Source organism: Megascapheus bottae, chromosome 1 (assembly GCF_031878675.1).
Source record: "Megascapheus bottae isolate mThoBot1 chromosome 1, mThoBot2.hap1, whole genome shotgun sequence".
Classification (NCBI taxonomy): Eukaryota; Metazoa; Chordata; class Mammalia; order Rodentia; family Geomyidae; genus Megascapheus; species Megascapheus bottae.
In genome coordinates, this window is record NC_143509.1 from 5,985,465 (window position 1) to 6,057,553 (window position 72,089).

The 72,089-nt window shown below is 40.5% G+C and overlaps 2 protein-coding genes and 2 pseudogenes across 2 annotated transcripts; 2 read left to right on the forward strand and 2 right to left on the reverse strand.

Annotated features, from left to right (window-relative positions):
* Positions 1-13,774: 13,774 nt before the first annotated feature.
* LOC150068153 (olfactory receptor 7D4-like) lies at positions 13,775-14,722 on the reverse strand (annotated as a pseudogene).
* Positions 14,723-17,415: 2,693 nt separating this feature from the next.
* Positions 17,416-22,437, reverse strand: LOC150068154 (olfactory receptor 7D4-like; annotated as a pseudogene).
* Positions 22,438-33,182: 10,745 nt separating this feature from the next.
* Positions 33,183-34,016, forward strand: LOC150068155 (olfactory receptor 7E178-like). The gene has a single exon (XM_090346285.1). It carries the CDS (start codon positions 33,183-33,185, stop codon positions 34,014-34,016), a length of 834 nt encoding a protein of 277 aa, XP_090202411.1.
* A 4,391-nt stretch (positions 34,017-38,407) lies between these two features.
* On the forward strand, positions 38,408-40,447 carry LOC150068156 (olfactory receptor 7E178-like). Its single transcript, XM_090346412.1, has 2 exons — positions 38,408-38,413; positions 39,443-40,447. The coding sequence occupies exons 1-2, from the start codon at positions 38,408-38,410 to the stop codon at positions 40,445-40,447; spliced, it is 1,011 nt and encodes a 336-aa protein (XP_090202538.1).
* The last annotated feature ends 31,642 nt before the right edge of the window (positions 40,448-72,089 follow it).

Below are 72,089 nucleotides of genomic sequence, written 5' to 3' on the forward strand. Positions count from 1 at the left end.
GTGCTTGGCCATACAAATTAATCAGAGCGGGAGGTCATAGAATAGTTTGTAAGCATGCCTTACTAATGCCCGTGCCTTTCATAACTGGGCAGGAACTTGTCAATCTTCTGTGATAGTGGGTAGTTTAAAGTCCTAATTGAGCGAATTTTTTTTTTGACACCAGCCACAAATTCAGGAAAACTTTGTGGATCTGGGGCTTGTGTCTCTATTAATCTGTTTAGATCTGACAACTGAAGCATTGTTAAGGTTGCAGAGATTTAGTTCCCCAGACAATCAAGAAAAAGCCTTTGCAAATGGGTGCTAAGTAAGTTACACTATTGTAGCCAAAGATAGTTTGTGAAGTTGTTAAATGTTAAATATGATCTCTAGTTTGGAGCAAATTATTGTTCCTGATATCTAATCCTTGCTACCCCTTGATAAAAAAGGCAAGGCTTCTTAAGGTCCCTGGTCAAGCACAGAGACAATGCCCCTGAGTCAGCTTGAAGAAGTCACAGAAGCTGAATCTCCGCCCATCAATCCCCTTTAGATGAAGGGACCATAGTCGTTTTTGGAAAATGAGACAGGATAAATTAGAGGTATAGGAAAGAGTAAAAATTGCTCTGTGTTTCTTTTAAAATAAAAACGGGGGATATGTTGGGAGCCAGAGTGGAATCAAACTGTACCTTGATTTGCATCAGACAATGGCTTTATTGTCTTGTTGTTTTCTGGCCTTATTCTGTTTAAATGACCTGAGATTTACCATATGCATGTAACACCAGGAAGTTCCCTGGTTTCAGGAAGGGATATAAGCCTGGAGTTAACAATAAACAAGGCTGCAGTTTTTTTCCTGGGTTGCAGACCTCTCGGACCCAATGTGTTTGTCTCTCTTCTATTTTATCCAGTCCCTGCCCCCTATTTCAGGAATCCCAATTTGCTGCCGGTAGGCCCCGGCACTTACTAAGAAAGTTTCGACCTGTGCCAAGGAGGCCTAGTGTATCTCCTATTCCTTCTTGTAAAGTTTTCAGTGTGTCAGCTTTTACCTCGAGGGCTTTGATCCATTTGGAGTTAATTCTACTGCAGGGTGACAAAGAAGGATCCAACTTTAGTTTTCTGCAGGTGCTTAACCAGTTCTGCCAGCACAACATGTTGAAGACGCTGTCTTTCTTCCATTCTATTTTTTTGGCTCACTTGTCCAAGATTAGATGGCCATAGGTCTGTGGTTTAATATCTGGGTCCTCAGTTCTATTCCATTGGTCTTCAGGCCTGTTCTTGTGCGAGTACCAAGCTGTTTTGATAATTATAGCCCTGTAATAGAGTCTAAAGTTTGGAATTGAAATTCCTCCAGCGCTGTTCTTTCTGCTAAGAAGTGTTTTTGCTCTACAGGGTCTTTTATTACTCCATATGAAATTTTGAATTGCCTCTGCTATTTCTTTAAAGAATGCCATTGGGATATTGATGGGTATTGTGTTGAATTTGTAGATAGCCCTTGGCAAGATTGTCAATTTCACACCGTTGATTCCTCCAATCCAGGAGCATGGGAGATTTCCCCATTTCCTTAGTTCTGCTTTAATTTCCCTTTTTAGGGTTTTAAAGTTTTCATCAAAAAGACCCTTTACATTTTTAGTTAAGCTAATTCCTAGGTACTTTATTTCCTTTGAGGCTATTGTGAAAGGAGTTGCTTTCCTGATTATTGCCTCGTTCCTCTCACTGTTGGTGTAAAGGAAGGCAGTTGACTTTTGAGGGTTAATTTTATAGCCTGCTGCCCTTCCAAAGGTTTGAATCAGCTCAAGGAGCTTGGGAGTAGAGTCTATAGGATTCTTTAAATACAGAATCATGTGATCTGCAGAGGGATTGTTTTATTTCCTCTTTCCCTACTTGGATCCACTTTATGCTTGCTCCTTGCCTTATTGCACTGGCTAGGAATTCTAGTACTATGTTAAAGAGGAGTGGAGAGAGTGGGCATCCTTGTCTCATTCCTGATTTTAGAGGGAATGGCTTTAGATTTTCACCATTAAGTGTAATACTTGCAGTGAGTTTCTCATACACAGCTTATATTGAGGAATGTTCCATCGATTCCTAGTTTCTCCAAAGCTTATAACATAAAGGGGTGTTGAATCTTGTCAAATGCCTTTTCCACATCTATTGAGACAATCATGTAATTTTTGTCCTTGCTCCTGTTGATGTGTTGAATTATATTAATTGATTTGCCTATGGTGAACCAGCTTTGCCTCCCAGTGATTAATCTTGTTTGATCATAGTGTATAATTTTTTTGATGAGTTGTTGTAGATGGTTGGCCAGTATTTTGTTGAGAAGTTTTGCATTGATGTTCATCAAAGAAATAGGTCTATAATTCTCTTTCTTTGATGAATCTCTGTCTGGTTTGGGATGAGGGTTATACTGGCTTCATAGAATGAGTTTGGTAAGGAACCTTGATTTACAATTTCGTTGAAGAGCTTGAGGAGTATTGGTATGAGCTCTGCTTTGAAGATCTTATTGAATTCAGCTGTGAATCCATCTGGCCCTGGGCTTTTCTTAGGTGGAAGTTCTCTAATTGCCATTTCTGTTTCAGAGCTTGAAATAGGCCTGTGGTGTTGGGTTAGTTCTTGGATCAGAGTGGGTATGTTAATATTGGCTAGGAATTCATCCATTTCTTTTACATTTTCAAATTTGTTGGCGAAAAGGTTTCAGAAGTATTCCCTCATGATATTCTGGATCTTGGTAATTTCTGTTGTGATATTACCATTTTCCTTTGCGATTTTGTTTATTTTGGTAAGCTCTCTTCTTTATTCGGTAAGATTTGCTAGCTGTTTGTCATTTTTGTTAATTCTCTCAAAGAACCAACTCATTGTTTTGTTGATTTTTTCTATAGTTTTTTTGGTTTCCAAATCATTTAATTCTCCTTTGATTTTGATAATTTGCTTTCTCCTAATGGGATTAGGGTTGGTTTGTTGCTCTTTTTCCCGGAGCTTATGGTGAGACATTAACTTGTTGGTTTGTGATTTTTCCAACTTGTTGTTGTAGGCACTCAGTGAAATAAATTTTCCTCTGAGCATTGCCTTTGCTGTGTCCCAAAAGAGTTGGTATTTTGTGTGCTCCTTATCGTTAAATTTCATAAACTGTTGGATTTCTATTGTCACCTCTTTGATGACCCATGGGTGATTCCACAATGTGTTGTTCAGTCTCCATGAGTTACAGGGTTTTCGTTGGTGGAGATGTGTGTTCAGTTCCAATTTGATGCCTTTGTGGTCAGAGAGTGTGCAGGGAATAATTTCAGTGTTTCTGAATCTGTCCAGGTTTTTTTTATTTCCTAAGATGTGGTCTATTTTGGAAAATGTTCCATGTGCTGCTAAGAAAAACGTATATTGTGTTGTTGCTGGTTGAAATATTTTCTAGATGTCTGTTAGATCTAGTTGGTCTATCTAGTTGTTCAGTTCTAAGGTTTCTCTGTTGAGTTTTTGCCTTGTTGATCTGTCCATAGGTGTGAGTTGTGTGTTAAAGTCACCAACAATCACTGTGTTTTGATCTATGTATGGTTTCAGTGAAAGTAAAGTTTGCTTGATGAAGTTCAGAGGGGATCGTTATGTCTTCCTGGAAGAAAGATCCCTTTCGTAGTATGTAGTAACCTTCTTTGTCTTTTCTTAATAATTTTAGTTTGAAGTCTATTTTATCTGATATGAGGATGGCAAGTCCAGCCTGTTTATGGGGGCTGTTAGCTTGATAGAGTTTATTCCAACCTCTCACTTTCAAAAGATGATTGTTTTTTGGGGTAAGATGTGTCTCTTGAAGACAGCAGAAAGATGGTTCTTGCTTTTTTATCCAACTAAACAGTCTATGCCATTTAATTGGAGAGTTAAATCCATTGATATTGAGAGTTAGGATTGAGGAATATTTATTATGTTCCTACCACTTTAAAAAGCTTTTATTAGGGCCTGTGTCTTGACTGTTCTTGTGGTCCTTAGATGGTACGCTGTTTAGGTGCCATTTCTTTCCCTATATTGCATTTATTTTGGTTTTCTATGTATAGAACATCTTTGAGAATTCTGTGTAATGTTGGTTTTGTTGCTACATATTGTTGCAGCTTTTCCCTGGAATGGAATGTTTTTATTGTTCCCTCAGTTATGAATGAGAGCTTATCTGGCTACAGTATTCTTGGTTGGTCGTTATTTGACTTCAGGGCATGACATATATGCTTCCAGTCACTTCTTGCTTGCATGGACTCTGCTGAGAAATCTGGGGTTATTCTTATTGGTTTGCCTTTATAGGTGATAGATCGCTTTTCCCTGGCAGCCTTTAAGATCCTTTCTTCGGTTTCTATTGATCCAGTTAGGATTACGATGTGGCGTTGTTATGTTCTTTTCGGGTCAGGTCTGTTTGGGGTTCTAAAAGCTTCTTGTATCTGCATGAGCCAGCCCTTCTGGATATTTGGGAAATTCTCTAAGATGATTCCCTGAAGTACATTTCCAATACCATTGATCTCTTTCTCCAGACCCTCCTCAATACCAATTAGCCTTAAATTAGGCTTCCTAATTGTATCTTGGACCTCCTGAAGCACTCTCTCATATTTCCTAGATTTGGATTGACTCATTTTCTGTTCTTTCTCTATAACAACTAAATTATCTTCAGCCCCAGGAATTCTCTCCTTTGAATTGCCTAACCTGCTATCAAAGCTATCTACTTTTTTTTATCTCCCTTGCTTCTAATTGCTCTTTTTTGATGCCTTGCATCTCTTCTTTTAGATCATGTATGGAATTCTTTAGCTCCTTGATTTCCATTTGAGTAGTTAGCTCAGTAGCTTTATTTTCTTTGGACATTTGCTGGAGTTCAGTCACCTTTTTATTTGTGGATTCTATGAATTCATCCATCTTTCTTTGAAAAACCTTTATTATGGCCTCTTTATGGCTTCTTCTTTTTCATTTATCACCATGTTTATGGTTTCTTCTTGGTTAGCTATGGCTTCCTCCCTTATCTCTTTCTTTATATTTTCACATTTTTCATTAACGATGTTTATCAATTTCATTTGTATAGCACTTGGAAGACTCTCCTCTAGGTTTGCCAGTGACTGTTCCATTGGCTGTTTATATTGGGTGGGGGATGTTGTTTCTTGATTTGACATTTTTCTTGAGCTTCTTGTTCTGCCCATTTGAAAATGGGAGCAAGATTAATACTAAACACCATTATAGTTTTTCAGATATAACTAACCTAGACCTTTGTACCTGGCAGACACTAGATGTTCACAATTTTGATTGGTGTTATCACTCTTTCTTTTTGTGCACTTAAAGACCAGTCTAATACAACCACTCATAAGTGACTTATACCCAAAACAATAAGCCTCTCAATCCAATCTTTATTGTCTTTAAGTCCCTCTGAGCCTAGAGAATAATTAAACACCTACATATACAGTATTGCTCAACAGCCACCAAGTGTAGGTCCATGCATTATAATGGTTGAAAGATGAACAGAGGACCAGAGATAGTAAAATAGAATGAGTGTGGTCAGGGGAGATACAAGAGGTTTAATGTAGGAGTGTAAAAATATTATAGTAATGTACAAAAAGTATACCCTAAATATAACTGACTTAAGTTGGTAAGTAGGTAGCGTATTTGAGTACAAAGTTTGGAAAGTTTTAGAACACAACTTATGTGTTGCTGCATGACTAGCTCTTAGCCCAACCAGTGGCCTCAACGTGGACCATGGGATGGATCTGTGAGCTTCATTCTGAGCGCACTGCGCAGACATTTTCCTGTGCTGCTTCCAGCGGTGGCCCCAAGCCAAGGGTCTGGGGTTTGAGAGTTTCCAGGGGCTCTCCGTAGGACCAGCAGGAGATTGCTCTGTTCCCAGGGGCAGGGCCCAGCTGAGGACATGGGCTCCAACGGCGGAGCCGTGCCTTTCTGATTCTCAGAAGGGGAGCTTGGCTGCTGGTTGGCCCTTCAGATCCCTGCTGTGTTTCCACTTCTTTGTCAGAGAGTCTGTGACTGTTGGGGGCCCCTTGGTGCTGTCTTGCTCAGGATTCCCAGCTGGAGGATGCACCACTCAAGAACTGAAGGGGGACAGATGCTGGCTCCTATTTTCCCTACACACCCTACCTGCTGTTGTAAGGTAGGGTCCCAGTGCCCTCTACTCTCCAGATCCAGTGGCCTGGGAGAGGAGCCTGGTGGACGAGTGGGAGCTGGGACAGCTCTGCCTCCCCTGGTGAGGTGCTGAGTCTTAGGATCTGCCCGCCTGTCAGTCTCCTGTCAGAGGGCTGGGAGTTGAGCCCATTATGCGGGTAGGAGTTGGGACAGCTCCGCCTCCCTTGGTGGGGTGCTGGGTCTTATGTAGCCTGCCTGTCAATTTCCAGTCAATGGCCTGAGGGAGGGGGCTGTTGAGGGAAGGGACAGGATTCTAAATTCCTTGCCCCCCTGCTCCTGCCAGTCTTTCTCGGGCGGGGTGGAGGGGCCGGAGTGAAGTTCTATTGCTTGGCACGAGCCCTGCTTTCCAGATGTGTTTGGGGACCAGCTGTGTTACTCACACCTCTGTGTTCCGTCTGCGGGTGTTCCAATGTTTTGGGGACTCTTTCACTCCCCTCAGGTCTCCTCCGCAGCCTGTGTTCCTTGTCTGGTTTCCGCTGCTTGCAGTTCTGGTTCCGCGTCTGGTTTCTGCTGCTTCAGCAGCTCACTGTCCCGGTCCTGTGCTGCTTTCTGCAGTGTTTGGGCTGGCCGGCCTGGTGGCCTCTGCTGCCACATTGCTTGGCTTGGAGCCGGTGAGGAGTGGTGGGGGAGGGGTCCTCGCATTCTGAATTCTTTGAGAAAGTTGGATGTGGGCTTTATCTGCATTTCTTTTCCGGTTTGAGTTCTTCTCCATTGCTTTTTGAGTTTGTTGTTGTGGATTTCTTAAGATAATTGGCTCGTGGGACTCCCTGGTTTTCTCTTTTTGTGAGAGAGAGCTAGGCAGCGTCCCTATTGTCTCGGCGCCAGGGAAGATGGATTCTTATCAGTAGGAGTAGGAAAGGAAGGCACAGGCCTTCTAGGTTGAGACAAGCAATGAAATCAGCCCTGCTGTCCTTCCGTGGATGAATGGAGAACAGAGATGGACACATAATGGTACATTCTTCAGTCTTTAGGAAGAATGGATTCCATCCTGTGGAGGAAAATGACTGGAAGTGTAGATCATGTCATCTGAAGCAAAATAACCCAGGTTCACAAAGACAAATGGTACGTGCATTCTCATCTTCACAGTTTAATTATCCATGTATCTATGTGTCTACTACTCAGCTACCTATCTTCTTACCTACATTCCAACAGTCCGCATGTTTATTATTTATGTATATATGTGTCTACCTATCATATACATACCAGGCTACTGTCTGCGATCTCAGTATCAATAGAAGTGTCTACTGTTGTCTATGGATGTATGCCTGTGTGTATCTATTATCTATCTACCTTTGTGCATACCTGTCTGTCTCTCAATTAGTTATATATCTATCTACCTGTTTTCTATTACCTCCGGATGTATGTATGTGTGTAATAGACCATTTGTGTGTCTATCTGTCTGTCTGTTGGTCCATTATCTTCGTAGGTAACTGCATCTTTGTTAGCATCTCCCTTTGTATTATCTATTATCTATATACCTATTATTTATCTACCATGAATGTAATTGTTTATGGGGAGAAGCCTGAGGGAGAGGAGGGAATGGTGGGATTGAGAAATACAGAATATATGTGAAGATGAAGATAAAATCCACTAAACCCTGTTGAAATCAGGAGCAGGAACTATGGGCCAAAGAAAGAGCTACAGAGACATTTATTGTGATCAAAACACAAAATATGTCTGTGTGGAAATACCACAGCAACCCCCCCTTTTCCAGTTGGTATACATAGAAAACCATTCTGCGCACACTGAAGCCAGTATGCATGTGCAAAACTAAGTGAGGAAAGTTGGGTGCCAGTGGCTCACAGATGGCATTCTAGCTACTATGAGGCTGCAATTGAAGGATCAGGCAGGGAAATCCATGAGATTCTCATTCCTAATGAATCACCAAAAAGCCACACGTGAGCTGCAGTTCACTTGGTATGGCTCAGTAGATCAGGGGCAGTGCTCAGGTGCACATTTCAAGTACTACGACTGGCACATATACATTACAGAGACACACAGAAACAGACACAGACACACACCCACGAAGGGGTATTCTTCCTTATTAATAATTTGTTGTTGGCTAGATTTTGTTATGGACACTACTGGGAAACGTACCATACATTTTGGTCAAATATGCCAGCGCTGGTGGCACTGGTGGTTCATCCATGTAATCATCATTGCTCAGGAGTCTGAGGTCTGACAATGGAAGTTCAAAGCCAGCCTGGGCAGGAAAGCCCTGAGAGCCTTATTTCCAAAAAATGACAGAAGAAACTGGACGTGAAGCTGCAGCTCAAATAGTAGAGTGGTAGCCTACAGCAAAAGGAGCTGAGGAACAGTGCCAGTGTTAGAGTTGAAAGGCCAGGCCTAGAGACACACAGACACACAGACAGACAGACACAGACACATACCCAGACACAGACACACACAGACACACAGATGCACAGACACACAGACACATAGACACACAGACACACAAGTCCCTGGCCTGGAACCCAAAAGACAATACCTGGTGCACAATGGAGCTTTAGTGGGTGATTAATAAATACATAATCGATGTAGCAAAGCTTACAGATAATGCTGATTATTGGGAAAGAGTGAAGAAAAGCAAGAGACCTTCCAGAAAGGGACTTCATGAGAAAGGGGCTCTAGGTTGCAGCAAGTGACAGAAGGGAAGGAAACCAGAGTTCACAAAGCCTGAACTCCAAGTGCCTCAGAGTTCTGGGACCTCCCTTGCAGATGTGAGCTCCTTTCTGGCCCTTCCCAACCACACTATTCCAGAGGATTGCCTGCTACACACCCCATTTACTTTTTGTCTTGTTTTCCCTCTCTGGTCATAAATTTACATTTCCCCTGTCTTTACCAGGCTACCATAGCTCTGTATTTCGGTTATCACTGAAGATTTCTTATCTCCCCAACTCCTCCTTAGAAGATTGTCGGCTGGGGTTTTTATGGAGACTGAATTCAGAGAAGGGAGTCAGAAGCAGGTGTAGTTTCTTGCAACTCAATCGATGAATCTACTAAGATGTCCTCATGAAATGAATTGCCTTTCATGAAATAATTGCCGTTATGAAATGAAATGTCTTTCCAGTCTCCAAATCATTTCGTTCCCATGAGTTAAAGTGAAGATGACATCATGGATAAACAGATTTAGGTTAATTTCTTACATTATTGTGGGCTGTTACAGGGTGAGAGGAATTAATTTATTCCATGGGGAACATATTATTTTAGTTTTTTTCCTTTTGTTTTGATAAAATAAAATAAAAGGATATATTTATTTCAATAGGGACTAAACCCTGGAGCCATGTCAATTTGGCTTCTGCCTTGAAGAATCTTTGATCTGTACAGGAAAATATTTTTTTTCATTTTTTCGTTACAGTTCCTTACGCTTTGAAATTATAGATAAAAATCCCACGTTTTATTTGGACAGCAGCACACTGAGACACTCAGCAACCTATAAAATTATATTTGTTACCTCATATCTGTTACCCTTAATATCCATTCAGAATATTATGAAAATAGCTCAGTGCCCTGTTCAGTGGATTAAATAAATGCATGATCATTTAATTATTATTCTTTAATGAATGTATCCTCCCTGGTTAACTGGACATTTGTATTTTCTGTTCTTCATTTCTTCTTTTCTTCTGTTATTTTTCCCCTCTGCCCAATTGCTGGATTTTTATGAAGTCAGCTTAGAAAACACCACCGGGCATGGTGGCTCACTCATGTCATCCTAGCTACACAGGAACCTGAGATCTTGGGATCTTGGTTCAAAACCAGCCCAGGCACTAAAGTCTGTGAGTCTCTTATCTCCAATTAACCACCAGAAACCCAGAAGTGGGTCTGTGGATCAAGGAGTAGGGTTGTAATGTTGAGCTGAAGATCACAGGGACAGCACCCAGGCTCAGAGTTGAAGTTGAAGAATGGACAAAAAAAACTAAAGAAAGAGAAAAAGGAAAAAAGAAAACAATCTCAGCTAGGTGCTGCTGGTTCAGGCCTGTAATTTGAAATACTTAGGAGGCTGAGATGTGAGGATTGAGAGTTAGAAGCCAGTGGGGCAGAAATTCTGTAGAGTCTTCTCTTCAATGACCACTAAAAAGGCAGAATGGTGCTGTGGCTCAGCAGAAGAGCAGAATCCTTGAGCAAAAACAGTCATGGACAATGCCCAGGTTCTGAGGTCAAGCTCCAAGAACAACACATACACACACACACACACACACACGTACACACTCACAGGGAAGAAATGCACCCCCTAAATAAAAGCAGGAATATGTGATCAACTCCTGATCCTATTGAAAGATTGATAGTGTGTATGTGTGTGTGTGTGTGTGTGTGTGTGTGTGTGTGTGTGTGTGTGTGTATGTGTGTGTGTTGGTTCTAGGCCTGGAGTTCAGGGTTGGAGGATTCTCCCATAACTTTTGTGCTCAAGGTTGGTGCTCTATCACTTCTGCCACAAATCCACTTCTGTCTTATTCTTATTTAAGTGGAAATAAGGCCTGGGGACTTCCTGCTCAGGATGACTGAGAGCTTCCATCATCAGATCCCAGCCTGTGAAGTAGCTGTGGGTTCAGGCTTGAGCCACCGGCACCAGAATTGATTTTTGGAGTTGCTTTAGTAGAGGTCACATCTTGTATGCATAGTGACATTCTGGGATTTGTTTTTCCAATTTGATGCACCTTTTTTTCTCTTTATGTATTGCTCTGCTGGGACACAATGCTGAGTGGTAGGGCAAATGCAGGCTCCATTGTAATCTAGATCTTAGAATCATCCAGGTTTCTCCATTCAGTACATTGTTTGTTGTTTCCTTACTAGAGAGAGATCACCTCTCTGTCTCTCTGTCTCTCTGTCTCTCTCCGTCTGTCTGTCCCTCTCTGTCTCTCTCTGTCTCTGTCTCTCTCTGTCTCTCTCTGTCTCTCTGTCTCTCTCTCTGTCCCTCTGTCTCTCGCTGTCTCTCTCTGTCTCTGTCTCTGTGTCTCTGTCTCTGTGTCTCTGTCTCTCTCTGTGTCTCTGTGTCTCTCTCTCTCTCTCTCTCTCTCTCTCTCTCTCTCTCTCTCTCTCTCTCTCTCTCTCTCTCTCTCTCTCTCTGTTGTGGGCCTTAAACTCTAGGCCTGGGTGCTATATCTGAGTTCTCAAGGCTAACACTCTCCTTCTCTGAGCCACAGCACCACTTTCAGTTTTCTGGTGGTTAATTGGATGTAAGAGTCTGATGGATTTTCATGTCCAGGCTGGGTTTGATCTGTGATCCTCAGATGTCTGGCTCCCAAGTAGCCAGGATTCAGGTGTGAGCATAGTTTGCCCAGTTTACATCCATCAGTTTTATGGTAGAAATAAGAGTGTCTCAGACTTTCCTGCCCAACCTGGCTTGGAAGATCCATCCTCAAATCTCAGCCTTTTAGACCTTAAGGTGAAATTACAACAGGAAACCACATGGAATGTAACTGGAGATATAGCCAAGACTAGTACTTTCTGGAAAGTTCTGTAGTATTTCATTAAATAGAAGGAAAAAATGACAAAAGGGATTTCATAGATCAAATCTTTATTCAGAGCACAGGAAAGGATGATGAGAATGAGATAAGAGTGTGGGGTATTCACTTACAAAGAACCCCAGTCCCAGGAGATAGAAGGAAAGCTTCTCAGATACTCAGCACTTAATATTAAGGGTCCACAATTAAGTTGACTTCACAATGAGGAAAAAGATGGATAAAATACTGTTGATTTAATTATTTAGTCATGTATTTTATATGGTTTGCTGATGGGTCTTGATCTCTGGGCCTGGTTGCTGTTCTTGATCTCTTCAGCTCAAGGCTACTGCTCTACCCCTTGTGTCACAGCACGATTTATGGATTTCTAGCTGGCTTTCCATTGTGATCCTCAAATTTCAGGCTCCTGAGTAGCTAGGATTATAGATGTGAGCCACTGGTCCCAGCCAAGACAATCTTTAAGAGAGCTAAAAATGGCCATAAAGAAATCCACGAATAAATATTCAACCTTTTCACTACATAGGACATGCAAATCAATAAAACACTGTGATTCCATATAATGTAAATCATGAAGAAAATCTACAACAATTCTGGTGAGTTTGAGAAGAAACAGGCATCCTCAGAATTTTGCCTTTTGTGTAAGGATGTCACTTAGTACAACTCTCATGGAAACACATTCATATCTGAGTGGTAAAGAGAAATTAGTAAAGAAAAAAAGAATTGCCGTCAATCTTTTTTAAATATTTTTTATTGTAGTTACATTTGCAAGATAGAAGGTGCATTAATTCACATATATTCATATCCTTTCACATGTCTTGGTCCCCATTACCCATCCCTCCACCCCGACATCTTGGTTTACCCCTTTCCCTATTCAATTTCAAATAACCAAATACAAATAAATCCAATATATCAGATAACAAAGTGAGATACTGTAACAATATGAGATAACCAAGGGACAGCAAAAGAGATGAGAGATAACATAGTACATTAAGGACAACAATCATTCATTATATGGCTTTTGTTTCAATATCCTGGAGGTCTTTTCAATTAGCTTCATCCTATATGGCCTTATGTATCAAGGTTTTGCTCTATTGCAGATCTCTGCTACTAGAGCCCAAGGTTTCTACTGATTATGACAAATGAGGGAAACCATTGAGCCTGTGTTCCTTTGAGTCTGGTTTACTTCACTTAATATGATTTTTTCTAAGACTTTTCATTTCCTAACAAATGGGGCAATGTCGTTTTTTTCTGACAGCAGCATAAAATTCCACTGTGTAAAAATCCCACAACTTGTTGATCAACTGAGGGACATCTAGGTTGGTTCCATATTTTTGCTATGGTGAATTATGCTGCAATGAACATTGTTGTGGTAGTGGGTTTAGTATGCCCTACTTTCTGATCGGTTGGTTAAGTGCCAAGTAGTGGAATTGCTGGGTCATAGGGGAGCTCTATGTTTAGCCTTTTGAGGCACTGCCATACTGCTTTCCATAGTGGTTGAACGAGTTTTCACTCCCACCAACAGTGTAGTAGGGATCCTTCCTGGCCACATCCCCTCCAGCATCTGTGGTTATTAGTTTTCCTGATCCTGGCCATTCTAACTGGAGTGAGGTGGAATCTTAGAGTTGTTTTGACTTGCATTTCTTTTATGACCAGAGATGTTGAGCAGTTCTTCATTTTTTTTTCTTGTTCAGAGAAGACTCTCTTTAAGTCTTTGGCCCATTTTTTAATGGGATGGTTGTTACTTTGGAGATTAGTTTTGGAGTGACTCAATTTTTTGAGGTTTGCCCTCAATCTTAAAACAAAATGTCACACGTAAGGCCATAACTGCTGTTCTGAAAGTGTTGGGATTTTATTTGGAAGGACGAGAAGGAGGAGAAGAAGTAGTTTTGTGTTTGAGGAGGAATAATTAATATAGAAGAGGATAACTTACAGCAACCCAAATGGGAATATTAAGAAAAATCCACACTGAAAACAGAAGTTGTTCTTCTGGTGGATAGCAAGTAAATTTCCTTGAAAGACAGATGTCCAAACATCGATAGACAAAGCCATAGGGGCTTTGGTGGTACACGTGAATTACTACGTCTTTTCTAGATGGAAGAGTCTATACATACATACACACTGAATCCTATAATGAAGGAAAAGGATCACTGATCTGATATTCAACCAATTTGTCCTCCCACTCCCAATGCAGTACTTTGTTCTGTGCTTCACAATCCATCAAGACAGGAGACCACTCTGCTTGGCAGTCTCTCCAGGGCCCCCATCACGTCCTGGTTCCTCAGGCTGTAGATGAAGGGGTTCAGCATGGGACTGACCACTGTGTACATCACCGAGACCACCTTGCTTCTGTGGGCAGAGGAGGACACCGCAGAGCTGAGGTACACCCCAAGTCCTGTCCCGTAGAACAAGGAGACCATGCAGAGTGGAGAGCCACAGGTGGAGAAGGCTTTGTGCTTGCTAGCCGTGTTGGACAGCTTCATTAAAGAGGAGAGGATGTGATCGTAAGAGAAGAAAATTCCTAAGGCAAGAAGCACACCGAAGAGCACAATAGACAGGTACATCCAGATGTCATTGATGAGGGTGTCAGAGCTGGCCACCTGGAGAGCCTGAGCTAGTTCACAGAAGAAATGGGGGATGGTGGTTCCTGGGTAGAAGGTTAATTTCCTCAGCAGTAGAACATGGATTAGTGAGATGCGGAAAATGAGAAGCCAACACATGAGGACCAGGAGGCCACAGAAGTGAGGGTTCATGATAAGTGGGTAATTCAGTGGGTGACAGATGGCCACAAAACAGTCATAAGCCATCACGGTCAATAGGAAATTATCCATTCCAACAAAAACCAGAAAGAAATACACCTGAGTGAGGCATTCTGTGTAGGAGATGTCTTTCCTCTGGGTCTGGATGTCCACCAGCATCTTGCGGACTGTGGTGGAGGTGAAGCAGATGTCTACAAAGGACAGGTTGGAGAGGAAGAAGTACATGTGGGTGTGGAGGTGGAGGTCAGAGGTGACGGCCAGGATGATGAGCAGATTTCTGAGCACGCTGATCAGGTACATGGACAGGAAGATCCCAAAGAGCAGGGGCTGGAGTTGAGGGTCATCTGAGAGGCCCAGCAGGAGGAATGTTGATTCCCCTGTGTGGTTTTATGCTGTCATAGTCTTGGCTGTTCTCCTTGGGGTAAGAAAGCAAAAGATCAGTGAACGCTCACATGGTTGTATTTGAAGTTAGTTGTAAGTAGTTGTAGTAAGGGATTTCAATTCAACATAGGACTTGTGAGTACAGTGTCATCCCATCATGGTCTGTGACTCCCAGCCCCGCCCATCCCTCAGTTTACCCAGTTCTAGGTTCATGTTTGTACATTGAGTATTAGGATAGTCCATTCATGTGCCAATCTCTTCCCCTCACCTCCACAGTCAGAAAACGCTTTCAACTTGCAGGTATAATTGTGTTACTTCTTGTGGAGCTGGGGTGAATGTGAAGAGGCATCAAAGGCCAACACCTGGGAGTCGTCCTACCATGTCTGCAGGCCATGGAGCGAGCATCTATCTCAGGTTGGGAGCATTTGTGGGGAAGATCTCAGTACATGGAGTTCAGCAACATCGCCTGGAGCCCAGGCAGCGTTCCTGGACTGAGCTGCTCTTAGCATGACACATCTGTTACCTGTGTGGATGGAATACAGCATGGCTGGTCTACATGGCTGTGGATGCCTCCTGACAGAGAATTCCTTCTAAAATATGAGCAATTGAAAAAAAGAATACCAGCCACATAGACCAAGTGAGACAGCAACATCATATTACAAATACAGAATACATTGAGGAAATGCCCTTTGGTTTATGCCTGTCATCCTAGCTGCTCAGGAGGCTGAGATCTGAGGTTCATGGTTCAATGCCAGCCTAGGCATGAAAGTCTGTGAGACTCTCAACTCCAATTTGAAGCACCAAAACGATAGAAGTGTTGGAGCTATGGCTTTAATGTTAGCCTTGACTAACAAGTCTCAGGGATACTGAGTTTAAGTCCCAGGACTGGCACACACACACACACACACAAACACACACACATACATACAATACACAACATATGTGTTTATGCTCTGGAGCAGGAACATAATATGTGGAAATCAGCAGAATTAATGGATCATACAATAATAAACTGGGTGAACTTGGTTCATATGCTCAATGCTCTATCTATCTATCTATCTATCTATCTATCTATCTATCTATCTATCTATCTATCATCTATCTATCTATCTATCTGTCTATCTATCTATGTATCTATCTATCTATCTATGTTGAATATAAATGTTTATGGGGACAAGCCTGAGGGACAGGGAAGGAAGGATGGGATTGAGTAATAGAGAATATGTGTGAAGATGAAGATAAAATCCACCAAACCCTGTTGAAATCAGGGGCAGAGATTATGGACCAAAGAAAGAGCTACAGAGGGGTTTAGTGTGATCAAAACTCAATATATACCTGTATGGAAATACCACAGCAAAACCCCCTTTTCCAGTTGGTATACATAGAAAACCATTCTGTGCACACTGAAGCCAGTGTGCATGTGCAAAGCTAGGTGAGGGAAGTTGGGTGACAGTGGCTCACAGCTGGCATTTGAGCTACTAAGAGTCTGCAATTGACGTATCAGTGTGTGAAGCCAGCTCAGGCAGGGAAATCCATGAGATTCTCATTCTTTTTTTTGCCAGCCCTGGGCTTGTGCTCAGGGCCTGAGCAGTGTCCTTGGACTTTCTCAAGGCTAGAGCTCTACCACTTGAGCCTCAGCACCACTTCCGGCTTTTTTTGTATATATGTGGTCCCAAGGAATCGAACCTGGGTCTTTATGCATGCTAGGCAAGCACTTTAACCACTAGGCCAAACTCCCGGCCGAGATTCTCATCCTTGATTATTACCAAATAGCCACATGTGAGCTGTAGTTCATTTGGTATGGCTCAGAAGTTCAGGGATAGTGCACAGACCCACAGTTCAAGACCCATGACTGGCAAATGTACATGCAGGCACACAGACAGACAGACACACAGACAGACAGACAGATACACACACACACACACACACACACACACACAGGAATACTTCCTTATTAAAAATTCCGTTGTTGGCTAGATATTGTTATGGACACTAATGTGAAACAAACCATACATTATCAGTCAGATACACCAGCAAAATATTGGGGAGAATAAGAAAAAAAAGTCCAATCAAGGCTGGCATTGGTGGTTCATCTCTGTAGTCATAGTTGCTCAGGAGTCTGAGATCTGACAATTACATTTCAAAGCCAGACTGGACAGGAAAGTCTATGAGATCCCTAATTTCAAATAATGACAGAAAAAGCTGGAAGTGGAGCTGCTGTTCAAGTATTAGGATGCTAGCCTTGAGCAAATGGAGCTGAGGAATGGTGCCAGGGTTAGAGTTGAAGGGCCAGGCATAGAGACACACACACACACAGACACACACACACACTCACGCATACACACACAAATACACACAAGTCCCTGGCCTGGAACCCAAAAGACAATACCTGGTATACAGTGGAGCCTTAACAGGTGATTAACAAATACGTAAGCGGATGTAGCAAAGCTACAGTTTACACTGATTATTGGGAAAGAGTGAAGAAAAGCAAGATACCTTTCAGAAGGGAACTTCATGCAGAAGGGGCTCTAGGTTGCAGAAAGTGAGAGAAAGAAGGGAAGCCAGAGTTCACAAAGCCTGAACTCCAACTTCCTTGCCATTCTGGGACCTCACCTGCACATGTGAGCTCACTTCAGGTGCTTCTCATCTTCACTATTCCAGAGGATTGCCTGCTACTCACACCATTTTTTTTTCTCTTGTTGTCCATAAATTTACATTTCCACTGTGTTTACCAGGCTATCATGCCTCTCTGTTTTGATTATCACTGAAGATTTCTTATCTCTCCAACTCCTCCTTAGAACTTTGTTGGCAGGGGTTTTCACGGAGACTGAATTCAGAAAAGGCAGTCAGAAGCTTGTGCAGTTTCTTGCAACTCAAACGATGAATGTACTAAGATGTCCTCATCAAATGAATTGCCTTTCATGAAATAATTGTTTTTATGAAATGAAATATCTTTCTAGTCTCCAAATCATTTTGTTCCCATGAGTTAAAGTGAAGATGACATCATGGATAAACAGATGTAGGTTAATTTCTTGCATTAGTGTAGGCTGTTACAGGGGAGAGGAATTAATTTATTCCAAGGGGAACACAGTTCCTTTTGTTATTTTCTGTTGTTTTGAGAAGAAGATAACAATGAATTCTCAAAGGACCTATTAATTTCTATAGGAACGAAATCTCTGGAGCCATGTCGATTTGGCATCTGCCTTGAAGAAACTTTGGACATGTAATAGATCATTGATCTCTAAGGAAAAAGATTCTTGATTTTTTTCATTATTAAAGTAGCTTATGCTTTGAAATTATAGATAAAAGTCCCATGTGTAATTTGGATAAAGGCACACAGCCACAACCAGCACACTATAAAATTGTATTTGTTACCTCATATATGTTACCCTTATTATCCATTCAGAATATCACAACAATAGCTCAGTGCCCTGATCAATGGATTAAATAAATGAATAATCATTTATTTATTAGTTAATGAATGTATCCTCCCTGGTTAACTGGACATTTGTATTTTCTGTTCTTCATTTCTCTCATATCAGCCCCTAATTCCTTTTCTTCTGTTATTGCTCCCCTCGGCCCAATTGCTGGATTTCTATGAAATCAAGTTTAGAAAATTCCGCTAGGTTTTTTTGCTCACTCCTGTCATCCTAGCTACTCAGGAGGCTGAGATCTGAGGATCTTGGTTCAAAACCAGCCCAGAAACTAAAGTCTGTGATACTCTTATCTCCAAATAAGCACTAGAAAACCAGATGTGGGTCAAGGAGTAGGGCGGTAGTGTTGAGCTGAAGATCTCAGGGACAGCATCCAGGCTCAGAGTTCAAGTCCAAGAGCGGACAAAAAAACTAAAGAGAGAGAAAAAGGAATAAAGAAAACAATCTCAGCTAGGTGCTGCTGGCTCAGGCCTGTAATTTGAAATACTTAGGAGGCTGAGATGTGAGGATTTAGAGTTAGAAGCCAGTGGGGCAGAAAAGTCTGTAGAGTCTTCTCTTCAATGACCACTAAAAAGGCAGAATGGAGCTGTGGCTCAAGCAGAAGAGCAGAATCCTTGAGCAAAAACAGTCATGGACAATGCCCAGGCTCCGAGTTCAAGCTCCAAGAGCAGCGCGCGCACACACACACACACACACACACACACACACACACACACGCAGGAAAAGAAATAACACCCCCTAAATAAAACCGGAAACATATCATTCCCTCCTGATCCTATTGAAAGATGGATAGTGTGTGTGTGTGTGTGTGCGTGTGTGTGTGTGCGTGTGTGTGTGTGTGTGTGTGTGTGCGTGTGTGTGTGTGTGTGTGTGTGTGTGTTGGTTCTAGGCCTGGAGTTCTGGGTTGGAGGATTGTCCCATACCTTTTGTGCTCAAGGTTGGTGCTCTGTCACTTCTGCCACAACTCCACTTCTGTCTTATTCTTTTTTTTATTGTAATTAGTAAAACGGTTACATGATATTTGCCAGATAGAAGGTGCATTAATTCACATACATTGATACCCTTTCACATGTGTTGGTACCCATTTCCCTCCCCCCCACACCCCCCACTCATCTTGGTTTTCCCCCCCTTCCCTATCAAATTTCAAACAACCAAATACAAATAAATTCAATATATCAGATAACAAAGTGAGATACCATAACAATATTTCTGTCTTATTCTTATGTAAGTGGAAATAAGGTCCTGGAGGACTTCCTGCTCAGGATGACTGGGAGCTTCCATCCTCAGATCTCAGCCTGTGGAGTAGCTGCGGGTTCAGGCTTGAACCACTGGCATCAGAACTGATTTTGGGAGTTACTTTAGTGCAGGTCACATCTTATACACACAGTGACATTTTGGGTTTTGTTTTTCCAATTTGGATGCACCTTTTTCTTTCTCTTGATGGATTGCTCTGGCTGGGGCACAGTGCTGAGTGACAGGGTGAATGCAGGCTCCTGTGTAATCTAGATCTTACAACCTTCCAGGTTTCTTTATTCAGTACGTTGTTTGCTGTTTCCTTACTACTAGGGAGAGATCACCTCTCTCTCTCTCTCTCTCTCTCTCTCTCTCTCTCTCTCTCTCTCTCTCTCTCTCTCTCTCTCTCTCTCTCTCTCTCTCTCTCTGCTGTGGGCCTTGAACTCTAGGCCTGGGCGCTATCTCTGAGGTCTCAAGGCTAACACTCTCCTTGTTTGAGCCACAGCACCACTTTCAGTTTTCTGGTGGTTAATTGGAGGTAAGAGTCTGATGGACTTTCATGTCCTGGCTGGGTTTGATCTCTGATCCTCAGATCTCAGGCTCCCGAGTAGCTAGGATCCAGGTGTGAGCACAGGTTGCCCCGTTTACTTCCAGCAGTTTTATGGGTAGAGATAAGAGTGTCACAGACTTTCCTACCCAACCTGGCTTGGAGGCACCATCCTACATCTCAGCCTGTAAGACCTGAAGCTGAAATTACAATAGAAAACCACATAGAATGTAACTGGAGATATAGCCAAGACTAGTACTTTCTGGAAAGTTCTGTTGTATTTCATTAAATAGGAGGAAAAATTGACAAAAGGGATTGCAGCAAATCAAATCTTTATTCAGAGCATAGGAAAGGCTGATGAGAATGAGAGAAGTGTGTGGGGTATTCACTTACAAAGAACCCCAGTCCCAGGAGATAGAAGGAAAGCCTCTCAGATACTCAACACCAAAAATTGATTGTCCACAATTAAGTTGATTTCAAAATGAGGAAAAATATTGATAAAATAATGTTTATTTCTTTACACATTCATTTTTTTTGGTTGGTCATGGGTCTTGATCTCTGGGCCTGGTTGCTGTTCTTGAGCTCTTCAGCTCAAGGCTGCTCTACTGCTTGAGTCACAGAACCACTTCTGGATTTCTAGCGGACAATTGCAGATAAATGCCTAGGTTGGCTTTCCATTGTGATCCTCAAATTTGAAGCTCCTGCGTAGCTAGGATTATAGATGTGAGCCACTGGTCCCAGCCAAGACAATCTTTAAGAGAGCTAAAAATGGCCATAAAGAAATCCACGAATAAATATTCAACCTTTTCACTACATAGAATATGAAAATCAATAAAACACTTTGATCCTGTATTATGTCAATTGGGAAGAAAATCTACAACAACAATTCTGGTGATTTTGAGAAGAAACAGGCATCCTCAGACTGTTGTCTGTTATCTGAGGATGTCACTTAGTATAGCTATCATGGAAACACGTTCATATCTGAGTAGGAAAGAGAAATTAGTAAAGAAAAAAAAAGAATTGCCCTCAAACTTAAAACAAAATCTCTCATGTAAGTACACAACTGCTGTTCTGAAAGTGTTGGGCTTTTATTTGGATTCTTGGAGGAGGAGGTGGAGGAGGAAGAAGGGGAAGAGGTAAAGAAGGATGAGAAGGAGGAGAAGAAGAAGTAGTTTTGTGTTTGAGGAGGAATAATTAATATAGAAGAGGATAACTTACAGGGATACTGTGTAAACTTGGATTGTGATAAGTGCTTTCTATGTTCAATTGGAAATGCCCACGAAAGTTGTGCAACAGTAACCCAAATGGGAATATTAAGAAAAATTCACACTGAAAACAGAAGTTGTTCTTCTGATGGATCGCAAGAAAATTTCCTTGAAAGATAGATGTCCAAACATCGACAGACAAAGCCATAGGGGCTTTGGTGGTAAGCGTGAATAAGTATGTCTTTTCTAGATGGAAGAGTCTATATATACACATACACTGAATCCTATAATGAAGTAAAAGTGTCACTGATCTGATATTCAGCCAATTTGTCTTCCCACTTCCAATGGAGTACTTTGTTCTGTTCTTCACAATCCATCAAGACAGGAGACCACTCTGCCTCCCAGTCTCTCCAGGGCCCCCATCACGTCCTGGTTCCTCAGGCTGTAGATGAGGGGGTTCAGCATGGGAGTGACCACTGTGTACATCACCGAGACCACCTTGCTTCTGTGGGCAGAGGAGGACACCGCAGAACTGAGGTACACCCCAAGTCCTGTCCCATAGAACAAGGAGACCACACAGAGGTGAGAGCCACAGGTGGAGAAGGCTTTGTGCTTGCTAGCTGTGTTGGACAGCTTCATTAAAGACGAGAGGATCTGACAGTAAGAAAAGAAGATTCCTAAGGCAGGAAGCACACCGAAGAGCACAATAGCCAGGTACATCCAGATGTCATTGATGAGGGTGTCAGAGCTGGCCACCTGGAGAACCTGAGCTAGTTCACAGAAGAAATGGGGGATGGTGGTTCCTGGGTAGAAGGTTAATTTCCTCATCAGTAAAACATGGATTAGTGAGATTCAGAAAATCAGAAGCCAAGACACGAGGACCAGGAGGCCACAGAAGTGAGCGTTCATGGTAACTGTGTAGTTCAGTGGGTAACAGATGGCCACAAAGCGGTCATAAGACATCACGGTCAATAGGAAATTATCCATTCCAGCAAAAACCAGAAAGAAACACACCTGAGTGAGGCACTCTGGGTAGGATGTGTCTTTCCTCTGGGTCTGGATGTTCACCAGCATCTTGGGGATGGTAGTAGTAGTAAAACAGACGTCCACAAAAGACAGGTTGGAGAGGAAGAAGTACATGGGGGTGTGGAGGTGGAGGTCAGAGGTGACGGCCAGGATGATTAGCAGATTTCCGAGCATGGTGATCAGGTACATGGACAGGAATATCCCAAAGAGCATGGGCTGGAGTTGAGGGTCGTCTGAGAGGCCCAAAATGAGGAATGGTGATTCCCCTGTGTGGTTTTGTGCGGTCATAGCCCTGGCTGTTTTCCTTGGGGCAAGAAAGCAAAAGTTCAATCAATACCCACTGCTAGCTCAGGTGCTCATGCCCACCCAGGGAAGCCTTTTCTTTCTCTGCTTGCTTCACACGGGAGTGCCGTGCAAAGCCAATCACTTTAACATTATAGTATTTGGGTAAATATCCTTTGTTTTATATTCCCTGAGTTTTTGATGTCTTTATTTTCTGGTGGTATTCCTGAGGCTTGTAACTCAGGGCCTGGGTGCTGCCTGTAAGTTTTTTTTGCTTAAGGCATTTTGCTAATTCAGATCCACTTCCAGCTCTTTGGTGGCTCATGGAAGATAAGAGTCAAACAGACTTCTCTTGACCGGGGTGGCTTTGAACCATGGTCTTCAGTTTTCAGTTTCTTGAGTAGCTTGGACGAGATGTGTATCACCAGTGCTTTTCTTTGATTTCCTTTTGGAAATTTAAAGAGATTCATTTTGTTACAACCTTGTAGAATATTGGAAAGTGATTTCATGTGCCCCTTTTCATAACCACCATATTTTTTAATCCTATCAATTGTGTAATAGTGATGTATTATTTATTTACAATGGCAACAATCTTTATTTTCTGATGTGACACTTGTCATGGAAGTACTTTTTTATATAAATACAGTTCTTGTAGAAGCCTCTTTTAGATTTCAAATCATCCCTATCTATCTGTCTATTTGTTTGCCTATATAGCTGTCTCCTAAGTGACATAAAGGACACTGATTTATTTGGCTGTATTAATTAGTAGCCCTCAGAAAGTTTTTCTTTTAATATTAAATATATTTTTAACTTATCCTTGAGTAGTTGTACCAAGGGGTTTCAATTCACCCTATCAGTTTGTGAGCACAATGCCTGTTCATCAAAGTCACTCCTTCCTTGCTCTCCCCATCTCTCCCAGCTCTGCCCATCGCAAAGTTTATCTGGTTCTAGCTTCCTACTTGTTCACTGAACATCAGTAGTGTTTTTCCCCACCCTTCCTCCCCCCTATCCATCCTCCCTCCCCTTCCCCAGGACCTCATCTCTCAGAAAGTTCTTTCAACAATTATTTTACCACTTGTGTATGTGGCACGAATATTCACAACCTAATAGGCCTGAATAGGGAAATGCAATGGTGTCCTCATGGAACAGTCCTGTGGGGCTTCTAGAACATGGAGCAAGCGTCTGTCTCCTAAATCTGAAGATTTGCTGGGAACATCCTAACAAGTGGGGGGGTCCTAGCTGTCATCAGCCATATCGTCTTAAACCCAGGCAGTGTTGATGGACAGAACAGTTTTCACGACACAACATGGTAAGTCTGTTACCTGTGTGGCTCGAATGTAATATGTAGTCTGGCTGGCTGTGGATGGCTCCTCCCAGACAATGCTTTCCAGGTGACCTCTTTCAAGATGAAGGAGTGAGAAAAAAAAGCATATGAGCAACATAGAAAAGAGGAGAAAGCAGTATTATGCCAATAAAACAACCCACAATGAGCTTAGTGCCTGTGGTCTGTATGCCTAGCTACTCAGGAGGCTGAGAGCTGAGGTTTGAAGTTCCAAAACGTCCTGGACTAGAAAAGTCTGTGTGATTCTTACCTCCAGTTTGAAGCACCACCCTAAAACAGACTGAAGTGGAGGAGCTGTGGCCTTAGTGTTAGAGCTGTAGCCTTGAGTAACAAAGTTCCAAGACAGTATCCAGGCCCTGAGTTCAAGCTTCAGGACTGGTGCATATGAGCATTCATGAACATACACACACACACACACACACACACACACACACACACACACACACACACACTACAATGCGCACGTGAGATTTCAGAGTACAATAAAAGCTGTTGAAGTACCAAAGCAAAACCCCTTTGTACAACCCACACATATGGATTAAAAACATTCTTTTCTTCCTTATTCACACTAGTTTATTGGTATTAGTACAATTAACTTACAACATATGTTATAATGGCAATTTAAAACCCAATTAGATGAATATGCACATAATTGATGACATAAACAATCATATACATTTACATTCTGATAAGTGGTAATTGCTTGTGGTCTCAGAAGCATAAAATACTGGTAGATTGCTATTCTAGAAATTACCTAATAATATCTGTGGATTCAAAAACCTTCTATGCACAGAGAAGAGAATGTGCATGTGCTCTGTATTCAGTGGGCTGGTAGAGGAGGAGAATTGAGAAGTTGCTGTGATGATCAGAGAATGAGGGTGAAGAAGGCCCATTGTAAAAATTTCTTTTTCCATATCCTTAATATTTCCTTCACATGGGTAAATTCTGTCCATTTGTGGGTTGTGGGCGATTTCTTGTGTCACTATTTATCATTGTGTGGATATCACTTGGGTCCTGTGACAATCTAAGTGTAGAAGAAATGAAAATGTCGGCTATGTAATAAGAAGTTAAGATCATGGTAGGCATGGTGACAGAACCCTATCATCCTAGATACTCAAAAGTTAGAGGATAGTCGCTCAAAGTTAGCCTAGAAGCATAAGACTCTACCTGGAAAAAGAAGAAGGTGGAGGGGCCTTGGCTTAGTTTGTAGACCACTTTTTCTATCAAGTGTAAGATATTGATATGAGCCTGAGTGCCACCTTTTCCAGGATAACTCAGACCAGCTTGTCAACCATATAACAATCCTAACATATAGATCTAGACAAAACCAAATAGAAACAAACAAGACATTCAAAACTGTTGAAGAACAATAAGAGAGTGTGTTGGCAACAACTTCAGGAATGGAAGCCCACGGAACATAAGGATGTTGGTTAACACCAAAATTCACTGCAAAAATAAGTCACTGAAGTTGGGTGTCAGCGGCTCACATCTGCCATCTTAGTTACCCAGGAGGCTGAGATCTGAGAATCAGGGTCAAAGCCAGCCCCAGCTGGAGTCTGTGAGACTCATTCCTAATTAAGTACCCAAAAGCTGGAAATACAGCTGAGGTTCCAGAGATAGAATACTAGAGCACAAAAGTTCAGGAACAGGGCACAGCCACTGAGTTCAAGGCCCTTCACACACACACACACACACACACACACACACACACACACACACACACACACACACACTTAGAATTCCTCTAAGTACTAGCCTTATGAATAATGGGCTAGGCATTTGGCCTAGTGGTAGAGTGCTTGTCTAGCATGTACAAAGATCTGGGTTTGATTCCTCTGTACCACATGCATAGAAAAGCCACAAGTGGGGCTGTGGCTCATGTGATAGGGCACTAGTCTTGAGGAAAATGCCCACGGACAGTGCTCAGGTCCTGACTTCAAGCCCCAGGACTGGCAAAGATAGAAAGAATGAAAGAACGAAAGAAAGAACGAAAGAAAGAACGAAAGAAAGAAAGAAAGAAAGAAAGAAAGAAAGAAAGAAAGAAAGAAAGAAAGAAAGAAAGAAATCCATTGAGGGTAGATTTTCTTATGGACACTAAGTGGAAACAAACAATACATCTTTTTTTGCCACCCCCCCAACCCCGCCCGGTCAAACAATACGTCTTAAATCATATATGCCAACAAAGTATTTAGTGAACATACCTGAAAAATAAAGTCTAATCAATACCTGGTGTCCAATATATCTTTTGTGGGTGGTTAATGATTGCATAATTGGACACAGAGAAGCTGACCCACAGGCTGATTCTTGGGAAAGAGTGGGGGAAAGCTAGAGACTTTCCAGAAACGAACTCTATGGGGAAAGATGTTCTGCGCTCTAGAAAATGAGAGAAAGAAAGGAAATCAGAGGTTGGCAAATCATAAGCTTAGTAAGAATGAGAAGTTCCTTGAAGTCCTGGGACCTCACCAGCAGATGTGGGCATCTGCCCTTTCCAATCTCATTATTCCAAGGGTTTGCCTGGTACTTAGTTTTCTTGTTACCTCACTCTTGTCATGAATTTATATTCCATCTTTCTTTACCAGGACACCCCCCGTTCTGTCTTTTGGTTATCACCAAAGCTTTCCCTTGTCCCCAATTTCTCCTCAGAAGATCGGCTACAGTTTTCATGAAGACTGGAATCAGAGAAGGGAGTCAGAAACGCATGTAAAGTTTCTTGCATCTCCATAGGTGAATTATAATCAGATCTCTTCATTAACTAAATTGTCCTGTTGTCTTTCTGGTAGTCTCCAAACGGTTTTGTTCCCATGAGGTAACATGTAGATTACAGAATGGAAAAGGAATGGTAGGCCCAAATACCACAGAGGCCTTCTCCTGTGAAATAAGAAATTCTCCCCTCCCAACCCCAATGCCCCCACCCTGATTCCAGTTGTCTTACAAGGACAGCCAATCACAGCACAAAAGCAGAGACTCCAGTAAGCGATTTTATATCTGATATTGGGAAAAACAACATGCCCCCCAGCCGTGAAAAACGTTGGAGAACCTATATTTTTAGTTCTTCTTAGTTTATTTTTCTTTTTGCTATTCTGCTTAGTCTTAGATATATAGTGTAAAGTGAGACCTAGGCCAGTTTTAGTTGTGTCCATACTTAATTCTGGATATATATATATATTTTTTTTTTACCAGTTCTGGGCCTTGAACTCAGGGCCTGAGCACTTTCCTTGGGCTTTCTCAAGGACAGAGTTCCACTACTTGAGTCACAGTACCACTTCCAGTTTTTTTCTATGTATGTGGTACTGAGGAATCTAACCTGGGTCTCAGTGCATGCTAGGCAAGCACTCCACCACTAGGCCAAACTCCTGGCCTCTGGTTATATATTTTATTGCACAAATTTCTATTATTATTATTATTATTATTATTATTATTATTATTACTAGTCCTGGGGCATGAACTCAGAGCCTGAGTGCTGTCCTTGGGCTTTCTCAAGGCTAGAGCTCTACCACTTGAATCACAGCCCCACTTCCAGCTTTTACTATGTATGTGATATTGAGGAATTGAACCTGGGTCTTTGTGCCTGCTAGGCAAACACTCCACCACTAGGCCAAACTCCCGGCACTTATTATTATTTTTTATTGTTGGGGTAATATATAGAGGTGTTACAGTTACATTTACCAGATAGTAGGTGCATTACTTCTCACACAGTGATATCCCTTCTCATGTTTTTGTCCACATTTTCCTCCCCCACCTCCATCCAATCACTTATTTCCCCCTTCCCTTTCCTATTTCAAATAAACTAATAAACATATATACAATATCCCAGGTAACAAAGTCAGATATAGTAATAATATGACATTAACCGAAGGGCAACGAAAGAGAAGAGAATAAAAGTACATTAAGAACAACAATCACATAAGATAAAGCTCTTGTTTCCATATCCTAGAGTTCCTTTCATTTAGCTTCATCCTATATGACATTATGTACCTAGGTTTTGAGCTTTTGTAATTCTCTGCTAGGAGAGTCCTAGGTGTGTGTTGATTATTACAAATGAGGGAAACCATTGAGCCTATGTTCCTTTGGGTCTAGCTTACTTCACTTAAAATGATTTTTTTCCAAGTCTTTCCATTTTCTTCTGAATGGGGAGATGTCATTCTTTCTGATGGCAGCATAGAATTCCATTGTGTAGAAGTACCACATCTTAATCATCTACTGAGAGACATCTGGTTTGGTTCCATGTCTTTGCTATGGTAAATAATGCTGCAAAATACTGGCTTTAATATGTCCTTGTTTCTGGATGAGTGGGTAAATGCCAAGGAGTGGAATGGCTAGGTCACATGGGAGCTCTATGTTTAGTCTTTTAAGGAACCACCGTATTGCTTTCCACAGTGGTTGAATGAGCTTACACTCCCACCAGAAGTGTAGTTATTGCTCAATTTTCTATCTACTTTTCTTTATTTTCTTCTATTTTATTACATATTTCTTTTATGGCCAGAGATGTTGAGCATTTTTTCATGTGTCCATTGGCCATTCTTATTTCCTTTTAGAGCAGTCTCTCTTTAAGTCTTTAGGCTACCTTTTAATGGGATGGTTGTTTCTTTGAGAACTTGTCTTTGAGATATTTAAGTTTTTGAACTAAAGGCATATTTTAGCTATGGGCTATATCTGTTGTATGGCTAAGTGAAGATCTTCTCTTGCTCTGTGTGTTTTCTCTTTAACTTGCTAGCTATGTCCTCTGCCATATAGAAGCACTGAAGTTTAATGAAATCACATTTGTCCAAACATTCTTTAATTTGTTGTATTTCTGGACCTTTATTAAGAAAGTTTTGATCTGAGCCAAGGATCCCTAGTTTATCTCCTATTCCTTCCTGTAGAGTTTTCAGAGTGTTTGCTTTTACCTCGAGGTCTTTGATCCATGTGGAATTTATTCTGCTGTAGGGTCAATATAAGGATCCAGTTTTAGTTTTCTACAGATGCTTTAAGCAATTCTGTCAGCACCATTTGTTGAGGAGGCTTTCTTCCATTCTATTTCTCTTTTTTTGGTCTTCTTATTGAATATTCGGTGACCATAGTTCTGTGGGTTGATTTCTGGGTCTTCAGTTCTAGTCCATTGGTCTTAAGGCTTGTTCTTGTGCCAGTACCAAGCTGTTTTTCTTTTTCGTCCACGGGGCTTGAACTCTGGGCCTGGGGGATGTCCCTGAGCTCTTCAGATCAAGGATAGCACTCTACCTCTTGAGTCTCAGCACCACTTCCAGTTTTCTGGTGCTTCATTGGAGATAAGAGTCTCATGGACTTACGACTTCCATGCCCAGGCTGGCTTTGAATTGCAATCCTCAGATCTCAGCCTCCTGAGTAGCTAGATTAGAGCCATGAGCCTCCAGTTCTCAGCTCCAAGCTGTTATTTTATTGCTATAGCTCTGTAATAGACTCTGAAGCGTGGTATTGATATTTCTCCAGCGCTGTTATTCCTGCTAAGGATTGTTTTTGCTATTTGGGGTCTTTTATTATTCCATATGAATTTTTGGATTGTTTATTCTATGTCATTAAAGAATGACATTGGGATATTGATGGGCATTGCTTTGAATTTGTAGATAGCCCTTGGCAGGATTGCTATTTTCACTATGTTAGTTCTTCCAATCCAGGAGCATGGGGGGGTTTCCACTTCCTTAATTCAGCTTTAATTTCCTTTTTCAGGTTTTTAAAATTTTGATCTTAGAAGTCCTTTACTTCTTTGGCTAAGTTAATTCTTATTTTTTTGAGGCTACTGCAAAAGCAGTTGCTTTCCTGATTTCTGCCTTGCTCTTCTCATTGTTGGAGGAATATCCAGGAAAATCATTGATTTTTTTGCCAGTTGTGGGGTATGAACTCAGGGCTTGCGCACTGTCCTTGGGTTTTCCTCAAAGCAAGCACTCTACCACTTGAGCCACAGCACCACTTCTGCCTTTTTCTATGTATGTGGTTTCCAGGAACTGAACCTGGGTCTTTGTGCAAGCACTCTACCACTAGGCCAGACTCCTGGACCAGCCACTGACATTTTGAGGGTTAATTTTATACCCTGCTGCTTTACTAAAGTTTTACATCAGCTCAAGTAACTTGGGAGTGGAGTCCATAGGGTTCTTTAAATACAGAATCATGTCAACTGCAAAGAAGTAAAGTTTCACTTCCTCTTTCCCTATTTGGGTCCTCTTTATGTTTGCTTCTTGCCTTATTGCTCTAGCTAGAAATCCTAATTACAATATTGAAGAGGAATGACGCATTTCATTGACACGTTTTTATATAAAATTTGCATTTGACAGAAGTCACTGGTGAGAGTTAAATAATACATAATTTAACAATATGATTAAGTTACATTCTGCTTTTAGTAATTGCTTATCTTCACATTTGATAAATGGAGGTTTCAGCTTAACACCTCCCTGTAGATGTACATTGCATGTTAAGACAAGTCAGATCTCCCATCACTCTCCCTTTCCTCTTACTCCTTCTCCCATCAGACATATGAAGAACCACACTTCATTTTTTTTCACATATGGACCTTCAGTATTATGCCTATATTCTCTCATAGCTCCCTCTTCCCATTCATTTCAGGCTCTTCTACCAGCCTCCCATTCAAGAGTCTGGTTTTCTAGGTATTTCTTTGGTTAAAATTTCTGGGAGCTGTTCTAAGGCCTTACAATACCCCCACTGCATTCCTGCATCTTCCATTCTGAACCATACATTTCATCCTCTCATCTATGTATAGAACACACAAGCTTTTCTTATCAGAGGAAGAGCCTCAAATCTATTCTTTTGGACATTCTTTCCACTTTAGTGAGTCCATAGAGATTTGTATGCCTAGAAACAATCTGTAAAATTGTGAGCTCTGGGAATTAAGCATCTAAGATCAAAGGAAAGCCGATTATCAGCCTGTCGTCTAATATCTCCAATGTTATATTATTCTACAGCTGGAATTTCTCCTGTGTCAACCTACGTAAGATTGATTGTGAGGAGTGGGGCTGAGATTTTATTAAACTTCAGGCACGCAGGATCTTCTGATCTGTACTTCATGACCATGACCCAACAGAGAAGCAGTTCAACCCAGTAAGTAGAGAGTGATATCACAGTAAATATGCAAGCATGCTTTGTATAACTTTCCTGGTGATCCAGAGATTTCATTCCTATAGAAAAACACAGTTCTATGTCCTGTGTCCTTAACTAGAGAGGAGAACAACTATTTCTACATAACAAGGACAAGCCAACAGTTGTAATATGCAACTGGAGGAGGATGAGGAATAGCAGTAATGAGAACTTTCTCTGGACTTTTGTTCTGCTGAAGGTTACAGAAATCTGTCTTCAAAGCTTTCTAATGTGTTTTGTTTTTCCTGTAGTTGAAAATGTTTCCTAATAGAATATGATTGAACACACTATTCTTTCTTTTTTCTTTTTGTCGGTCGTGAGGCTTGAACTCTGGGCCTGGGTGCTGTCCCTGAGCTCTTCAGCTCAAGGCTACTGCTCTTAAGCCACAGTGTCACTTCTGGGTTTTTTTTAGTGGCTAACTGGAGGTAAGAGTCTCAGGGACGTTCAAGCCTAGGCTGCCTTTGAACCGTGATCCTCAGATCTCAACCTTCTGAGTAGCTAGGATCACAGGTGGGAGCCACTCTGCCCAGCTTGAACACACTACTCTTTTAGAAGCTGGGGTAGATGGTAAGGTTAAAAAAAGAAAACTGTGAAGCCATATTTCTGTTTGTCTATTGACACAGAATATCAAATTTTGGAAAGTGGGATTTGTTAAAGACTTTGATAGGCACACAGTGGAAACCAGAGCATCTGTCTCACTTCTCTCTGACATCCAAGAAGAGGATGCTGATTTCTTCTTTGGGAGATTCCTAATTGGTCACAAAACAGAAAAGCAGGAGTCATGGCTTGAAATCAGTACAGGAAGTGCAAGGTTCGATCGATGGCAAAACAGGAAGGACTAAATGTCAACCACCATTGCTCATATCAACATACTCCTAAATTCCTGAAATTGGTTCAGGGAAAACTAGATATAACATCAGGTATTGATTTAGTCACGTGTAGAAAAATGCAATGAGTTAAAAATGTATACTTTATTCCCAGTGCTGGTGGCTTACCCCTGCAATCCTAGCTACTGAAGAGGCTGAGAGAGGTTTTGAGGATTCAAGTTCAAAGCCAGCCCAGCTAGCAGAACCCCAGAGGCTCTTATCTCGATTTAGTCACTTGAAAGTCAAAAGTAGAGCTGTGCATCAGATTGGCTTAGAGCCAATCTAAGGCAATGTTGATTATATGTCTACAAAGAAATAAAGACCTGAATGTTTGTGGGAAAACATTGTTTTCATTTCTCAATTAAACAACAGATATTGAACTCCCAAAAAAGGTAGAGCTGTGGCTCAAGTGGAAGAGCACTACTTTGGGCAGGAAGGAAAGATTCAAATTCTAGGACTCACTGTCTCTGTCTCTGTCTCTCTGTTTCTCTCTATGTCTCTCTCTTTTACACACACACACACACACACACACACACACAGAATATCAAGATGGAAATTAGTAAATGAAAGAATGAGGAAGAAATTTCCTGGGAGATAACAGGTGCTGTACAATATTTTCTAGAACTGATTTGTTTGTATGAAATTAATGTTTGATAATTCAGTTGTGTATATTTTATGAAGTGTTTTAAGTAGCATATCTCTAGAAATTTCACTATTCATGACTTTAGTATTTCTTTATGATAAAATAAAGTTTGTAGGAATGTTTCTTTCTTTCTTTTTGTTGGTTGGGAGACTTGAACTCTGGGCCTGGGCACTGTCTCTGAGCTCTTCAGCTTAAAGCTATAGCCCTACCCCTGAGTAACAGTGCCACTTCTGGTTTTCTGGTGGTTAATTGGAGATAAGAGTCTCATGGACTTTAGCACCTGGGCTCTCTTTGAACCATGATTCTAAGATCTCAGCCTCCTGAGTAGCTAGGATTACAGGTGTGAGCCACCATGTCCAGAAAGAATGTTTCTTTATAGAATGTATGAGAATGAATCTCACAAAGAAAGAAGACCACCGTGGAATATCTTGTAATGATCTTACAAGAATATGCTGTATTTTCTGTGATAAGAAAGCACTTCCTGTAATGTTCTAACGTAGTTGAGTATCTAAAATGCATTTACAAAAGGGGTATATGAGAAAGAAGAAATCCAGGATGACTGGGTAGATGACAACTGAAACTATTATTGATGGACTCAAAAGAGTCCTCAGCTAAAACACTTGAATTCAAAATTATTGCTGAATTCTGAGTTCTTCAGTAGTTATTGCTCTCTTTTTTACATCAAAGGTGTCCAATAAATATAGGGCTGTGTAATCTAACACACATCTCAGAAATTTATCTCCTGGGACTCTCAGATGACCTTGAGCTACAACCTATGCTCTTTGGGCTGTTCCTATCCATGTACCTGATCACTGTGCTTGGAAATCTGCTCATCATCCTGGCCGTCACCTCTGACCCCCACCTTCACACCCCCATGTACTTCTTCCTCTCCATCTTGTCTTATGTTGACATTGGCTTCACCTCTACCACGGTCCCCAAGATGCTGGTGGACATCCAGACTCACAGCAGAGCCATCTCCTATGCGGGCTGCCTCACCCAGATGTCTGTTTTTCTCATTTTTGGCAGTATGGAAGTTTTGCTTCTTACTTTGATGGCCTATGACCACTTTGTGGCCATCTATCACCCCCTGAATTACCTACTCATCATGAACCCTCGTCTCTGTGTCTCGTTGGTTCTGATATCATTTGTAGCCAGCATCTTGGAATCTCAACTTCATGTGTTGATGGCATTACAGATCACCACTTTCAGAGAGGTGAAAATCCCGAATTTCTTCTGTGACCCTTCTCAAGTCCTGGATCTTGCCTGTGTTCACAGCTTCACAGATAACATCATTAAATATTTTATAGGTACATTATTTGGTTTCTTTCCCACCTTAGGGACTCTTTTCTCTTATTATAAAATTACTACCTCACTACTGAGAATTCCAACATCAGGAGGGAAGTACAAACCCTTCTCCACCTGTGGCTCTCACCTGTCTGTGGTCTGCTTATTCTTTAGGACAGGAATTGGAGTCTACATTGGATCCGCTGTGTCACATTCTCCCAGGAATAATGCAGTGCCCTCAGCAATGTACACAGTGGTCACTCCTCGTCTGAATCCCTTCATCTACAGCTTGAGGAACAGGGACATTAAAAGAGCCCTGAGGAGACTCTACAAGGCAGCAAGCTGGTGACAAGATAGGTCACATTTGGTTATGTTGTTGGTTTTCTTGTTGTTCATTTGTGTGCGTGTGTGTGTGTGTGTGTGTGTGTGTGTGTTGTTCCTGGGACTTGTTCTCAGCACCTAAGCACTGTTCCTGAGCTTTTATGCTCGTGGTTGTCCCTCTAACACTGGAACTGTTCCTCCACTTTCTAAACTTTGGTGATTAATTGGTGATAAAAGTCTCACAGATTTTCCTATTTTTTTCTTTTTTTTATTGTAATTAGTAAAAGCGTTACATGATATTTGCCAGATAGAAGGTGCATTAATTCACATACATTGATACCCTTTCACATGTCTTGGTACCCATTTCCCTCCGCCCCACACACCCAGATTTTCCTATTGATGCTGGATTTCAGCTGGGATCCTCAGATCTCAGCCTCTTGAGTGAGAAATAATACACGTGTAAAGCATCACCTGCAGTGTCTTTTTTGAAAAGCGAATCTATCTGTGCATGCAGACCTCTGAATTCAGCCAGACAGTAAAAATCATGCTTTGGTTGTAATTGCTGATCATGTTCACTCCTTAAGGACATCGTTCAATGATGCATTTATTTGATATGTATAAATGTTCTATTTTAATGTACATTCCTTTATACACATTATGAAAGGTATGAAAGGTATAGAAATTTCAGATAGAAAATTTCCTGAGATGAAGGGTAATAAACATACCATGTTGTAATAGTATACCATACCGTATTATAATAGTAACTAATATCTAATTAAAATTTAAATGGGTCAAAATGTTAGTTATTTTTCTCTGTGTACTTTACCAGAATAAAAATGGTTCATGAAAAGAGATGGGTGCTTTTTTCTTTATTGCGATTAATTATACACACAATCATTTTTACACGTATAAGGATCATCATTATGATTTCCAAAGCTTGTGTTAACAAAATGATAGAAAGAGATCAAGCTCCACATAGGAAAAAAGTTTAACTCTTGAACATTAATGATAAAGTTGTATCTTCTTGATTGGGTGATAGCAAGATAACTAGAAAGCCAAGAGAATGGGAAAAGATTTTACTATCTATACATTAGACAAGAATCTCATATCTAAAATATACTTAGAGCTAAAAAATTAATCCACCCCCAAAGAAATTCTTGAAAGGGCCAGGAGTTTGGCGTAGTGGTAGAGTGCTTGCCTAGCACGCACCAAGCTTGGGTTCAATTCCTTAGTACCACATACACAGAAAAAGCCAAGAAGTGATGCTGTGGTTCAAGTGGTGGAATGCTAGCCTTGAGCAAAAGAAAGAAGCTCAGGGACAGTGGCCAGGTCCTGAGTTCTAGTCCCAGGACTGGCAAAAAAATGAAAAGAAGTCCTTAAAAGAACAAAAACAAGCACCTGGTTAATAAGTGGGCTAAACATTTAAAGAGAGACTTCTCTGATGAAGAAATAAGAAGAGGCAATAGATACACAAATAAATGTTCTCCATTTTTGGCCATAAAACATTTGTCAATAAAAACCACATTGAGATTTTATCTCACTCCAGTTAGAATGGCCATTATCAAGAAAACAAATTATAACAGATATTGGTGGATGTGGCCAAAAGGGAAACATTACTACACTGTGGGAATGTAAAGTTGTTCAGCCATTTGAGAAAGCAATATGGAGATTCCTCAAAAGACTAAACATAGAACTTCCTTATGACCCAGCACTCTCATTCCTGGATATTTTACCCAAATGACTATAACCAGGCTGTACTAAAGCCACCAGCACAAACATGTTAAGGTTTACTATAGCCAAGATATAGAATCAATCCAGATGCCCCTCAGTGGATGAATGGATCAAGAAAATATGGTATATGTGTATATACACAATGGAATTCTATGCTTCAATTAGAAAGGATGACATTGCCCCATTTGTAAGGAAATGGAAAGACTAGGGAAAATTGTATTAAACAAAGTAAGCCAGACCAAAAGAAGCATAGGCTTCATGGTTTCTTTTTCTTTTTTTGTGGGTCATGGGGCTTGAACTCAGCCTAGGTGCTGTCCCTGAGCTCTTCAACTCAAGGCCATCACTCTATCCCTGAGCCTGGGCATTTTCACTGAGCTCTTCAGCTCAAGGCTACCACCCTACACTTGAGCCAAGCCACACCTCCCATTTTCTAGCGGTTAATTGGAGATAAGAGTCTCTGGTCCTTTTGTGCTCAGGCTGGCTTTGAACCTTGATCTTCAGATCTCAGTCTCCTGACTAGCTAGGATTACAGGTGTGAGCCACCATGCCTGGTGTTTTCCCTCATTTGTAATATCAGAATATGCCTGTAAATTTAGAAGTAAACACAATGGATAGGAAAAAACAAAAAAAATTATACTTGCACATGATTAATTAAATAGGACTCTAAACATCCACACAGTGGGAACAAATGAGGATATTCTTAGGAGAGAATTACAAGGGCTCAGTATTTAGGCGCATATAATCATATCATTTCATGTTTATCAAAATGAACTCCAAGAAACAGAAATGAAGTTTGTGTTTCTTTTTGCCAGTCCTGGGTCTCAAACTCAGAGCCTGAGCACTGTCCTTGTGCTTTCTCAAGGCTAGCACTCTGACACTTGAGCCTTGGCACCATTTTGGCTTTTTTCCTATGTATCTGGTCTTTGTTCATGCTAGGCAAGCATTCTACCACTAGGCCAAACTCCTAGCCAAAATGAAGTTTTTTTAATTTTTTACTTTTTGTGGGCTTTTTCCCCCCTCCTGTTTTTCCTCTTTTCTCACTGTTTTTGATTTCTATACTTTTATCTTGATTATAAGTTTATCTGCTTTGGGGAGGGAAAGGGGAAACACAGAGATGATGGGACAAAGTGTGAACTAATTCAGTAGTGATACTTGCTAGACACAATGTTGGAAATGAACTATAAAACTTGTGGTCAGAAGGGACAAAAACAGGAGAAAATGAGGAAAGAGATGACACTGTTCAGAAAGAAATGTACTCAATGCATAACTTATATAACTCCCCTGTACATTACCTCTGCAGTAAAAGCAAAATAAACCAGACCCAGAGGGAAAAATGTATACCCCAGGCAAAAACATGAGACCCTACCCGCTAAAAGCCACAGGACAGAGACATGGCTTTTCATGGCAGATCACTTGCTAAATAAGTACCAGGCTCGGAGTCCAATCTCTAGTACTGCAAGAAAAGCAAACACAAACCTCAGATCACAATCTTATTTACCACTCCTGAGAATACATGCAAAGGAATGTAACTTGGCATATAGATGCAGGCACACCCAAGTTTATCAAGGCCCTGTTCACAATAGTTAAGCTGTGAATTTGTGCAGGTGCCTATCAATGGGTATAAAAATTTTGGTACATATACACAATGCAGAACTACTGAGTTATAAGAAGGATACCATTATTTTGTGAATAGAATTAAAGACTATCTTGTTTAGTGAAACAAGGACAGATACCAAGATGCATTGTGTTCAACAGTAAGTGTGTAAAAATATGCTGGATTTTATTTATTATTATTATTATTATTATTATTATTATTATTATACCAGTCTTGGGGACTGAACTCAGGGTCTGAGCACTGCCCTTGGGCTTTCCTCAAGGCTAGTACTCTACCACTTGGGCCACAGCACCATTTTGCTATGTATGTGGTACTGAGGAATTGAACCTGGGTCTTCGTGCATGCTAGGCAAGCACTCTACCACTAGGCCAAACTCCAGGATTCTATTTTATTATTTTTGAGGTAGGGTCTGGTAGGTATCCAAGCTTTGAACTTTTCATTCTCCTGCATCGGTATTAGAAGTTCTGAGATTATAGGCATGAGTCACCTTGCCTTTGTGTGTACACTTTATTTTTCTTAAGATTCATGGGAATTAGAAAATATTGACAGGGGTGACACTGGTCAAGATGCATTGTATTTATAAGCTGTTTTGTTAAATGGCAACTCCTCTGCATAACTACTTAAAGATAAATTTGAGCAAAGAAAAAGGAAAATAAAGATTTATATCTTAAAGGTCAGAAGAAAGGAATCCAGGTGACATAGCCCCCTTGAGGAGTGAAAGGTCTCAAGCCTTACCAAAAATACTAGGTTTTTATTTTGTTCCTATTTCATCAACATTAACAAGTCCTCAGAGACAGAGATACCATGAGCTAATTTGCCTGATGATCAGTGTTCAGCCTTGAGCACTCAAACCTAGATGATTGTAAATAACCAGCTGGTGTTCTCCAGTTTTGAAGTTTACTGATTCAAGTCCAGTTGTCTTGCTTCATCTCTATCCAGACTTGAGGCTTGTGTCAGGAGTCCACACAGGATTCTGTTATTCTGTGGGTCCTGAGGACAGAGCTTTCCTCTCCATCACGCACTACTGATCCCGGAGGGGATGGGTGGTCATTCCTTTCTCATTCTCCCTGGTAATGGTGGTATAGTCTGGTGAGTGCTGTGGGTGAGCCTGACAGGCTGGATTTGGGTAGCATTAAGAACCTTACCATTAAGATGCAAAGGGAGCAGCTAGCTAAAAGCTGTGCCCCAAATGCAGAGTCTTCCACCCTCTTTCCCCCAGTGGCCCTCAATCCCCACTGGTGCCTGGATCATTTTCATTTGATATGAAATCATTTTCAATTTCCTCTCTGATTTCTTCATCGGCCCAGAGATCATGCAAAACTTTGTCATGCTATCTCCATGTGTCTGTATATTTCAATTAATTTCTCATGTTTTCTGCTTTAGGATCCTTGAAGATATAGAGAATTCTTTTCTTTCACTTTGGTATTTGTTAAGACTTGCTTTATGGCCTGAAATGTGATCTAACTTAAATAGAAAGTTCAATGGGTCACTGAGAAGGCCTGGTGACTCACCCCTACAATCTGAGCTACTCAGGAGGCTAATAGAGTACTGTGGAGGTATCTATTTGTTAAGCTTATTTTATCTATGGTGCTGTTTAACTCTTCGAGTTATCTTTGTGATTTTATTTTATTTAGTGGTCTATCCAATGATGAAAACACTGTGTTGAAGTCATTTATTTTTATTGTGTCTAGTTTTATTTTTCCGGTCCTGGGACTTGAATTCTGAGCATTCTGGACATTGTACTTTAGCTTTTGTACTCAAGGCTGGCACTCTACTACTTGAGTCAGATCTCCATTTTTGGCCTTTTGCTGGTTATTTGGAGATAAGAGTCTCATGGACTTTTCTGTCCAACTGGCTTGGAACAATGATACTCAGATGCCAGTCTCCTGCGTAGCTGGGATTACAGGTGGGAGTCACTTGATATTTTATTGTACTCAAAACTTTACCTGGATTGCTCAAATACACATCACTTGGGTATATCTCTAAAATAAATGGAGTACATGAAAGAACAAATGACGGACAATGGGATTTGTCAGAAATTAATATTTTGGACGAGATTTTCCTCTCCCTTGAGAACTTCCTGTTGGATTGATTTAATCTGAATATAGTTTTACTGTCACACTCTGGTAAACTTACATTTCTTTCTTTTGACACATTTTTTCATTTTCAAAAGGTGCCCAGGCAACATAGATGCCCACAACCTAACTCCAGTCACTGAGTTCCATCTCTTGGGCCTCTCAGATGACCCTGAACTACAATCTGTCCTCTTTGGGCTCTTCCTGTCCATGTACCTGATCACCGTGCTCGGAAATCTGCTCATCATCCTGGCTGTCACCTCTGACCCCCACCTCCACACCCCCATGTACTTCTTCCTCTCCATCCTCTCCTTGGCTGACATTGGCTTCACCTCCACCACGGTCCCCAAGATGCTGGTGGACACACGGAGTCACAGCAGAGTCATCTACTCTAATGGGTGCCTGACTCAAATGTCCTTTTATATGCTTTTTGGATGTCTGGACAGTCTGCTTCTGACCGTCATGGCTTATGACTGCTTTGTGGCCATCTGTCACCCCCTGCATTACAAGGTCATGATGGACCCTCGACGTTGTGGCTCACTGGTTGTGGTGTCTGTTGTCATCAGCCTGCTAGTGTCCCAGTTACATAACTCTATGGTCTTACAGCTCACTTTCTTCAGGAGTGTGGCCATTTCTCATTTCTTCTGTAATCCTTCCCAGCTCCTCAGCGTTGCCTGCTCTGACCCCTTCACCGATGACCTTGTCATGTATTTTGTGGGTGCCATGTCTGGTTTCCTCCCTATTTCGGGAGTCCTTTTTTCCTACTCTAGAATAGTTTCTTCCATACTCAGTGTGTCATCTCCAGGCGGGAGGTGGAAAGCTTTCTCCACCTGTGGGTCTCACCTGTGTGTGGTGTGCTTGTTTTATGGCAGAGGACTTGGGGTGTACCTCAGTTCGGCGGTGTCAGTGTCTCCAAGGATGGGGGCAGTGGCTTCTGTGGCATACACAGTGGTCACGCCCATGCTGAACCCCTTCATTTACAGCCTCAGGAACAGGGACATCAAACGAGCCATAGGGAGACTGCTGAGGAAAGTCTAATCTCAGTGGGATCAGAGTCTTCCTTCTGGAGAAAGCAGCAAGCCCACGTTGAGACTCAGAAAACAGCAACAACAAACATCTCCCGTTGCTGACCATGTCATTCATGTTTAAAAAATTGTTATTGTAAAGGTCATGTATGGAGAGGTTACAGTTAGGTAAGTCAGGTAATTAACAGCTTTGTTTTTGGACAACGTAAACCCTTCCCTTTCCTCCCCACCCTCCACAAGTTGTAGAGTTCATTTTCAGCATAGTGTGTAGTGAGTATCACTGCTGAATTAGTTCATCTTTTGTCTTACCATTTTAGTGCTTCCCGCTTACCCTTTGCAAACAGGTAAACTTATAAGCAAGACAAAAGGCACAGAAAACAAAAATAGCAACAGATAGAAAACAAAGACAAAAAAACACCTTCCGTCTCCATTTCTTGGAGTTCATGTCTATAAATATCATTTTATATGACCTTATGCACAGAGCTATTGAGCCTTTGAGGTCCTCTCCTAAGAATATCCTTCTTTGGTCTCACTGTGTGAATGTGTATAGTCTTGTAAATTTATCATGTTCAAATGTGTCTTTGTCTTTTATCATCCAGTGTGTTTACTTGTAGACTTATAGGCACATTCTAATGATTAAAAATGGTGGAAACCATGCAACCCATGTTTCATTGGATCTGGCTTACTTCACTTAATATAATTTGTTACAAGCCTTTCCATTTTATTATGAATGGCACAAATCCATTCTTTCTGATGGAAGCATAGAATGCCACTGTGTATATATAAGCACCATATTTTCTTGATCCATTTCTCCATTGAAGGGCATCTGGGTTGATTCCATATCTTGGCTATGGCAAACAATGTTGGAACCAGTATGGTTGCCCTGGTAGCCTTAGGGTGGATTTGTATGTGGCCAGTTGGATAGATGACCAGGAGTAGGACTGCTGGGTCAGATTATTTGAGGAACCTCCATACTGTTGTCTAGAGTGGTTGAACAAGTTTACATCCCCACCAACTGTGTAGCAGAGTTTCATTTTGGCTACATTCCCACCAGAATCTGTTATTGTTATTTCTTGATAATAACCATCTAACTAGGGTGAGGTGGAATCTCAATGTTGTCTTTATTTGCATTTCTTTTATGGCAAGAGATGTTGAACATTTCTTCATGTGTCTATTGGCCATTCTTACTTCTCCTGAGAAGTCTCTCTTTAATTCTTTATTTTTTGCCAGTCCTAGCCTTTGCCCTCGGGGCCTGAGCACTGTCTTTGGGGTTTCTCAAAGCTAGAGCTCTACCACTTGAGCCACAGCACCACTTCTGGCTTTTTCCATGTATGTGGCACTGAGGAATCAAATCTGCATCTTTGTGCATGTTAGGCAAGCATTTTACCACTAGGACAAAATCCTGGCCTCTTTTTAATTCTTTTACCTCCTTATTAAATGGGTAGTTGTTTATCTGAAGATTTTTTGAGGGTTTAATTTTTTGAGCACTAGGTAAATGTTAGATATGAGACCCTTCTTGTCTGAAGCATAGCTGGTAAAAATCTCCTATCCTGTGTGCTTTCTATATATCTTGTTAGCCATGTTGGCCATGCAGAAACTCTTCAGTTTGATGCGATCTTTGGTTTCTTGTCATACTGGATCTTTTCTTAACAAGTTTTGACCTGTGCCTAGGAACCCTAGTGCTTTCCCTACCTCTTCCTGTAATATTTTCATGGTATCTTGATTTACACTGAGAGATGCCTAGGGTGGCTTCAGATAATGATCTTGAGATCTCAGCCTCCCAAGTAGCTAGAATTACAGGTGTGAAACACAGGCGCCTAAGTAAATTTTTACTCTTATTTTTTAAAGCATCATTGTCTTGATGTTTGTGTGTACTTGTATTCAGCCCCTCAGCGGGTCTTTTTTTTTCCAGTCATGGGGGTTGAACTCAGGGCCTGAGCACTGTCCTTGGGCCTCTTCCTCAAGGCTAGATCTAGCTCTACCACTTGAGCCTCAGCACCACTTCTGGAATTTTTCTATGTATGTGGTACCAAGGAATCAAACCTGGGTCTTTGTGCATGGTAGACAAGCATGCTACCATTGGGCCAAACTCCTGATCTCACCTAGGAAGTCTTTCAGATGGTTATTTTGAACTTGCTGTCAGATAAATTAGAGATCTCTATTTCTTTAAGGAAGACTTGATACTTTTTTTATGTACATGTGTGAAAATGGGACAATGAAGCTTGTTGAGATTGATTTCAGAAGAGGAACAGATGAGAGAGTTCTTGTGGGGCTGATTTTGATCATGCTACATCATCTTCACATGTGGACATGTTAAATGGAACCTTCTTGTATAACTGATGGATGCTTTTTATTAAAATAGGTGGGAAGAACATAAATATTTTCTCAACAATTTAATGTATTTCTTGACGTGGTTTGCGTTTGCCCCCACGGTTTCATTTTGCAAGATTGTTCTTTTTTGATGGGTAATGGGGCTTGAACTCATCCTGGGCGTTGTAATCCTGAGCTCTTCAGCTCAAGGCTACCTCTCTACCCTTGAGCCAAGCCCCACTTTCCATTTTCTAGAGGTTAATTGGAGATAACAGGCTCTAGTTCTTTTGTGCCTGGGCTGGATTTGAACCTTGATCCTCAGATTTCAGCCTCCTGAGTAGCTAGGATTAGAGGTGTGAGCCACCACACCCAGCTTATTTGGGTAATTTTTTTGTGCCAGTCCTGGGGCTTGAACTCATGGTCTGAATGCTATCCCTGAGTTTCTTTTGTTCAAGATTAGCACTCTACTGCTCTACTTCCAGCCTTTTGGTGGTTAATTGGTGATCTGAATCTCTCAGACTTTCCTGCCCAGGCTAGTTTCAAACTATGTTTTTTTTTCAGATCTCAGCCTACTGAGAAGCTAGGATTAGAGGCTTGAGCTACTGGCATCCGTGTTTATTTCTATTTTTGAATGGTATTTTATCGTTAGGGTGATGTATAGAGGAGTTACAGATAGCAGGTACGTTACTTCTTGAACATTGATACCCCTTCCCATTTTTTCCCAGCTTCCCCCCTCCACCCCCTCCCAGTTATCTTGATTTTCCCCCTTTCCCTTCCCATTTCAAATAAACAAATAAACATATATACAATATACCAGGTACCAAAGTCAGATACAGTAACAACATAAGATAAATCATATGGAGGGAGGGAGGGAGGGAGGGAGAGAGAAGAAGAGAAATACATTCACAGGTAGGTTAAGAACAACAAACACAAAGATAAACCTCTTGTTTCCATATCCTGGAGTTCATTTTGCGTATCCTCATCCTGTATGGCTATATGCACATAGCATTTGAGCTATTGTGATCCTCAGCTAGGAGAATCCTGGATGTGTACTAGTTCTTGCAAATGAGGGAAACCAGGGAGCTATGATCATTTAGGTCTGGCTTACTTTATTTAATATTTTTTCCAAGTTTTTCCATTTCCTTTTGAATGGGTTGATGCCATTCTATCTGATGGCAGCATAGAATTCCATTGGGTATAGATACCACATCTTCTTGATCCAATCATGCACTAAGGGGCACCTATCTTTGCTATGGTAAATGATGGCATCTGTGTTCCTTATTCTTTTGCATGGTTGTGTTCTTTGTTTATATTGGGGTGTTCAGTAAAGTCAGACATATATACTTGTTTCTTTGCTTTTGTTTGTTTAGTGTTAGTTCTAGGGCTTAAACTCAGATCCTAGGGCTGAGTTTGTTTTGCTTAAGTCTAGTAATATACTACTTGAGCTGCAGCTGGACTTCTGGACTTTATGTTTCTAATTGGAGATAAAGAGCTGCATGCATTTTTCTACCTGGGCTGACTTTGAATGATGTTCTTTAGATTTCAGGCTCTTGAATCCCTAGGTTACAGTTATAAGCTATCACTGTCCAGTGAGTAGTTGAAAATGTAGATAAGTGGATATATGCATACATGAGAGTTAGAATCACTAGTTAAGCTATTTAAAAAATTTAAAGATCCTTACTAAAATGCTCCTGTGCTAGATAATTTTTACCCTCATTTTCCAATAAGAAGTTGCCCATATGTGTTTTCAAGTATTCATGCATTTTTTCTTTTACCTCTTCTCAGTTAAACCATAGTGAAAGGAAACCAAATAATGAATCTGAGTTACCTTTAAGTAGTAAAAATAAAGCATTTTTGTGTGTATGCATGTATATGCCATATCTTGGGAGGACTGAATTCAGGGCCTTGGCACTGTCTCTTTTCTGGGTACCTTCTCACTCAAGGCTGATGCTCTACCATTTGAGCCACAGCTCCACTTCTGTGAATCCTATTCTCAGTTGCTTCCATTCACAAATGGAGCAAGAAAGAGAGGTTCTTACAAATAAACCCCTCGAGTGTAACCAGAAGCACTTATGTAAGCCCATAAGCGCTGTCCTGAAAGGTAGGAATTTTAATTAGCTTGCTGTATGTTTTTTTTTATCAGATAACAAGAAATTATCTTTCTTGCCGGGCCCTGGTGGTTCACACCTGTAATCATAGCTTTTTACACAATATGCTTGTGATGCAATTTGAAAACTTCAAGCATGTGGAAATTTCAAATTTCTCTTGTGACCCTTCTTGAATTCTTCATCTCAGCTGTGTTGACACTTTTCTTTAGTCACCTTGTCAACGATTTTCTAGTTGTTCTCTGTGGTTTCTGCCCCATGTCAGGAATCTTCTTCTCATATTATAGAATTATTTCATCCATCATGAGGCTTTTTCTGAGGTGGGAAATACAAAGCCTTCTTCATCTGTGGCTCTCATCTCTCTGTGGTGTGCTTATTTTATGGAAGTGCCACTGGTGTGGGTCAACAGTATCAAAGTCTCCTAAAGACTTGGTGCTGTATGATGTGGTCACCCTATTTGAACCCCTTCATCTACAGCCTGAGGAACAGGGACATCAAGTGTGCTTTATTTAAGCTGGGGGGCAGACTACTCCAATTACATTCACTACCTTTGTTGCACTGTCCAAGGTATTTATTTTTGGCTTCTTATGCTTATCATCCTATGCCAAACCTGTGTTTCTCCAGGCCTGCATCCTCAGATCAGGACTACTGAGTAGCTAGGATTACAGGTGTGAACCATCGTTCCTCGCAAGATAGGGGTTTGTTCACTTATCTAAGATTCAGAGCTCTCCTGAAGTCACAAACCTCTTGTACCACAACACCACTTCTGTCTATTGGCTGCCTAGTTGGAAATAAGAGTCTCTTCTTGCCCAGGCTAGCTTTGAACCTTGATCTTCATATCTCAGCCTTCTGAGTAGCTGAGATTACAGGTGTTAAACCACTGGTACTCATTTCTACTTAGTGTTAAATTTGACCTGCCCAGTTCTTCATCACAGCTATCTCTACCATCATTCTTCCCATCTTGACTATTCCCCCCACAAAAAATTAATGTGAGGTTTCCCACTTCTGTTACCACAGATACACATTGTCTGTTGTTCTTTTTGCCATCCTTGGGGCTTGAACTCAGGGTCTGAGCACTGTCCTTGGGATTTTTCCTCAAGGCTAGAGCTCTACCATTTGAGCCACAGCAACATTTCTGGCTTTTCTATGTATGTGGTGTTGAGGAATCAAACCTGGGTCTTCATGCATGCTAGCACTCTACCACTAAAACAAACTCCCAGCCCCTTTGTTCTTTCTTGATTCATCCACCTGCCCTCGCCCCAACTAGCAACCTTCCCATTAAACTTATTTTTGCTAAAATCTGTTTTCCTACTTAGTGTTTAGCTCACCCTTCTTGACATTCATGGAACTTTATCAATTGTTTATTTGTTCCTTATCATCTATATTTGCCTATAATGTGGTCAAATGTAATTGAAGGATTTTGTATTTTGTGCAGGCTTTGGGGCTTGGACTCAGGGAATGGGCACTATTCCTGAGGGCTTTTTTCTCAAGGCTAGCACTCTGTCACTTGAACCATAGCCCTACTTTCAGACTTATGGTAGTTAATTGGAGATAAGAATCTCACAGATTTTCTGCCTGGGCTGACATTAAACCATGATCTTCAGATCTCAGCTTCCTGGATAGCTAGCATTACAGGTGTGAATACTGGTGTCTGACTAAGTCATTTTTGATGCTATTAAATGCGTTCCCACTTGGGTCTGAAGTGGGAACTCAAAGCGATCTTGACTACCCATTCTGTATGGATCTTCTCTCCAAGGCTCAGTGAACAGTTGTGCTTGCTGTTGGCAAGGGCCTCTGTAATAATTTTGAACCAGGTCAAGAAATATTACTTTGCACCAGTGGCTCATGACTGCAATCCTAGCTACTCAAGAGGCTGAGATCTGGGGATAATGGTTCAAAGCCAGCCCAAGCAGGAAAGTCTGTGAGCCTCTTATGCCCAATTAACCACCAGAAAACTGTAAGTGGCACTGTGGCTCAAATGGAAGAGTGTTATTCTTGAGCAAAATGAGCACAGGGACAGAGCCTAGGCTCCATGACCCACGCAAAAAAGAAAGAGAGAGAGAGAGAGAGAGAGAGAGAGAGAGAGAGAGAGATAGAGAGAGAAAGAGAGAGAAATTTAAGAACTTGATCCTTACATTCATTATTCATCCATTCAAAAAGAAGCCAAGACTTTAGAGAATGTCTAGCCCTCAAGGATTGATCGATAGCAGAAGTATAATAGCCTCAAATTGGAAATAATCCAAAATGTCCATTAAATGATGACTAGATAGGCAAAACAAGAAATATTTATAAAATAGGCCATTATTTAAAGGGGTGAATTTCTTGATAGATGAATCATACATTGATAAATTATGTCCATAAACAATAAAAAAGGGGCCTGGAGTTTGGCCTAGTGGTAGAGTGCTTGCCTAGCATGGACAAAGACCCAGGTTTGATTCTCTGTATCACATACATAGAAAAAGCCAGAAGTGGTGCTTTGGGTCAAGTGGTAGAGCTTTAGCATTGAGAAAGCTCAAGATAAGCTCTGAGTTCAAGCGGCAGGACTATGTCTATAAATATCATTTTATATGACCGTATGCACAGAGCTATTGAGACTTTGAGATCCTCTCCTAAGAATAGCCTTCTTTGGTCTCACTGTGTGAATGTGTATAGTCCTGTAAATTTATCATGTTCAAATGTGTCTTTGTCTTTTATCATCCAGTGTGTTTACTTGTAGACTTATAGGCACATTCTAATGATTAAAAATGGTGGAAACCATGTAACCCATGTTTCATTGGATCTGGCTTACTTCACTTAATATAATTTGAGGCACAGGCGCCTAACTAAATTTTTACTCTTATTTTTCTTTAAGCATCATTTTCTTGATGTTTGTGTGTACTTGTATTCAGTCAATTGGCAGTCTTTTTTTTCCAGTCGTGGGGTTTGAACTCAGGTCCTGAGCACTGTCCTTGGGCCTCTTCCTTAAGGCTAGAGCTCTACCACTTGAGACTCAGCACCACTTCTGGCATTTTTCTATGTATTTGGTACCGAGGAATCAAACACGAGTCTTTGTGCATGGTAAACAAGCATGCTACCACTGGGCCAAACTCCTGATCTCACCTTAGAAGTCCTTCAGATGGTTATTTTGAACTTGCTGTCAGATAAATTAGAGATCTCTATTTCTTTAAGGAATACTTGATACTTTTTTATGTACATATGTGAAAATGGGACAATGAAGCTTGTTGAGATTAATTTCAGAAGAGGAACAGATGAGAGAGTTCTTGTGGGGCTGATTTTGATCATGCTACATCATCTTCACATGTGGACATGTTAAATGGAATCTTCTTGTATAACTGATGGATGCTTTTTATTAAAATAGGTGGGAGGAACATAAATATTTTCTCAACAATTTAATGTATTTCTTGGCTTGGTTCGCGTTTGCCCCCACCCCTTCATTTTGCAAGATTTTTCTTTTTTGGTGGGTAATGGGGCTTCAACTCATCCTGGGCGTTGTAACCCTGAGTTCTTCAGATCAAGGCTACCTCTCTGCCCTTGAGCCAAGCCCCACTTTCCATTTTCTAGAGGTTAATTGGAGATAAGAGTCTCTGGTTCTTTTGTGCCTGGGCTGGATTTGAACCTTGATCCTCAGATTTCAGCCTCCTGAGTAGCTAGGATTACAGGTGTGAGCCACCACACCCATCTTATTTGGGTAATTTTTTGTGCCAGTCCTGGGGCTTGAACTCGTGGTCTGAATGCTATCCCTGAGTTTCTTTTGTTCAAGATTAGCACTCTACCACTCTACTTCCAGCCTTTTGGTGGTTAATTGGTGATCTGAGTCTCTCAGACTTTCCTGCCCAGGCTGGCTTCAAACTATGTTTTTTTTCAAATCTCAGCCTACTGAGAAGCTAGGATTACAGGCGTGAGCTACTGGCATCCGTGTTTATTTCTTTTTTTAAATTGTATTTTATCATCAAGGTGATGTACAGAGGAGTTACAGATAGCAGGTGCATTACTTCTTGAACATTGATACCCCTTCCCATTTTTTCCCAGCTTCCTCCCTCTACCCCCTCCCAGTTATCTTGATTTTCCCCCTTTCCCTTCCCATTTCAAATAAACAAATAAACATATATACAATATACCAGGTACTGAAGTCATATACAGTAACAACATGAGATAAACCATAAGGAGGGAGGGAGGGAGAGAGAAGGAGAAGAGAAATACATTCACAAGTAGGTTAAGAACAACAAACACAAAGATAAACCTCTTGTTTCCATATCCTGGAATTCATTTTGCGTATCCTCATCCTGTATGGCCATATGCACATAGCTTTTGAGCTATTGTGATCCTCTGCTAGGAGAATCCTGGATGTGTACTAGTTCTTGCAAATGAGGGAAACCAGGGAGCTATGATCATTTATGTCTGGCTTACTTTATTCAATATTTTTCCAAGTTTTCCATTTCCTTTTGAATGGGTTGGTGCCATTCTTTCTGATGGCAGCATAGAATTCCATTGTGTATAAATACCACATCTTCTTGATCCAATCATATACTAAGGGGCACCTATCTTCGCTATGGTAAATGATGGCATCTGTGTTTCTCATTCTTTTGCATTGTTCTGTTCTTTATTTATATTGTGGTATTTAGTAAAGTCAGACGTATATACTTGTTTCTTTGCTTTTGTTTGTTTAATGTTAGTTCTAGGGCTTAAACTCAGATCCTAGGGCTGAGTTTCTTTGGCTTAAGTCTAGTAATCTACTACTTGAGTTGCAGCTGGACTTCTGGACTTTTTTTTTCTAATTGGAGATAAAGAGCCGCATGCATTTTTCTACCTGGACTGATTTTGCATGATGTTCTTTAGATTTCAGGCTCTTGAATCCCTAGGTTACAGTTATAAGCTATCAGTGTCCAGTGAGTAGTTGAAAATGTAGACAAGTGAATATATGCATACATGAGATGTAGAACCACTAGTTAAGCTATTTAATAACTTTAAAAATCCTTACTACAATGCTCCTGTGCTAGATAATTTTTACTCTCATTTTCCCAATAAGAAGTTGCCCATATGTGTTTTCAAGTATTCATGCATTTTTTCTTTTACCTCTTCTCAGTTAAACCATAGTGAAAGGAAACCAAATAATGAATGTGAGTTACCTTTAAGTAGCAAAAGTAAAGCATTTTTGTGTGTATGCATGTATATGCCATATCTGGAGAGGATTGAATTCAGGGCCTGGGCACTGTCTCTTTTCTGGGTACCTCCTCACTCAAGGCTGATGCTCTACCATTTGAGCCACAGCTCCACTTCTGTGAATTCTATTCTCAGTAGCTTCCATTCACAAATGGAGCAAGAAAGAGAAGTTCTTACAAATAAACCCTTCAAGTGTAACCAAAAGCACTTATGTAAGCCCATAAGCACTGTCCTGAAAGGTAGGAATTTTAATTAGCTTGCTCTATGTTTTTTATCAGATAACAAGAAATTATTTGTTTTGCAAGGTCCTGGTGGTTCACACCTGTAATCCTAGCTTTTTACACAATATGCTTGTGATGCAATTTAAAAATTTCAAGCAGGTGGAAATTTCAAATTTCTCTTATGACCCTTCTTGAATTCTTCATCTCAGCTGTGTTGACACTTTTCTTAATCACCTTGTCAAGGATTTTCTAGTTGTTCCCTGTGGTTTCTGCCCATGTCAGGAATCTTCTTTTCCTATTATAGAATTATTTCATCCATCATGAGGCTTTTCCTCACGTGGGAATTACAAAGCCTTCTTCACCTGTGGCTCTCATCTCTCTGTGTTGTGCTTATTTTATAGAAGCGCCATTGGTGTGGGTCAACAGTATCAAAGTCTCCTAAAGATTTGGTGCTCTATGCTGTGGTCACCCCTATTTGAACCCCTTCATCTACAGCCTGAGGAACAGGGACATCAAGTGTGCTTTATTTAAGCTGGGGGGCAGACTAGTCCAATGACATTCACTACCTTTGTTGCACTGTCCAAGGTATGTATTTTTGGCTTCTTATGCTCATCATCCTATGCCAGACCTGTGCTTCTCCAGGCCTGCATCCTCAGATCTCAGACTCCTGAGTAGCAAGGATTACAGGTGTGAACCATCAAACCTGGCGAGATAGGGGTTTGTTCACTCATCAGAGATTCAGAGCTCTCCTGAAGTCACAAACCTCTTGTACCACAACACCACTTCTGGCTTTTGGCTGGCTAGTTGGAAATAAGAGTCTCTTCAGGCTAGCTTTGAACCTTGATCTTCATATCTCAGCCTTCTGAGTAGCTGAGATTACAGATGTTAAACCACGGGTACTTATTTCTACTTAGTGTTAAATTTGACCTGCCCAGTTCTTCATCACAGCTACCTTTACCATCATTCTTTCCATCTTCACTATTCCCTCCACAAAAAAATTATTTTGAGGTTTCCCACTTCTGTTATCACAGACATAAATTGTCTGTTGTTCTTTTTTATGTCAGTCTTGGGGCTTGAACTCAGGGTCTGAGCACTGTCCTTGGGCTTTTTCCTCAATGCTAGAGCCCTACCACTTGAGCCACAGCACCATTTCTGGCTTTTCTATGTATGTGGTGTTGAGGAATCAAACCTGGGCCTTCAGGCATGCTAGCACTCTACCACTAAAACAAACTCCCAGCCCCTTTGTTCTTTTTTGATTCATCCACCTGCCCTCGCATCAACTAGCAACCTTCCCATTAAACTTATTTTTGCTAAAATCTGTTTTCCTACTTAGTGTTTAGCTCACCCTTCTTGACATTCATGGATCTTTATCAATTGTTTATTTGTTCCTTATCATCTATATTTGTCTATAATGTGGTCAAATGTAATTGTAGGATTTTGTATTTTGTGCAGGTCTTGGGGCTTGGACTCAGGGAATGGGCACTATTCCTGAGGTTTTTTTTCTCAAGGCTAGCACTCTGTCACTTGAACCATAGCCCTACTTTCAGACTTATGGTAGTTAATTGGAGATAAGAATCACACAAACTTTTCTGCCTGGGCTGACATTAAACCATGATCTTCAGATCTCAGCTTCCTGGATATCTAGCATTACAGGTGTGAATACTGGTGTCTGACTAAGTCATTTTTGATGCTATTAAATGCATTCCTACTTGGGTCTGAAGTGGGAACTCAAAGCGATCTTGACTACCCACTGTGTATGGATCTTATGTCCAAGGCTCAGTGAACAGTTGTGCTTGCTGTTGGCAAGGGTCTGTGTAATAATTGTTTTTTTCAATTTATTTTTTATTGTAATTAGTAAAAGTGTTACATGATATTTGCCAGATAGAAGGTGCATTAATTCACATACATTGATACCATTTCACATGTCTTGGTCTCTGTAATAATTTTGAACCAGGTCAAGAAATATTACTTTGCACCAGTGGCTCATGACTGCAATCCTAGCTACTCAGAAGGCTGAGATCTGAGGATAATGCTTCAAAGCCAGCCCAAGCGGGAAAGTCTGTGAGCCTCTTATGCCCAATTAACCACTAGAAAACTGGAAGTGGCACTGTGGCTCAAATGGAAGAGTGTTATCCTTGAGTAAAAAGAGCGCAGGGACAGAGCCTAGGCTCCCTGACCCACACAAGAGAGAGAGACAGACAGACAGACAGAGAGAGAGAGAGAGAGAGAGAGAGAGAGAGAGAGAGAGAGAGAGAGAGAGAGAGAGAGAGAGAAATTTAAGAACTCGATCCTTACATTCGTTATTCATCCATTCGAAAAGAAGCCAAGACTTTAGAGAATGTCTAGCCCTCAAGGACTGACTGATAGCAGAAGTATAATAGCCTCAAATTGGAAATAATCCAAAATGTCCATTAACTGATGACTAGATAGACAAAACAAGAAATATTTATACAATAGACTATTATTCAAAGGGGTGAATTACTTGATAGATGAATCATATGTTGATAAATTAGGTCCATAAACAATAAAAAAAAGGGCCTGGAGTTTGGCCTAGTGGTAGAGTGGTTACCTAGCATGCACAAAGACCCAGGTTTGATTCTTTGTACCACATACATAGAAAAAGTCAGAAGTGGTGCTTTAGGTCAAGTGGTAGAGCTTTAGCCTTGAGAAAGCTCAAGATAAGCTCTGAGTTCAAGTGTCAGGACTGGTAAAAAAACAAAAAACAAAAACAATGAAAAGTGTTCCTTTATCTAAGCACCAGTGGTGGTTTATGTCTATAACTTGCAACTAAGATATGCTGAGATCTGAACTTCACAAATGGAAGCCAGCCCAGGAGAGGAGAGTCCATTAGACTCTCGTCTCCAGTTAGCCAGCAAAAGAAAGAGAGACATGTCACAAGTTGTAGAGCACTAGCCTTGAGCAAAAGTGTTCAAGGACAGCACCAGGTCCTGAGTTCAAGCCTCAGGATTGGAACACACACACACACACACACACACACACACACACACACACTGCACCCCCATAATGTGCATAACATGAAACATGCGTTGCTGTATGGTTTCTTTGGGGGTATTGCCTCATTTTTGGTGGGGGGGACTTGCATTTACTTTATATTCTACTTTCTGCACGGATTCTTCTCCCCTCAAATTCATTCACATTTTGTCTTCCTACTTCCAGGATGCTAGCACCTGTGTGGGCTGCACTGCCAAAGTCATTAAAGACATTTCTAGTCTTCAGTATGTTTGATGGCTCAGTAGCAGAGCCACAGGTACTGTGGTTGCTCATTGTGAGATGGTGATGATGGGTTATTTCTCATACAGTTCATTTTTGGTACAAATGGGATACTGAAAGTCAAGGCTGTTGAGACTTTCTGTTAACACTAATGTGTCACTCAGGGAGAAACTTCTATTTTGAAATTATTTTTTTTGTCAGTCCTGGGCTTGAGCTCAGGGCCTGAGCATTGTCCTTGGACTTTCTCAAGGCTAGAGCTCTACCACTTGAGCCTCAGCACCACTTCCGGCTTTTTTCTATATGTGGTACTGAGGAATCGAACTCGGGTGCATGCTAGGCAAACACTTTAACCACTAGGCCAAACTCCCTGCCCCTGAAATTAAAATAGTAAAAAAATTTTTTGTGTGCCAGTCCTGAGGCTTGAACTCAGGGATTGGGCACCTTGAGCTATTTTGCTCAAGGCTACTGCTCTGCCAGTTGTGCTAGATCTCCATTTCCAGTTTTTGTTTTGTTTGTTTGTTTTTTGGTGGCTAAATTGGAGAAAAGAGTCTCATGGGATTTCCTTCCTGGGCTGGCTTTGAACTGCCATCCTCAGATCTTAGCTTCCTCAGAAGGTAGTATGACAGGCGTGAGCCACTGGCACTCAGCCTGAAATTAAAATCTTTTAATGGGAGACAGCAATTAGTGAAGTTTGATAAACAGTCATGGGAAACTTATTGTTTAGAATGAGAAAGGCGATTAAAAATCTCCAGGGCACTGATCAAATTAACTAAAAATGATCAAACATAGTAGATAAAGAAAAAAATAGAGAAAAGAAATGTATCTGTCTTTAGAGTTAGGTGGCTGGCAAGACATTTATTCTGTCTCCCCTTTAAATTAAAGAACAAATAAATGAAGGAGTTGCTCTGAGAACTCTTTTCTCAAGGTCTTGGAAATAGCCACAAAGAAAACAGTGGGACTCTTACCGACTAGGGATTACCTAAGGGGGATATCTCCTTGAGCTTTCTTGTTTTGTTTGTTGGAAAAAGTTACCAGGGGGAAAGGAGACGTGTCAGACAAGGTTCTATGATGCAGTCTGAAAGTGATGCATCTTATAATTGCAAGAGCTTATTTAGAAGTAAATGAAAATTAAATGGAAGCAATAGGGACCCAATAAAGGTCCAAAGTTTCTAAAGTATCTTCTCCAAATTAGCAAGACCAGCCTCCCTTGGTGCTTATTAAACACGAGAATTCTTGGCTCCTTTCCCAGATCTTTTAAGTCTGAAATTCCTGGAGTCAGACTCAGATTTTTAATGAGCTCTTAAAGTCATTTCTGCATGGTTGAAGTTTGGGAACGTGTGGCTCTAAGGGGTTTGTTAGCATGAATAACTTTAATGAACATCGAGAGACCCATAGAGGACTGCCCTTTTCAGATTTCAGGGCTCTCTGCCTCCTTCCAAATGCTCATGTGTACATCTGCAGAAAGAATGATGTGTTCATTTTGGAATTCATTAAAAATAGTCTGCATTTTTTCTTTTCCGAACACTGCACTTTTTCCATATATTTTTTTATTGTAATTAATAGAAGGGTTACATTATATTCATCAAATAGAAGGTGCATTACTTCACAAATATTGATACCCTTTCTCATGTCCTGTTTCCCATTTTCCTCCCCTCTCCCCCCTCACAATTTGATTTCCCCCTTTCCCTCTCCTATTTCAAATAACCAGTTAAGCATATATAAGATATATCAGATAACTAGGTGAAGTATTGTAACAATATGAGATAACCAAGGGACAGTAAAAGAGATGAGAGATAACATAGTACATCAAGGACAACAATAACTCATTATATTGCTTTTTAAGTATTGTAACAATATGAGATAACCAAGGGACAGTAAAAGAGATGAGAGATAACATAGTACATCAAGGACAACAATAACTCATTATATTGCTTTTTTTTCTTATCCTGGAGGTCCGTACATTTAGTGTTGTACTATTTGGCCTAATGTCTCTAGATTTTGTTCTATTGTAAATCCCTGCTAGGAGAGCCCTAGGTTCCTACTTGTTATGACAAATGAGGGAGACTTTTGGGCCTATGTTCCTTTGAGTCTGGCTTACTTCACTTAATATGATTTTTTCTAAGTCTTTCCATTTCCTTACAAATGGGGATATGTCATTCTTTCTGACAGCAGCATAGTATTCAATTAACACTGCATTTTTTAAAACTGGTATTTCTTAATGTTTCTATGTTCAGTGGAATGTTATTCCTCATATGAAAATCAAATTATTTATCTTATCTATTTTTATTAGAGTTTATTAACATTGATTTTTACATCATATTTCAAATGACGTATTTAACAAATAAATATTCAAGAAGTGCATCTCTATTAATCACTGGCACATACATTTTAGAACATAATTAAAATAGGCTGAGGGTTTGTATGTCATAGATACATATTTGCCAATCCTGCGACTTGAACTCAGGGCCTTGGCACTGTCTTTGGGCATTGAAGGCTAATGCTCTGCCACTTGAGCCACAGCGCTATTTCCAGCTTTTTCTGTGTATGTGGTACTGAGGAATTGAACCCAAGTCTCCATGTATTCTAGGTGAGCACTCTACCATCAGTCTGTGCTCTGGCCCCAATTATTTATCATTTTAAAGGGGCATCTTGATCTTTTCCATTTGAGTGTCTGCATGCATGCTTTTCCCTTCTCATGCACATTGGCAATTGCAGGTGGCATTAAAAATTACAGACAATAGCTGGGAGTTTGGCCTAGTGGTAGAATGCTTGCCTAGCATTCACAAAGGCCCAGGTTTGATTCCTCGGTACCACATCCATAGAAAAAAGTCAGAATTTTAAGTATCCAAATACAAATAAATTCAATATATCAGATAACAAAGTGAGATAGTATACCAATATGAGATAACCAAGGGATAGCAAAGGAGATGAGAGACAACATAGTACATTAAGGACAACAATTATTCATTATATGGCTTTTGAAATTTGATAGGGAAGGGGGGAAAACCCAGACGGGAGGAGGGTGTGGGGAGGGAGGGAAATGGGTACCAAGACATGTGAAAGGTATCAATGTATGTGAATTAATGCACCTTCTATCTGGCAAATATCATGTAACCCTTTTACTAATTACAATGAAAAACAAAGGAAAAAAAAAGAAAAAAGTCAGAAGTGGTGCTGAGTCTCAGGTGGTAGGGCTCTAGCATCGAGAAAGTCCAAGGACAGGGTTCAGGCACTGAGTTCAAGCTGAGGACAGGCAAAAAAAATTAGATATAAATTTTGATTTCTATTGTACTGAAGTAGATATATTTACCTGAACATTTAATGCATATTTATTTATTGTTTGTTTGTTAATGTATATTTATATCTTAAGAGGGATGCACATTTAAATTCCTGGGAAAAATTGGTCAGACGTGGGACTTGAACTCACAGCCTGGGTACTGTTCCTGAGCTTTTGTGTGCAAGGCTAGCACTCTACCACTTTGAGTCACAGAACTGCTTCCAGTTTTCTGGTGGTTAATTGGAGATAAGCCTCATGGACTTTTCTTCCCGGGCTCATGATTTTTTTTTCTTATATTTTCTTTAACAATATAAGATGGGGCCAGGAGTATGGCCAAGTGGTAGAGTGCTTGCCTAGCATGCACAAAGCCCTGGGTTCGATTCCTTGGTTCACATACACAGAAAAAAACTGGAAGTGGTGCTGTGGCTCAAGTGGCAAAGTGCTAGCCTTGAGAAAGCTCAAGGAGAATACCCATGCCCTGAATTCAAGACCCAGGACTGACAAAAAACAAAACACAACAAAACAATACAACAATCCCAAACCCCCAATATAAGATGGTCTTCCCAGTCTATTCAGCTTTATTATCTTTATATTTATTTTAGCATTTAAAGCACTATGTTATATATGGAATATATAGTGCATGTTATAATTAGATCATATACTTTATTATGTATGTGATAAATGCAATTTTATTAACATTTTTATTAAAATAATTTCATTACTTTTAATATAGATATGATATAGAACATTATACATTATAGCTATAGACTATAAAATCCTATGTAATACATACCATAGATCAAATAATATACACTATGTGTCATACTGCATATATTATGTACATTATACATTATATTCTATAAATAATGTATGATGTTTTATATGTTATTTACCAGGTATGAATATAAATGTGAGCCACTGGTGCTTAGCATGTTGTCTTTTCAAGAAAGAGTCAGGACAAGATGGCAGATTAGAAGCACCAACACTTTTGTGTCTATGAATGAGAAGAATCAGTAAACACAGGGAAGAAAATGGAGCTCTTTTTCACCAAGATGGCACTGAACATGAAGAAGGGAGCTCCTGGCCCTTCTAAAGCTGAAGCCAAGGAAAAGGCATTGAAAGCAAGAAGGCAGTGCTGAAAGGCGTCCAAGCCACAAAAAACAGAAGAAACACACTTCACCCCCTTTCAGGCTGCTGGGGAGAGAGTACAAATATCCCTGGAAAAGTGCTCTGAGGAAAAAAAATTGTATGCAATTATCAGGTGACCTTGACCACCGAGTCATCCCTGAAGACGATAGAAAACAATAACACATTTGTCTTCACTATGGATGTCAAGGCGAACAAGCATCAAGTCAAGGCTGCGAGAAGCTCTGTGACATTGATGTGGGTAAGGTCAATACCCTGATCAGATCTGACAGAGAGAAGAAGGCATATGTGCGACTGGTTCCTGATTACGATGCTTTAGATGTTGCCAACAAAATTGAAATCATCTAAACTGCATCCAGCTGGCTAATTATAAATGTACAACTTTTTCCCACTTAAAAAAGAAAGAAAGAAAGAAAAGAAAATGGAGCTGTGGTTCAAGAGGTAAACACTAGCCTTCAGCAGAAAAGCTCAGGCACAGAGCCCAGGTTCTGAGTTTAAGCCCAGGGCCAGCTCAAAAAGAAAAATAAATAAACAAACAAACCAAAAAGGAAAACAGGAAAGACTATTCTGTGGAGAAAGAAAGAGAGGAAAACCAGTGGGAATCACAAAAGAGGAAGACAGCAGAAAAGCATACATAGAGAGAATTAAAAAAATATACAGATCCCTGTTTTCATCAAAAGAAATGTAATCAATTATATTAGATATAGATATAGGATATAGATTAATCAATAACAAATGTATGCAATCCTCTCTTATTATGTAGCATTGCACATCATGCATTGTATATTATTATTATTAGTAGTAGTATTTTTAGCCTTAAGAGGATGTCCAAAGGTCTTGACTTCAACAAGTCAGTGTATGAGAAGAAAGCATCTCTTCCCATGCCACCCCTTCCAGTTTTTTCTTCCATCTCTGCCAACTCTATGGAATCCTCTCAGGTTACCTCGTTCCATTTTCACATTTGTACCTTGGCAATTATGACTGCTTCCATTTATCCTCCCTCGTTCCATTTATTTGCCTAACCTTGACCTCCCCCACCCTGACAAAACATGTTTCAGCTTCTTGCTATTCCTTTTGTCAGGAGGCTGCTCAGGAAATCTGTGGATCATGTTTTGAAGGCAGCTGGGGAAAAAAGTTTGTAAGATTCTTATCGCCAATGAACTACCAAAAGCAGAAAGTGGAGGTGTGGCTCAATTGGTAGCCTTGAGTGAAAAGGCTCAGGGATAGCACCCAGACCCCAAGTTTAAGCTCCAGGACTGGCATAAGAAAAATGAAGCTTGTTTTAGTTTTACACCTGCATTGAGGTATCTAAATGAGTGTTATCTGGGGCTAATTAGCAACAATTTCAGTGTGTATTAACTAAAGTTTTGCTTCTTTTTACTTCACTGTTTTCCACTTCATATATAGGGAAACGTCAGGTTAAATAGGAAAATGGTATTGTTCCCATCTAAACAAAAAGTGGAGTGAACTCTGTCCTTATGATAGGTTATATAGGTGATAGAATAAATGAACAGAATTTTACTCATATATATCTTTTTTCTTTTTTGCTGGACCTAAGGCTTGCTTTCAGGACCTGGATGCACTCCTTGTGTTATTTTACTCAAGCCTAGAGACCTACCACTTGAGACACAGCTCTATTTTCAGAGCTTTGGTGGTTAATTGGAGAGAAGAGTCTCATAGATTTTCTTGTTTGGGCTAGGTTTGAATTTCAGTCCTTAGATCTCAGCCTCTGGAGAAGCTAGGATTACAGCATGAGCTCCTGGCACTCAGCTTAGATTGGTTCTAAAGTTTGAGAATTTGAGCCACTCAGTTCCTCTGTGAGCTTCAGATATCTCAAGGCCAAACTGAGTGCAATATATTTATAACTCCAATGTCATTCAATGATTATATAAAATTGTATCATGAACAATTCCTGTGATAGTTCACTCTCAATGGTCCATCCTATTGCTGTAGAGAACTAGCTTCTTTTTTTTTTATTTGTGCCAGCACTCAGGGGCTGGGATTTGTCCAAGTGGGCATTCTACCACTTGTGCCACAGCTCCACTTCCAGCTTCTCAGTGGTTATTTGGAGATAAGAATATCATGGAATTTCCTGTCCAGGCTGGGTTTGAACTGCAGTCCTGCAATCTCACCCTTCTGAATAACTAGAATTACAGATGTGAGCCACCAGTGCCTGGCAATAACTAGCTTTTCCATGTGCATTCATTCCAGGTGCTGGTGGTTTCCACCTGTAATCCTAGCTACTCAGGAGGCTGAGATTTGAGTATCTTGATTTAAGGTCAGCTTGGGCAGAAAAATCCATGAGACTTTTATCTCTAATTAATGAGCAAAAAACCAGAAGTGGAGTTGTGGCTGAAGTGATAAAGTCCTGCTTTGATCAAGAAAGACAAGTGAGAGCATGAGGCTCTAAATTTAAGCTCTAGTACAGGAATACATAAAAGGTGTTCGTCGGCTGGGAGTTTGGCCTAGTGGCAGAGAGCTTTCCTAGCATGCATGAAGACCTTGGTTCGATTCCTCGGTACCACATACATAGAAAAAAAGCTGGAAATGGTGTTGTGGCTCAAGTGGTATTGCTCTAGCTTTGAGAATAGTCCAAGGATAGTGCCCAGGCCCTGAGTTCAAGCCCCACGACTAGCAAAAAAATGTGTGCCTAGAATTCACGAATTAAAGCTTGTGTGATCTTCATTATGCCAGCAAATGTGTTGTATTTAGATTGCTTCTCAGAAGGGTGGTGGTACCCAGAGCATTTGATTGAAATCCTGTACCACCCAGAGTCGAATGTTCTAAATCAGAATTTACTCCATAGTAACATATAGTAGGAAAAACTGTCATTATCAAAAAATTATAACTAGGAGCCAGGTACCCTTGTCAGTAGTCATAGCTACTCAGGAGGCTGAGATGTGACAATCAACATTCAAAGTTCAGGCAGGAAAGTCCATGAGATTTTTTTTCGTATATTTTTATTGTAATTAATAGAAGGGTTACATTATATTCACCAGATAGAAGGTGCATTACTTCACATATATTGATACCCTTTCTCATGTCTTCGTCCTCATTTCCCTTCCCCCACCCCCGCCCCCATCTTGTTTTCCCCCTTTCCCTATCCGACTTCAAATAACCAAATACACATCTATACAATATATCAGACAACCAGGTGAAATACTGTAATAATATGAGATAGCCAAGGGACAGCAAAAGAGATGAGAGATAACAGTACATTAAGGACAACAATCACTCATTATATGGCTTTTATTTCTATATTCTGGAGGTCTTTAATTTAGTGTCATGGCCTTACATATCTAGGTTTTGTTCTATTGTAGATCTCTGCTAGGAGAGTCCAAGTTTTCTACTGATTATGACAAATGAGGGAAACCATTGAGCCTATGTTCCTTTGAGTCTGGATTACTTAACTTAATATGATTTTTTCTCAGTCTTTCCATTTCCTTACAAATGGGGCGATGTCATTCTTTCTGACAGCAGCATAGAATTCCATTGTGTATAAATACCACATCTTGTTGATCCACTCATCAACTGAGGAGTCCATGAGATTCTTATCTCCAATGTATTACCAAAGTAGTTAGAAGCAGAGCTGTGGCTCAAATGTTAAAGTACTAGAGTTGAATAAAAGAAGCTCAGGGACAGTGTCCATGCCCTGAGTTCAAGCTCTAGGACAAGGCAATATATATGTATATATATATATATGCATATATATATATAATTCATGGAGAACTCAATATATAGGCTTATAGTTCAAAGCTATTTTTCAGCAGCAGCTCAGAGTTATAATCTGAGCAGACTGGATTTCTAATGGTGCTCAGTTTTTAGCATACTCAGCTGGGTGAAAATAACAGAATGAACAATATCCACATTGTGTAAGAATTTAGTAAATAAAAATAGAGTTATCACCATCATTATCATCATCTTTTGAACTATTTAGTAAGGCATTTAATTTAGCTACCTGAACCATAGTAGTGCTTAAACTCAAGAGTTGAGTCCTGCACTCTCAGACCACAAAGGCATCAAATTGGAACTGAACACACATCTCCACCAACGAAAACCCTGTAACTCATGGAGACTGAACAACGCATTGTTGAATCACCAATGGGTCATCGAAGAGATCAGAACAGAAATCCAACACTTTATGAAATTTAACAATAAGGAGCACACAAAATACCAACTCCTTTGGGACACAGCAAAGGCAGTACTCAAGGGAAATTTATAGCACTGAGTGCCTACAACAACAAGTTGCAAAAATCGCAAACCAACAAGTTATTGTCTCACCTTAAGCTCCTGGAAGAAAGCAAATTATTAAAATCAAAGCAGAATTAAATGATTTAGAATCCAAAAAAACTATGGAAAGAATCAACAAAACAAGGAGTTGGTTCTTTGAAAGAATTAACAAAATTGACAAACCCTTAGGAAATCTTACCAAAAAAACAAGAGAGCATATCGAAATAAACAAAATCGCAGATGAAAATGGTAATATCACGACAGAAATTACCAAGATCCAGAATATCATGAGGGAATACTTCTCAAAACTTTACGCCAACAAATTTGAGAATCTAGAAGAAATGGACGAATTCCTAGCCAATATTAACATACCCACACTGAACCAAGAAGAAATAACCCAACTCAACAGGCCTATTTCAAGCTCTGAAATAGAAATGGCAATTAGAGAACTTCCACCTAAGAAAAGCCCATGGCCAGATGGATTCACAGCTGAATTCTATAAGGTCTTCAAAGCAGAGCTCACACCAATACTCCTCAAGCTCTTCAACGAAATTGAAAATGAAGGTTCCTTACCAAACTCTTTCTATGAAGCCAGTATAACCCTCATCCCCAAACCAGACAGAGATTCATCAAAGAAAGAGAATTATAGACCTATTTCTTTGATGAACATTGATGCAAAACTTCTCAACAAAATACTGGCCAACCGTCTACAACAACTCATCAAAAAAAAATTATACACTATGATCAAACTGGATTCATCACAGGGAGGCAAAGCTGGTTCAACATAGCAAATAAATTAATATAATTCAACACATCAACAGGAGCAAGGACAAAAATCACATGATTGTCTCAATAGATGCAGTAAAGGCATTTGACAAGATCCAACACCCCTTTATGTTAAAAGCGCTGGAGAAACTAGGAATCCATGGAACATTCCTCAATGTAATAAAGGCTGTGTATGAGAAACCCACTGCTAGTATTACACTTAATGGTGAAAATCTAAAGCCATTCCCTCTAAAATCAGGAACGAGACAAGGATGCCCACTCTCTCCATTCCTCTTTAACATAGTACTAGAATTCCTAGCCAGTGCAATAAGGCAAGAAGCAAGTATAAAGTGGTTCCAAGTAGGGAAAGGGAAAGTAAAACCATCCCTCTTTGAAGATGACATGATTCTGTATTTAAAGAATCCTATAGTCGCTACTGCCAAGCTCCTTGAGCTGATTCAAAACTTTGGAAGGGCTATAAAATTAACCCTCAAAAATCAACTGCCTTCCTTTACGCCAACAGTGTGAGGAAAGAGGCAATACTCAGTAAAGCAACTCCTTTCACAATAGCTTCAAAGAAAATAAAGTACCTAGGAATTATCTTAACTAAGAATGTAAAGGACCTTTTTGATGAAAACTTTAAAACCCTGAAAAAGGAAATTAAAGCAGAACTAAGGACATGGAAAAATCTCCCATACTCCTGGATTGGAAGAATCAACTGTGAAAATGACAATCTTACCAAGGACTATCTACAAATTCAATGCAATACCCATCAAAATCAAAATAGCATTCTTTAAAGAAATAGAAGAGGCAATCCAAAATTTCATATGGAATAATAAAAGACCCCCGTATAGCAAAAACACTTCTTAGTAGAATGAACAGCGCTGGAGGAATTTCAATTCCAAACTTTAGACTCTATTACAGGGCTATAATTATCAAAACAGCTTGGTAATGGCACTAGAACAGGCCTGAAGACCAATGGAATAGAACTGAGGACCCAGATATTAAACCACAGACCTATGGCCACCTAATCTTTGAAAAGGGAGCCAAAAAAATAGAATGGAAGAAAGACAGCCTCTTCAACAAGTTGTGCGAGCAGAACTGGTTAAGCACCTGCAGAAAACTAAAGTTGGATCTTTCTTTTTTACCCTGCACTAGAATTAACTCCAAATGGATCAAAGACCTGGAGGTAAAAGCTGACACACTGAAAACTTTACAAGAAGGAATAGGAGATACACTAGGCCTCCTTGGCACAGGTCGAAACTTTCTTAATAAGGACCAAGAATCACAACAAATCATAGAAAGGCTGGATAAGTGGGACTGCATTAAACTGCAGAGCTTTTGTATGGCAAAGGACATATCTAGTAAATTAAATAGGAAGCCTATGGAGTGGGAGAAGATCTTCACCAACCAAACAAAGGACAAACGCCTCGTATCTAAAATATATCAACAACTCAAAAAATTGAATCACTCCCAAACTAAAAGTAACAACCATCCCATTAAAAAATGGGCCAAAGACTTAATGAGAGTCTTCTCTGAAGAAGAAACAAAAATGGCCTATAGACACATGAAGAAATGCTCAACATCTCTGGTCATAAAACCAATGCAAATCAAAACAACTCTAAGAGTCCACCTCACTCCAATTAGAATGGCCAGGATCAGGAAAAGGAATAATAACAGATGCTGGAGGGGATCTGGCCAGGAGGGATCACTACTACACTGTTGGTGGGAGTGCAAACTCGTTCAACCACTATGGAAAGCAATGTGGCAGTGCCTCAAAAGTCTAAACATAGAACTCCCCTATGACCCAGCAATTCCACTACTTGGCATTTACCCAACCATCCAAAATCTAGGGCATACTATATCCACTAGCACAACAGTGTTCATTGCAGCATTATTCACCATAGCAAAGATATGGAACCAACCTAGATGTCCCTCAGTTGATGAGTGGATCAACAAGTTGTGGTATTTGTTCACAATGGAATTCTCTGCTGCTGTCAGAAAGAATAACATCGCCCCATTTGTTAGGAAATGGAAAGACTTAGAAAAAATCATATTAAGTAAAGTAAGCCAGACTCAAAGAAACTTAGGCTCAATGGTTAACCTCATTTGTCATAACCAGTAGAAACCTTGTGCTCTAATAGCAGAGATCTGCAATAGAGCAAAACCTTGATATATAAGGCCATATAGTGTGAAGCTAATTGAAAGGACCTCCAGGATACTGAAACAAAGGCCATATCATGAATGATTGTTGTCCTTAATGTACTATGTTATCTTTCATCTCCTTTGCTGTCTCTTGTGTATCTCATATTGTTACAGTATCTCATTTGTTATCTGATATATTGAATTTATGTGTATTTGGTCATTTGAAATTTGATAGGGAAGGGGGGAAAACCACAATGGGGGGTGGGGGGTGGGTGAGGGGGAGGGTGATGGGTACCAAGACATATGAAAGGTTATCAATGTATGTGAATTATTGCACCTTCTGTCTGGCAAATATCATGTAACCGTTTTATTAATTACAATAAAAAATTAAATTATAAAAAAAGAAAATTAGATATGAAAATTAGATATGAAAATTAGATATTGGCATTGCCAAAATGCCAGTGACATTCAGCCAGTGATGAAGGATTAGATGAGGGAATAGACTGAAAATATAGTTTATTAAACTGGAATAAAGAAAGTCTTAAAAAGTGAATGTCCTGTCAGTGTGCAGTCTTGGATAAATTTCCCCTTCTTATTCCTCTACTTATGTGATGGATTCCTTAGACTGGAATAACTTGGATCAATCTTGCTAATTGCCAGCTGTGAGCATGCAGCCCCGATGGCACATAAGAGTCCATAACCATCCTGTTCAGTCTCTTGTTCATTTCAGTGTCTTCAGTCCTCACGGCTTCATGTTTATCCCCTCCATATTTATTTACCTCTGGGATGTTCTAAGGGACAACCATCTGTTTATATTAATAATCCTGGGGACACGACTGAAGTGTTCACTGGACCCACAAACATGGGAGGGTCTTCAGAGCTCTTCATTATGACCCTGCAGAGAAGCAGCTCCACTCAGTAAGTACTAAGGGAGGCTGAGGGTGTGGAAGACATGATGAGAAATATCATTTTCTCATGGTGAGCAACAAATGTGATAGTTAGGGTAGACAAATGGACGTTACCAAGTTTGAGGTTGTGAAGAATGTGTTCTTGAGGGTGGTGAGGGTAAGAGAAATATGTATATATACATTGCTGGGATTATAGGCTTGAGTCACAAATGCTCAGATTTAACTCCTAAAAACAATTTCTATTACAATAGAAGTAAAGATGATGTACAGAGGTGTCACTGTTACATAAGTCAGAAATAGTGTACATTTCTTTTTGAACCATCTCACCCCTTCCCGCAGTCTCTGCCAGATTTACCCCCCTGTCCTCATCCACAAATTCATTTTCAATATTATGTCTAATGAATATTACTAGTGCATTTGTTCACTCTTAGTCTCTCCATATCTGTGCCTCCCTTTTACCATCACAAAGTCAGATAAATGAACAAACCAAGACAAAAGGAATCAAAAATAAAAATAGCAACAAAGAAGAAGCAAACCCTCTCATTTCTATTTCCTGGCATTCATTTCGATAAATATTATTTTATTTGACCACACGTACATAACTATTGCACCTTTGTGATGCTCTCCTAAGAATGCCCTACTTTGGTCTTACTGTGTAAATGCCAAGAGACATGTATAATTTATCATGTCATTGTATTTTTTTTCTTTTTTTATATTTTTATTGTAATTAATAAAAGGGTTACATGATATTTGCCAGATAGAAGGTGCATTAATTCACATACATTGATACCCTTTCACATGTCTTGGTACCCATTGCCCTCCCCCCACCCACCACCCACCCCCCATCTTGGTTTTCCCCACTTCCCTATCAAATTTCAAATAACCAAATACACAGAAATTCAATATATCAGATAACAAATGAGATACTGTAACAATATGAGATACCCAAGGGACAGCAAAGGATATGAGGGATAACATAGTACATTAAGGACAACAATCATTCATTATATGGCTTTTCTTTCAATATCCTAGAGGTCCTTTCAATTAGCTTCATACTATATGGCCTTATGTATCAAGGTTTGGCTCTATTGCAGATCTCTACTAGTAGAGCCCAAGGTTTCTACTGATTATGACAAATGAGGGAAACCATTGAGCCTAAGTTCCTTTGAGTTTGGCTTACTTCACTTAATATGATTTTTTCTAAGTCTTTCCATTTCCTAACAAATGGGGCGATGTCATTCTTTCTGACAGCAGCATAGAATTCCATTGTGTACAAATACCACAACTTGTTGATCCACTCATCAACGGAGGGACATCTAGGTTGGTTCCATATCTTTGCTATGGTGAATAATGCTGCAATGAACACTGTTGTGCTAGTGGATATAGTATGCCCTAGATTTTGGATGGTTGGGTAAATGCCAAGTAGTGGAATTGCTGGGTCATAGGGGAGTTCTATGTTTAGCCTTTTGAGGCACTGCCATACTGCTTCCCATAGTGGTTGAATGAGTTTGCACTCCCACAAACAGTGTAGTAGTGATCCCTCCTGGCCACATCCCCTCCAGCATCAAAACAACTCTAAGATTCCACCTCACTCCAGTGAAAATGTATTTTTTTTCTTTTACCATTCATTGTGTCCCCTTGTATGGTAACAGGCACATTGTAATTGCCACCGATGAGAGAAACCATGCAACTTATGGTACTTTGGCCTGGCTTCCTTTGCTTAAAGTAATTTTTTCCTCCAAGTCTTTTGATTTCCTTACAATGGTACAGCATAATTCTTTCTGATGAATGAGTAGAATTCCACCATGTTTATATATGTATTCCACATTTTGTTGATCCCTTCCTTCACTGAGTGTCCTCTGAGTTGGTTCCATATTTTGGCTATGATAAACAATGCTGCAGTAAAGATGATTGAACTGTCGGCTTTAGTGTGGCCTTGTGTTTGTGTTCTTGTTCAACCATTCCGGAAAGAAGCATGGACATTCCTTAAAAAGTTAAATACAGAACTTCAGGACTTAATTTTTTAGTGTAGTGTTCAGATAGTACAGTTTGGTTTTTACAGTGTGTTTATATGTGGTCTCTGATAAGGGATTTTGCACAAATGTATTCTAATAAGATGAGGCATATTTAAGGCAAAATATTGATGAAAATGATGTTATTTTTTCCTTAAAAAGGGAAGGCTACCGTTTATTTTATATGAGTATAAAGCACAGCTGGCTCATGACTCATTCTAGCTACTCAGGAGTCTGAGATCTGAGGACATTGATTTGAAGCCAGCCTGGGCAAGACAGTCCATGATATACTTATCTCCAATGAACCATCAAAAAGCCAGAAGTGGAGCTGCTGGTTCAAATCATAGAACACAATCCTCATGAAATGTTCAGGGACAGAACCCAGGACTTGACTTAAAGGCTCAAAACTGGAATACACACACAGGAAGTATATTGCGTTTTTCTGTGAACATGAGTTTCTGATCAATGATCTTTCTTGTTCTTCTATAAATACAAATGTTGGCATATAGAGCTATAAATGAATGATATAGGAATTGATAATTCAAAATTTCTAGGAAACTGGCACTGGGAAATACTGACAACACTCCTGAATATGATTAAAATTGTGAGTACTTGAATTGGAAACATATATGCAGTACTGTGTTGCCAATTATTTATGATTCCATCCCTGATTTCCTATTCTAAAGGTGTTCAAGCCATGTAGCCACACTCAACCTGACACATGTCACCGAATTCCATCTCCTGGGCCTCTCAGTGGATCCGGCTTTGTAGCTCATCCTCTTTGGGCTCTTCTTGTCCATGTACCTGATCACTGTGCCTGGAAATCTGCTCATCATCCTGGCCATCACCTCTGACCCCCACCTCCACACCCCCATGTACTTCTTCCTCTCCATCCTCTCCTTGGATGACAACTGCTTCACCTCTACTACTGTCCTCAAGTTGTGCTGGCAGACATCCACACTCACAGCAGAGCCATCTCCTACAGTGGGTGCCTGACACAGATGTGCCTTGTTATCATTTTTGGCTGCATGGATGACATACTTCTGACAGTGATGGCCCAAGACAGGTACGTGGCCACCTGTCACCCGTTATATTACTCTATCCTCATGAACCCTCGGTTCCGTATCTTTCTGGTTCTAGCCTCATTTTGTGTTAGTCTCCTGGACTCCCAGTTGCATAATTTGATCGTGTTCCAGTTTACTTACATCAAACAAGTAGAAATTTTAGGCTTTTCTTGTAAGCCTGCACAGATCCTTCATCTGGACTGTTCTGACATTTTTGCCAAAAGCCTGCTTACATATTTGGTTGCTGCCCTATTTGGCTTTCTACCCATTTCAGGAATCCTACTTTCTTACTGTAAGATAATATCCTCTATTTTGCAAATCACATCATCTGGGGGGAAGTCCAAAGCTTTCTCTACATGTGGGACTCACCTGTTGGTAGTCTGTCTATTTTAAGGAACAGCTGTTGGTGTGTATCTGGAGTCAGTTGTATTCCATTCTTTCAAAGAGGGCAAAGTGGCCTCGGTGATGTACACTGTGGTCGCCCCTATGTTGAACCCCTTTATCTACAGCCTGAGGAACAAAGATATTAAAGCCACCATAATGAAACTCTACAGTGGAAGACTCTAGAAAAGTAATTCCTATGCAGGTGGGAAAATATCCCAGCAGTCAATACAGAAGTCTATATATAATACACCTCAAATGTTGGGACAGTGTTTGGATGGAGAGTGGAATGGAGGACAAGACAGAAAGCTGTCTGCCTCTTGGGAGGAAAACATGTCATCAGAAAAACCTGAAATAAAAAGAGAGCTGTTGTGGTAAAAGCAGTGTAAGAAGACCCAGAGAACATCCAAACTTTCCTGTACCCTTATTGATAACCAAATAGAAAATGATAAAAAGAAACCATGAAATCACTTACAGGAGGGCCTTGTTGATGCAGGGAAGAGTCATTCTTGTCTCATTCGAATTCCAAAGTATAAAGGGGTGGGCTTGGGGATAGGGAGAGCCAGCAATCAACTCTATCTCCCTTGGTTTGTGCCAGCATTTGTCTGGATCAAACTATCTGTCATCTTCAGAGGAACTGACAGAGAGCAGAAGCTCGAGGAGAAGCAGCATCAGAGCCACAGGGGACATTTCTGCAGCATTCACAGAGCTGTGACTCTAGCTGGAGACTGAGCCTGCAGTGTCAGACAGGTTTATAAGTGGATCTTCAGTTTCTGTGGCTTCTTGTTACCTGGATGGCACCGGGATGCATCACCAGCCTCCTCCCCTGTCCTCTAGAGAGCCTGCTCTGCCCTCTAGCTCTGCATCTGCAATCTGGCATCAAAGTAAATAACACAAGTTGGAAAACATGTGTAGGATCTTCTCCCTGCCTTCAGGGCTGTGATTTCATCTAGGACTCTAGATTATAAAATGCCATGGAAGTGGTGCTGTGGCTTAAGTGGCAGAGCACTAATCTTGAGCTGAAGAGCTCAGGGACAGTGCCCAGGCCCAGAGTTTAAGACTCATGACCACCACCAACAACAAAATAATAAAATATAAAACCCCAGGGATGGAGTCATTTTTTGTTGAGTTGTTTGCAAACTTATGTGCAGAAAAAGAGTTTAAAAGAAAACGAAGCACAAAACTAAGTTACAAAGATCCATACAAATGCCACTAAGAATGATATAAATGGATGACACCAGAGGATGCCATGTGAAGGTCAGAAGATGAAACAGGGCTATGACAACCCTGCCAAAGGCTATCTACAAATTAAATGCAATGCCACCGGTATCCCAATGTCATTCTTTAATGAAGGAGAGGAAGCAATCACAAATTCATAGGGAATTTTAAAAGATCTAGATTAGCAAAAATAATCCTTAGTAGAAAGAATAGCATTGGGAGAATATCAGTATGAAACTTCAGACTTTATCACAGAGCTATAGTAATAAAAACCAGCTTGGTACTGGCACAAGAACAAGCCTGAGCACCAGTGGAATAGAACTACACAGAAATTAACCCACAGACATATGGCCACCTGCTTTTCAATAACGGAACCAGAAAAAAAATAGAATGGAAGAAAGACAGCCTCTTCAACAAATGGCGCTAGCAGAATTGGTTAGACACTTGTAGGAAACTAAAGTTGGATCCTTATATGTAACCCTACACCAGAATTAATTCCACATAGATCAAAGCCCTTGCAGTATAAGCAGATTCCCTGAAAATTTTACAAGAAGGATAGGAGAAACTCTAGGGCTTCTTAGCACAGGTGGAAACTTTCTTCATAAAGACCCAGAAACACAACAACTTAAAGAAAGTTTGGACAAATGACTCTGTATTAAACTGCATTGCTTCTGTATGGCCAAGGACATAGCTAGTAACTTAATAGTAAGTTCACAGAATGGGAGAAGATCTTCACTAGCCATACAACAGAGAAAGTACTCATACCTAAAATATACCTACAGCTGAAAAAATTGAATCTCTCAAAGAAACAACCATCCCATTAAAAGGTGGGTAAAGAGATAAAGAGAGTCTTCTCTGAAGAAGAAATAAAAATGGCCTATAGGCACATGAAGAAAGGCTCAACTTCTATGGTCATAAAAGAAATGCAAATCAAAACAACTCTAAGATTCCACCTCACTCCAGTTAGAATGGCCATGATCACGAAATCTACTAACAACAGATTCTGGCGGGGATGTGGCCAGGAGGGATCACTACGACACTGTTGGTGGGAGTGCAAACTCATTTAACCACTATGGAAAGCAGTATGGCAGTTCCTCAAAAGACTAAACATAGATCTCCCCTATGACCCAGCAATCTAACTCCTGGGCATTGACACAAATGTTCATAAGCAAGGGAATACCAAAGCTACCAGCACAAAATGTTTATTGCAGCATTATTTACCATAGCAAAGATATGGAATCAACCCAGATGTCCCTCAGTAAATGAATGGTATTTATACACAATGGAATTTTTTGCTGTCATCAGAAAGAATGACAGCACCCCATTTGTAAGGAAATAGAAAGACTTGGAAAAAAAATCATAGTAAGTGAAGTAAGCCAGACCCACAGAAACAGACTCCATGGCTTCCTTCATTTGTAATAATTAGTATATATGTACGGGATTTTCCTAGCAGAGGATCACAGTAGCTCAAAAGCTGTGTGC

Excerpts from the sequence above, each read along its gene's own strand:
- LOC150068155 (XM_090346285.1), top strand. The coding sequence starts at position 33,183 with ATGTACCTGATCACTGTGCTTGGAAATCTGCTCATCATCCTGGCCGTC.